At 39.0% G+C, this 60,948-nt stretch overlaps 1 protein-coding gene across 1 annotated transcript; it reads left to right on the top strand.

The window, feature by feature from the left end:
• The first annotated feature begins 23,553 nt into the window (after positions 1–23,553).
• si:ch1073-303d10.1 (protein LBH) lies at positions 23,554–49,561 on the top strand. Its single transcript, XM_034178800.1, has 4 exons — positions 23,554–23,657; positions 35,624–35,702; positions 45,733–45,983; positions 49,237–49,561. Exons 1-4 carry the CDS (start codon positions 23,632–23,634, stop codon positions 49,358–49,360), a joined length of 480 nt encoding a protein of 159 aa, XP_034034691.1. The 5' UTR covers positions 23,554–23,631; the 3' UTR covers positions 49,361–49,561.
• Positions 49,562–60,948: the final 11,387 nt, after the last annotated feature.

Here is a 60,948-nt window from a genome sequence, read left to right as displayed (position 1 = left end):
CAATCTTCCATTCCAGCTTATTAATTAATCAAAAACCCAGACAGAGGCTTTAATTCATTTGAAAGCTTGACTCTTAGTCTTGTCCATCCAAATTGGAAAGTCCGAAAACCAGTTTTTATTTGTTATTATCTATCGTCCTCCTGGTCGTTACTGTGAGTTTCTCTGTGAATTTTCAGACCTTTTGTCTGACTTAGTGCTTAGCTCAGATAAGATAATTATAGTGGGCGATTTTAACATCCACACAGATGCTGAGAATGACAGCCTCAACACTGCATTTAATCTATATTAGACTCAATTGGCTTTGCTCAAAATGTAAATGAGTCCACCCACCACTTTAATCATATCTTAGATCTTGTTCTGACTTATGGTATGGAAATTGAAGACTTAACAGTATTCCCTGAAAACTCCCTTCTGTCTGATCATTTCTTAATAAACATTACATTTACTCTGATGGACTACCCAGCAGTGGGGAATAAGTTTCATACACTAGAAGTCTTTCAGAAAGCGCTGTAACTAGGTTTAAGGATATGATTCCTTCTTTATGTTCTCTAATGCCATATACCAACACAGTGCAGAGTAGCTACCTAAACTCTGTAAGTGAGATAGAGTATCTCATCAATAGTTTTACATCCTCATTGAAGACAACTTTGGATGCTGTAGCTCCTCTGAAAAAAGAGAGCTTTAAATCCGAGTGCCTGACTCCGTGGTATAACTCACAAACTCGCAGTTTAAAGCAGATAACCCGTAAGTTGGAGAGGAAATGGCGTCTCACTAATTTAGAAAGATCTTCACTTAGCCTGGAAAAGAGTCTGTTGCTCTATAAAAAAAGCCCTCCGTAAAGCTAGGACATCTTACTACTCATCACTAATTGAAGGAAAATAAGAACAACCCGAGGTTTCTTTTCAGCACTGTAGCCAGGCTGACAAAGACTCAGAGCTCTATTGAGCTGAGTATTCCTTTAACTTTAACTAGTAATGACTTCATGACTTTCTTTGCTAATAAAATTTTAACTATTAGAGAAAAATTTACTCATACTTTCAGTGATGCCGGTATTTGGTTAGACTCTTTCTCTCCAATTGTTCTGTCTGAGTTATTTTCATAGTTACTTCATCCAAACCATAACATGTCTATTAGACCCCATTCCTACCAGTCTGCTCAAGGAAGCCCTACCATTATTTAATGCTTCGATCTTAAATATGATCAATCTATCTTTATTAGTTGGCTATGTACCACAGGCTTTTAAGGTGGCAGTAATTAAACCATTACTTAAAAAGCCATCACTTGACCCAGCTATCTTAGCTAATTATAGGCCAATCTCCAACCTTCCTTTTCTCTCAAAATTCTTGAAAGGGTTAGTTGTTAAAACAGCTAACGGAGCATCTGCAGAGGAATGGTCTATTTGAAGAGTTTCAGTCAGGTTTTAGAATTCATCATAGTACAGAAACAGCATTAGTGACGGTTACAAATGATCTTCTTATGGCCTCAGACAGTGGACTCATCTCTGTGCTTGTTCTGTTAGACCTCAGTGCTGCTTTTGATACTGTTGACCATAAAATTTTATTACAGAGATTAGAGCATGCCATAGGTATTAAAGGCACTGCGCTGCAGTGGTTTGAATCATATAATAGATTACAATTTGTTCATGTAAATGGGGAATCTTCTTCACAGACTAAAGTTAATTATGGAGTTCCACAAGGTTCTGTGCTAGGACCAATTTTATTCACTTTATACATGCTTCCCTTAGGCAGTATTATTAGATGGCATTGCTTAATTTTCATTGTTACGCAGATGATACCCAGCTTTATCTATCCATGAAGCCAGAGGGACACACACCAATTAGCTAAACTGCAGGATTGTCTTACAGACATAAAGACATGGATGACCTCTAATTTCCTGCTTTTAAACTCAGATAAAACTGAAGTTATTGTACTGGCCCCACAAATCTTACATAATTATAAAATGCTTTTGTTTTTGCTCCTATGTTTTCATGATCTAAAACATTTTCCATATACACCAAAAGACATACAGTGGGGAAAATAAGTATTTGACCCCCTGACAGTTTTGCAGGATTTCCCACCAACAAAGAATGGAGAGGTCTATAATTTTTATCATAGGTACACGTCAACTGTGAGAGGACGGAATCTAAAAAAAAAAAAAACAAAAATCCAGAAATCACATTGTATGATTTTTACAAATTAATTTGCATTTTTATTGCATAAAATAAGTATTTGACCCCCAAGAAAAACAGAGCTTAACAATTGGTACAGAAACATTTGTCTGCCATTACAGAGGTCAGATGTTTATTGTAGTTCTTGACCACGTTTTCACACACTGCAGCAGGGATTTTGGTCCCACTCCTCCATACACATCTTCGCCAAATCTTTCAGGTTTGAGTTTCAGCTCCTCTAAGATTTTCTATTGAGTTCAGGTCTGGAGACTGGCCAGGCCACTACAGGACCTTGAAATGCTTCTATGGAGCCTCTCCTTAGTTGCCATGGCTGTGTGTTTGGGGTCATTGTCATGCTGGAACACCCAGCCATGACCCATCTTCAATGCTCTTACTGAGGGAAGGAGGTCGTTTGCCAAAATCTCGCAATACATGACCCCATCCATCCTCCCTTCAATACGGTGCAGTCATCCTGTCCCCTTTGCAGAGAGCACCCACAGAGTATGATGTTTGCACCCCCATGCTTCACGGTTGGGATGGTGTTCTTGGGGTTGTTCTCATCTCTAAACATGGTAAGTGGAGTTGATTCCAAAAAGCTCTATTTTGGTCTCATCTGACCAATGACCTTCTCCCATGCCTCCTCTGGATCATCCAGATGGTCACTGGTGAACTTCAAATGGGCCTGGACATTGCTGGCTTGAGCAGGGGGACCTTGCTGCCCTGCAGGATTTAAACTATGACAGCCACCATGTGTAATAATGTAATCTTTGTGACTGTGGCCCAGCTCTCTTCAGGTCATTGACCAGGTCCTCCTGTGTATGTCTGAGCTTTCTCAGCATCATCCTTACCCACAAAGTGAGATATTGCATGGAATCCCAGACCGAGGAGACTGACAGTCATCTTGTGTTTCTTGCACTTTCTAATAAATAATCATAACAGTTGTTGTCTTCTGCCAAGCTGCTTGCCTGTTGTCCTGTAGTCCATCCCAGCCTTGTGCAGATCTGGTGTGACCACCATTTGTCTCACACAGTGCAATACATCTCCTTCGCATAGAGTTGATCAGGTTGTTGATTGTGGCCTGTGGAATGTTGGTCCACTCCTCTTCAATGGCTGTGCGAAGTTGGTGGATATTGGCAGGAACTAGAACACGCTGTCATGTACACCAATCCAGAGTGTCCCAAACATGCTCAGTGGATGACTTGCCCAGTGAGTATGCTGTCCATGCTAGAACTGGGATGTTTTCAGCTTCCAGGAATTGTGTGCAGATCTTTGCAACATGGGGCTGTGCATTATCATGCCACAACATGAGGTGATGGTCGTGGATGAATGGCAGAACTGTGGGCCTCAGGATCTCATCACAGTAACTCAGTGCATTCAAAATGTCATCAATAAAATGCACCTGTGTTCGTTGTCCATAAAATACGCCTGCCCAAAACCACAACCCCACCGCCACCATGGGCCACTTGATCCACAACGTTGACAACAGCAACCCGCACAGCCACACAATGCCACACATGCTGTCTGCCATCTGCCCTGGACAGTAAAAACCAGGATTCATCCATGAAGAGAACACCTCTCCAACGTGCCAGACACCATCAAATGTGAGCATTTGCCTGCTCAAGTTGGTTACAGTGACGAACTATAGACAGGTCGAGACCCCGATGAGGATGACGAGCATGCAGATGAGCTTCCCTGAGACGGTTTTTGACAGTTTGTGCAGAAATTCTTTGGTTATGCAAACCGATTGTTTCAGCAGCTGTCCTGGTGGCTGGTCTCAGACGATCTTGGAGGTGAACATGCTGGATGTGGAGGTCCTGGGCTGGTGTGGTTACACATAAGCTGTGGTTGTGAGGCTGGTTGGATGTACCGACAAACTCTCTGAAACACCTTTGGAGACAACTTATGGAACAGAAATAATCATTCATTTCATTAGCAATAGCTCTGGTGGGCATTCCTGCAGTTAGCATGCCAATTGCACGCTCCCTCAAAACTTGCAACATCTGTGGCATTGTGCTGTGTGATGAAACATTTCAGAGTGGCCTTTTATTGTGGCCAGCCTAAGACACACCTGTACAATAATCATTCTGTTTAATCAGCATCTTGAAATGCCACATCTGTGAGGTGGGATGGATTATCTCGGCAAAGGAGAAGTGCTCACTAACACAGATGTACACAGATTTGTGAACAATATTTGAGAGAAATAGGTCGTTTGTATATACAGAAAATGTTTGGGATCATTGAGTTCAGCTCATGAAAAATGGGAGCAAAAAGAAAAGTGTTGCGTTTATATTTTTACGTTTATATTTTTTGTTTAGTGTAGCTTACTTGTCCCAGCCAAGATCCATTCATGGGTGGGCGGACTGAGAAAATACAGATGATGTGGGACACAAGGACACAAACAGGTAACTTGACTGGGAAGTGAACCCACATAGTCTGAGAGTGCAACTCAAGTTACAGAGCTACCTACAGCACACCATAACTATGAGATTAAATGAAAACTAAAAAGCTCCGCAACTATGAAGACATCATTTTGACAAAATGTCGAAGGTGTCACCGACCATGTCAATTCTCCAAGAACATGGAGGCTCTGAGGACCATTGGCCCAGTGTCAATGCCCAGAAACTGGAGCATAAAGCAGGTGCGAGTCAAACACTCCCCTGGATGGGACACGTGTCCATTACAGATTACTTCCCCTTCCAAGCCTGCTTACAGGTGGGTGGACTGAGACAATGCAGATGACGTGTCTTGCTGAAGGACACAAACAGGAAGCATGATTGGGAAGTTTTCTCAGGTCTATCTATTGGTAGCCGAACTCCTATCCCACTGTTCTACTTGCTTCCCACCATAACTATGACAGCAAATGAAAAAAATCTAATAATCTACAACTACATGTGAAAACATGGAATTTGACAAAATGTCCAATGTGTGGCCCTGCGACAGACTGGCATCCTGTCCACAGTGTACCCTGCCTCGTGCCCTATGACTACTGGGAGAGGCTGCAGCCCCTGCGACCCGACCTTGGATAAGCGGTTGAAGATGAGTGTGTGTGTGTGTGTGTGTGTGTGTGTGTGTGTGTGTGTGTGTGTGTGTGTGTGTGTGTGTGTGTGTGTGTCCAAAGTGTCGCCAGCCTTGTCAATTTTCACAAATGTGGAAGTGCTAAATAAAGACTACAGGTCTCCAGTCCATTGCAGGTTCCTCACTCAGCCAAGGCTTGTACCCATTTACAGCTGGGGGGATAGGTGATGTAGAAATGTCTTGGGCTAGTTTCCAAACAGATAACCTGAAGGACACATCTGGAATTGAACCCTGGTTTATAGGGTGGTCATCCAGCTCCTGTGACACAGATCCATTTTCCCTCCAGGGGGCCATCCAAAACAAACAAAACGCTTTGCTTGAATTGTTGAAATAATACTGTAAGTGCTTTGGAGGCATTTATTACAGCACAAAGTGTTATATTTTTGAAGGGGAAAAGCTGGGTTATTCTAATTTAAGCATGTCAAGAATATAACTGATTAAAGAGGTTTCGCCTGAACCTAAATCTGTCTAAACCTTAACATGGAAATGAGATTACACTCAAAGTCCACAGGATAAACATTGCCGCTCCAGTTTCAGCAGCTAGTATACACTCACTTTATTAGGTACGCCTGGTCATCTGCTCAGTAAAGCAAATACAGTGTCTGATCCAATCATGTGACAGAAATTAATCGGAAAGAAATGTTATTTAAATGACTTTGGTCTTGGCATGGTTGTTGGTACCAGACTGGGTGGATTGAGTAATTTGGAATCTGGTGATCGACTGGGGTTTTATGGCACAACCATCTGTGGGGTCTACAGAGAATGATCGAAAAAAGAAGATAAGTCCAGTAACTGGGAGAAAATGCTTTGTAGATGGCAAAGGTTAGAGAAGAATAGCCAGACTGGTTTGAGCTGATAGAATTCGAATTTGAAGGAATGGATCCATCTTGCCCTGTATTAGGAATTTAGGCTGCTATGCGATGTTGTTGAGCCAATATGGACCAATATCCTTTGGGAATGTTTCCTACACCTTACTAAATCTAAAATCATGGGAAGGAAGGCAGTTAAAGGCATGTCAAAACCTGAACCCAATCCGTGACTGGCAAGCTGTACTTAATGATGTGTCCACTGAATGTGCATCCAGTCAGTATATCAAACAAAATTTGTGACGTTATTTAAATGCTCATTAATCTAACTTTTAAGTACAAAGTACTTCTCCTGTACAATCATTTGCATCACTGCACATTCATAATTTTACTGAAAGTACTGAAAGCAAAATCACAAAGTATTGCATTTTTTTTAAATGATTGAAAAATGAAAATATTTGTCAATTGCAGTATTTCAACAACTGATTAATATTTTAGATTCTACCAAACTAGTATGCCATGGTATGAAGATTCGCTCAGTTTTATACATTTTAATTTAATGTTTTGATTTGATTGGTCAGATTGTTCGCTCCCCTAAGGAGGTCTTCTAGGCATGTCCAACTGAGAGGAGACCCCAGGGAAGACCCAGGACACATTGGATGGATTATATTTCCCAGCTGTTTTGGGAATGCTTCAGGATCCCCCAGTAACAGTTAGAGGACTGGGCTGAGGATAGGGAAGTGTGTAATGAGCTGCTTGGTCTACTGCCACTGACACCTGGACATGGATACGTGGCAGAAAATGAATGAATGAATAAATGCATGAATGAATAAATGAATGGTCAGATAAATCGAGTCATTCAAAGATGTCGTCATAGGTTCTGAAAATTGTGATGTGAACTATTACTTTCATTATTTTCTGGCATTTTGTGGATTAAATTATATAATTCTATGAATCTTTTAAACTTTTTTTGAACATAAAATTGTCAACATAATCTCACTCAAGATTCTAAAGCAACCATTTGCTGCCAGTTGTTATAATATAACACAATGCTGTAATACCCTCAGCCGTATGAGCATTGTGTTCTTTCTGATTTGCTGTTGTTTAATTAATTATTAACATCCTGTTGTCTTAAGACCCGGTCCCATTGGGGAGAGGATTAATTGTGCATGAATTGAGTATACAAATGTTGGGCGTTCGTTGTCGTCCGCAACAAAAGTGGCCAAAAATGACAGATGTCTCAGTATGAATTACGGATATATTAATAATGTACAGTAAATATATGACAAACAGTCACGGATGTATAACGCATGTATTGAGCAAACAGATTGGACGCATTACGATTATTACAGATGTATTGACAATGCATTGCGCACGTGTTGCACATGCACAGCATCTGCATTGTGGTCATAAATGAAGTGCACTCGGGCCTTTTTGCATCAATATTCACACCAACACCACAGCCTCTGGAGCATTTGCTGGACTTGGACAAGTTGACTGGAGTAAACAAGCAGTGAACAGGGCGAGTGGTGACATTAGCGGATCGCATCAGAGCGCAGCTCGTCTGAATGATTATAACAAGAAGTTAAATCTCTTATAAACATAGGAATAAATACTGTAACAGCTGCAGACAAGAAGGAAGAAACACGCAACTGTTTTATCAAGCCTTGACAATGTAAACAAGTCAAATAATTACCTTTTTAGATGGCTCAAAATGCTTTCTGCAGCTTGTTAGGCGCATGCATGAACGGCTCAGGCTGCAGCCTCCTCTGTGATTCAATAAATGATTAGAGCCATTTTCAACGGTGAATTTGCAGAAAACATGATTAATCCGCCATGAAATAATTATTTACGCAGCATCCAGCGCAGAGCGCGTGGCAGCTGGTGGAACAAAGAACGGCATCCAGCTGTGAACACAACAGGTGGGATTATCAGGACACAGGTCGTGCTGCTGCGTGAAGCAAAACATGCGCGTGTCAGTGCGCATTTATGTTGTTGGATGGCATTTTTGGGGATCCATAACTACATCTGTCCGTTTCAACAGCTGGACTGGCACTGACAGGTATGTTGATGTCTGCCATGGTACTTTGGGTTTACATGGAATGTTTGTTGTGCATTCACAAATTGTCCGCAAATCAGATGCAAAGCTGACGTAATACAACGGCTTTATTTGTGGCCACTTTGTATGCAGTCGCTACATCTTATTTTACTTTGTGATGTGGACGTGATGGGCACGCAATATATCCATTTTACACACTGTCCCAGTCCACTGTCAAGCTGCAATACCCCGTCAGTTGCAGATATCAGTGGATAACGGCGGATATACAGTGCATAGATTGAGTATGTATTGAGTATGTAAGGCGGATGTCATCCGCAGCCAAAATTTTGTGCAGCTCAAAAATCCTGGCAAATGAAAAACATGCCTCTGCGGATAATTGCGGACATGTGCGGTTGTCAGCCGACTCATACAAGCATGTTTCACGGATATTGCGGACGTTTAGCGAATATGAACCAATCCTGTGCGCAATTCATATGCAAATCTTCCTAAACACCAGTGGGACCGGGCCTTTACGTACAATTTTTACATGTTCAAATCATCATTCGTTTATGTTGTTCAAATCAAGGAATATCTGTTGATCACCCTTTGTGCATTTGCACGTATTAATAACGAGACAAATTTAACTCCATAGCAACTTAACTTTGAGTTAGCGGAAGTTAGTGTGCAAGCTAACATCCACAAAATATCTTGTAAATGACTCCAGAGGTGTTATCAGGTTACAAAAACAGCGTTTTCAGTTTTAGAAGTGTTTATTTTGTCGCTAGTGTTTACATAATATACCAGGAATGAAGCTGTTAGCACGTAGCTACACCAGGAAGTGATGTCACCATGCTAACCTCGGCAAAATGTCTTGTAAATACGTTCAGAGGTGTTATTAGGTTCCAAAAATGTTTTCAGTTTTAGAAGTGTTTATTTCTTGCTGGCTTTTACATAATATACGTATTTATGACAAACGTATATAAACATACAAAACAAAGCGGCTTTGAAGAGACCAGCGACTGACGTCACGGTGCAGCTCTACTCTGATTGGCTGTCACCCATGTCACTCAAACACAAAAGGGATCAGATTGAAATGGAATGTGACTTTTTTGATGGCCATATTTGATGGACGTAGATGAAATGAGATTTCAATTTAAAAAAAATCGAAAATTTCACTGTTTTCTGACATTTCATGGATTAAATGATGCTGCTAAGCAAACCTTGTTGTCTTGTAATTTGTTTTTTGTTCATGTATTTTATTTTTCAATCCCCCCCCCCCCCCCCCCCCCCCCCCCCCCCCCCCACTATTCTTGGAGTTGACTCACTTTTAAAAAGCTTTTAATGTCATTAAGTTGTCACTCACAGCTTTTCTGCCCTGCTAGCAACATTTGTTGTCAATGCTTCAAAGTTAAACATTTAGTTAAAGATACAAGTGCACGAATGAATTTCAGTGTGTCGATTTGTAAAATGTACCAGCTTACATTGTGTTGGGGGGAAGGGTATTAACATGTCCCATCTCCACTCTTTTTTTGCAGATCTGTTCCAAATTACAGGAAAATAGTTTCCTGATTTTGTGAGTAATTGATTAATTCTGTTAACAATCCATTAAAATGACACTTTGGCTGTTTAAATGTATTTGTTATGTGTTTTTCTGTGTACACACAGTATGACCACCATTCTTAGTCCAGTAGAGTCACAGATGGAAGAGAATTCAGGTCAGAGAAGAGGGAGTCGAGTCTACCAGGTATTGTTCGAAACCACACCACCTGACTTGGTTTCAAATGTTTCTTGTCTGGTGTTAGAGCAGATATTTCAAAAACACATGAGCATGCATTCACATTGTTTTTCAAATAGCAAACAAGCAAGCAAATAACCTTGACTTGTTATTATTGTTCTGTGGATAAGGGGTTGGCCTCCCAATATGTAGACACGGCTTTGAATCTCGCTCATGCTACCTGTTTGTGTCTTTGGATAAGACATATAATCTACATTGTCTCAGTCCATCCATCTATAATTGGGTACTGGCCATGGCTTGGGAAGTAACCAACATCTGACTGGAATTCCATCTGGGGGGATTCATAGATTCTATTCTGCTTCGTGCTGTGGAATCCAGAGAAAGCATAGGCACCAACAGGCCTCAGGTCCTATATAAAACTTACTTCTAGGTTAATGTGGTGTGCTCAAGACTAGAGGATCCTTGGTTCAGTTTCCTGTCAGACTGGAAAATCAGCACAGTCCCACAATGAAGTCATGACAGTTTGAAGCAAATGGTTCACTTTGAGTGAATGTAAGCTGTATGACGAGTCGGGTAACCCCATTGTGTCGCTGTGCCACACAAGGGAAAATGCTAACTCTAACTCTAACTTTAACCATGACATAACCATAATCAAAACATAGATGAATGTTCCCTGATAATGCAGAAGTGAAGCAGATTGTTCTGTGCATTATCAGAGAGAAATTACTCAGCTGTCAAGAAATGCGTCTCTCCACCTGTCACGAATGACTCAATGGGGGTCCCTAATTTGTCACATCATGACGTAAAGGGGCACTGACCAAGTGCCTAAAAATGTGATGAGTTGGGAGTGTGAATGCGTTGTGAAAACCATTAAGTCTTAAGGTGCTGCTGATGTGCAGTTGAGCACTTTGCATGGCAGCATGCGGACATCAGTGTTTGTACCCAGGTGCATTCAAAAAATATCATACTTTGGCCACAAAGAATACAGTTATTCACCTGGAGGTCTGAAATCCTAATCCCCTTTAAAGAGGTCTCCTAAGAACTGCACACACTTCTCCCAGCGTTTCTGTAATTGTTGGAAGTATTTCTGAAAAGTCCAGCTGGGCCATTGTGGTCATATGATGTCTTCTTTGCAACTAAAATTGGAGACCGTTTTGGTGTTTTTCTGAATTCTTAGATGAATTTGGTGCATTCATCTCTAACTTGTCAACTAGTGCAGATAACCTTCTGATCATGGGTGACTTTTACCGTTCATATAAATAAACCTTCTGATCCCCTCTGCAAATCATTTATGAAATTGTGGATGCATTAGGATTTCGCAATGCATTCGGGATTCGATGCACATTAGTGGAATACCCTGGATCTGGTTCTCGCACGTGGTATTGCTGTCACGAATATTGACATTATGCTCTTACATCAGTGGTCCTCTGATCACTCACTTATTAAGTTTACAGTTTCGCTGCCGTGTTTTAGTGGAACAACACACTTATTTATCACTGCAGCGATGCATCAACTCCTCAACTAAGACTGAACTAGAAGCTAGACTGCCTGATGTCTTAGCCTCACTTTTGACAAATACCCAGTCAGTAGACAGACTTGTGGATAGTTTAAACTCAGTGCTCAAAACTACACTCGACATGATTGCACCACCTGTGTTGAAACCGCGCTCCCCCAAATCACAGTCACCTTGGTTCAGTTATTACCTGCGTGACCTCAAGCATAAAATCAGAGGTCAAGAATGGAAATGGCATTGTTCAAAATTAGAAGTATTCACCTTGCGTGGTGTGATGCTATCTTAGATTATAAGCATGCATTATTGGCTACAAAGCGGACCTACTACTCTGATTTGATCAACAAAAACAAGCATAACTCAAAGTTCTTCTTCGACACGGTGGCAACGCTTATTCATGGACAATCACCTGTAGCTCGCTTTCCTTTTACAGCACACGATTTCCTGGATTACTTTGAGAAGAATAGATGACATTAGGTTGTAACATATCCCAGCATGCCTTAACCCAGCCACTACACCCTGCTATTGAGGTGGGCACCACTACGAGGATTACCTAGATTTACAGAATTTGATGGCATCTCTCTAGGCATGCTGACGAAACTCGTAACGTCAACAAAAAGCACAACCTGTTTATTTGATCCTATACCAACAAAACTGTTTAAGGACCTGTGGCCCACTCTTGGGCCGATTGTGCTGGAAATGATTCATCTTTCTTTAACTTCTGGATCTGTTCCTAAATGTTTCAAATCTGCAGTGATTAAACCAACCTAATCTTGACCCTAGTGTATTGAAAAACTATCGGCCAATATCAAATCTATCATTTTGCTCTAAAATTCTGGAAAAAGGTGGTTTTCACGGCAGCTCATAGACTATCTTACTGAGAATAATCTCTTGAGCCACTGCAGTCTGCTTTTAGAAAATATTCCACAGAGACGGCTCTCACTAAAGTGATGAATGATCTTCTGCTTACAATGGATTCGGACACCACTACGGTTCTGTTGCTGTTAGATGTCAGTGCTGCATTTGATACAGTGGATCATCATATTCTACTTAATAGGCTGGAACACATTTTGGGATTACTGGGAGTGCCCTTGCATGGCTGACGTCATACTGACCAGTCGTTCTCACTATGTTTTGTACAGTAGCACTACCTCTAACCTTAGTGACTGAAATTTGCAAGTGAAGCTTAGGGCTAGCAGCCGGCGATCACCTTAGTATTTCTTCTGTTTTTCTTGTTGATTAATGCTGGCAAATTATACAGTATTTTTGTCTTTCTGATGCCTGATTCTGTTTTTTTCTCTAAGGTGCAGCTCCATCCAGAGATGGGAGTTGTGTGGTGACCTCCTGTCCTGTGCACCAACAGCAATTCTTGTATATTCGTCTGTGAATTGTTCTGAGAATTATTTCTGTAATTTATGTTTGTAGCATGGCCAAGCAGAGGGTCACCCCTTTGAGTCTGGTCTGCTTGAGGTTTCTTCTTCAGATGGAGTTTTTCCTTACCACTGTTGCTCTGGGGTTGGTAAAGTTAGACCTTACCTGTGTGAAGCGCCTTGAGGCAACTCTGTTGTGATTTGGTGCTATATAAAGGAAAATAAACTGAAATTGAAATTGTGTTGTTTTGATCTTTAGGAGCAGCCAAAAATTCAGAGGAGCCATGTCAGAGAGTAGAGAGCCTGAAACATCATAGGAGTGTTGTGCTTGGCCAGGAAGAACATGAATAAGTGGGTAAAACGGGCAGATGCATTGTAATAATGGAGTAATCATCTTTTTGATTCCCACATACCTGATTGTTTGCGGGGCACAACACCACTAAGGGGACGTTGGACCTCCTTCTAATAATATTTGGGTCTTCTGGGTACATACTTTTGATGTACCACCCCACAGGAGTCAAAGAAAATGGTTACATGATTTTGCTGTGTTTTCTTGTCATCAGTGATGGTGGATGTTTCCATTGCAATGAGTGAAATTTGGTTCTGAGTCATACCCGTAAACTCGCATCTCCTCACCAGTGATGATACAGACAGAGATGCTTCTGCTCTGCTGTTAGTAGGTTTGGCACAAATTTTGCTGACACTTTTGGCATGCTCAAACCCTCTGCCAGGTAGAATTATGGAACCTGTGCTTATTCCCAATTTGTTTACACGTTCTTGAATGGTGACATGACAGTCATTTCGGTTATGTATGGACTACCGGAACGTGCTTCACTGTCCACCCCTGTGCGCCCATTTTGAAGCAGTTATAATTTTATTGTGTTATGCTCATGGCAACATCCTCAAAAGACTGCTGAATCTTGCGAATGATTTCCGCTTGGGTATCACTAAGCTTTTGGCAAAATTTGATGCAATACCTTTGCTCAAATCATTCCGTCATGTTATAGCAAATGAGAGTCCGCTGGGTGCTCAGTACAGGTGTTGACTCTAAGGCTAACTGCTAGCCATTAATGTGCCCTGTGGTCCGGAAAAATTTAAACATGCTGTGCAAGAATGTTCCCTACACATCCTCACCAAGCGACAACTTGCATGCTTCATTTGTTATTATTGAATAAAATAAGGTAGGATACTTGTTGAATACACAACAGATTTGAATGGATGAATCTGCGGTATCACTGTAAAGTGTTATGTAAATGCAGAGTTTATAGTGGTGCTAGTAGTAGTTGTATTGCTATTACTAATAATAATAATTGCATTTTCAAAAATGTTGTTCAGGAAGGAATGGATGAGAGTCAATGGTCAGCAGTCCAGTGAGTTAAAAAAAAATCTATCATAAACTCAAAATAGCAACAAAATACCACAAGCAACCAGTTTTTAAATTGTTGCCACATTAACAGTACAACAAATCCTGAAGAAATATGGCTGGTAAACATTGATTTTTTCAAATATTTCAGGTTATGTCAACCCAGTATCACACTGAGAAGTTATCACTAGTCAGTTTAGTGACAGTAGCTGTACGAGAGGCGTGGTTCTCCACGACCTACTTTTTCTTGTGGGTGCAATGTTGAGAAACCAATACTTCTCAACATTGTACCCAGTGAGTCAAAACGTCATACATTCTAGAGAAATGTTGGTTTCCCGGAATGCAAAAGGTGGAGAACCATGCCCTACTTTTTATGGGTCAGGCTCAAAACTTCTCAATTGCCCCTTGTAGCACATTGGACTTCATGCTGTAATTAAACATTAAACCTTCAGTGGAAGTTGAGGTTCAACAGTTCGGGGTCTCCATTGTCATATTTTGCGCTTTATAATGCACCACACATTTTCAATGGGTGACAGGTCTGGACTGCAGGCAGGCCAGTCTAGTACCCGCACTCTTTTACTACGAAGCCACACTGTTGTAACACGTGCAGAATGTGGTTTGGCATTGTCTTGCTGAAATAAGCAGGGACGTCGCTGAAAAAGATGTTGCTTGGATGGCAGCATGTGTTGCTCCATGTACATTTCAGCATTGATGGTGTCATCACAGATGTGTAAGTTGCCCATGCCATGGGAACTAACACACCCCCATACCATCACAGATGCTGGCTTTTGAACTTTGCTCTGGTAACAATCTGGATGGTCTTCTTCCTCTTTTGTCCAGAGGACATGACATCCATGATTTCCAAAAACAATCTGAAATGTGGACTCATCAGACCACAGCACACTTTTCCACTTTGTGTCTGTCCATTTCAAATGAGCTTGGGCCCAGAGAAGATGGTGCTGTTTCTGGATGTTATTGATGTATGGCTTTCACTTTGTATGGTAGAGTTTTAACGTGCACTTGTAGATGTAGTGACGAACTGTGTTAACTTACAATGGTTTTCTGAAATGTTCCTGAGCCCATGCAGTAAGATCCTTTACACAATGATGTCGGTTTTTAATGCAGTGCTGCCTGAGGGATCGAAGGTCACGGGAATTCAGTGTTGGTTTTCGGCCTTGACGCTTACATGTTGAAAGTTCTCCAGATTCTCTGAATCTTCTGATTATATTATGGACTGTAGATGAACAAAAAAGAAAAAACAAAAAGTCTGTCAGTTTGAACATTAAATATCTTGTCATTGTGGTGTATTCAGTTGAATATAGTTCAAAGAGGATTTGCAGATCATTGTATTCTGTTTTTATTTACATTTTACACGTCCCACCTTCATTGGAATTGGGGTTGTAATAAAATGCAAGAATATGTCAGTAACTACATTATGCAATTGGGCAGTGCAATCTCATTTGAGGGCTGGTGCTAAAGGGGTAAAATATGACGCATGTGATGTAATTTATCTACTTCCGGGGACAGAAACATGGCACTTTCTCTGGGCAAATAAGCCTTTTCACACTCTGGGAATGCGCATGCGTGACCAGGTTGGTTCAAAGGTCGAGAGGTGTAAAAACATAAACAGACGCTCGGTCAGTTAGTGACAGCATCAGTCAAACAACTGTCTAAATCCAAAATAAACATAACTTTACATATGTTTATAAGGAGTAAAAATGCAACTGTTTTACCAAGGCATTACAATTTAAATATTAGAAATAATTACCTTTGAGATTATCCCAAATGCTTTCTCCACCCCATGAACCGCACTTAAGAAAGTTGCTGAAGAAATTCCTCTGTGCTTTCGGAGCGATTTGAAATGGTTTTATCAGCCAATCTCTGAGAGCAAATATCAAGCTGTTACGAAATAATTATTTTATATAACGCAGCATCCAGTAGCACTCAGCGTGGCATCCAGCGAGTCGCGTTGGTCCGGCGAAATGTGCAGCAGTGCCATCGAGACATTTGATACCCAGCTTTACCCGAGTTTGGATATTGGACTGGGGAAAGGGCAGCATAATCTGTTGCCTTGCTCCGTTGTGATACAAATCAATGCATTTTATCCCACCTGTGTTCATTATTCATTGATCCAAATCACAGGCACATGTGCCTATAAGCCTAATAAATGACACAGAACATACAGGGAAATGGGCCAGGCAGTTACTTCATGATTATTTACTAGAGACACCACTCAACTGCCATTCACCAGCCAGCTCCAAAATCTATTTTATTTTAATCTTCACAAATAATTTATTTCACACTCAGAAATACGAACATAGTGCACGATTTATAGCGGTCTGCAAAGTGAAACAGTGATCAGCTGATTCTATGTTTATGAATAGACACTGCCTGGGTCGGCAGTGGGTTGAGTTGGGCAAAACCTGAATTTTCAGTTCGCGTGCAGCATAAGCTTTAGTTTTTCTTCCTTGGACACCAATACTACATTTTCACAAAAATCTTTCAAGGAATCAACACTCCAACAGGAAAAATAATCAAAGTCTCTGTCATTCTCGCTGCCCACACAGTCAGTCATGATGCCTCGAGACTGCCCCTTAGCAAAAGTAGTATACTTAAAGTTCATTTTATTAAGTACGCTTCAGTATAAGTAATAGCAAGTATACTACAGACTGTGTACTGTTAGTATACTAGAAAGTACACAAATTTAATACTTTTTCGGACTAAATTGGAACATTTCAAGTTTATAAAAGTATATTTTAAAGTTTGTTTTAAGTTTACAAAAGTACACTTTAAAGTATACAACAAGTACACTCATCTATATACTATCAATGTACTTGGTACATTGTATGCTTAAAGTATACCACACGTACACTTATCAATGTACTTGATATATCCCTCTCCTATTCTTAAAGTATACCACAAGTGCACTTATCGATATACTGCCATTGTACTAGTTGTATACTTGAGTCCCTATTTTTAGTTTATTATCGTATATTTAAAGTATACTGTTATACACATTGGTTATTTCACTATTTTACTTTTATACTTTAATTTTGCTTGGCATATTACTTGCAGCTTACTATTTATATACTGAAAATATACTTACTCATACTGTATGTACACAAGCGTGTGATGCATTTAAAAAATCACACGACAGAATGTTCAAAACAAGTTAGATATATTTTCAAACATCCATCATCCATCCATCTTCTACCGCTTAGTCCAATTAAGGGTTGCGGGGGGCTGGAGCCTATCCCAGCAGTCAAAGAGCGCGAGGCGGGGTACACCCAGGACAGGACGCTAGTCTGTCACAGGGCTATTTTCAAACATTTCACAAACAAAGATCTATGAAATCAAGTCCTTCCTTTGTGGAGAAAATTAAAGGAAAAAGTGCATGTAAAATGTAAACATAATGGTCTCTCCAAGATCAAGTCCTTATTTGTAAAAATGTAAACATAGCGTCTTCAACTGAGACCTAAAGTCCTTCCTTGTCAAAAAAGGTAAAAGAAAAGTATGAACCTTTGGAACCAAAAATAAATAACTACATAGAAAAAAAAATCTGTACTTTTATGACTTCTTTTCAGTTACTTGAGTCAATGGCTTGACTTAGTATATCTTGCTCCAAGTGCATAATAAGTGTTAGTACTTTGTGGCAGAAAGACGTAAAAAGTATACTAAAGTACAAGTATAAGTTTTAGTATTAAAGTATAAGTGTAAGTCTTAGTATTAATGTACTTAGACTTAGACTTTTGTTTATACTTTTCAGTACAAGCCAAGTATACGTCACTATACTATTCTTAAGTATATAAAATATCCGAGTAGTTTATAAAAAGTCATCTTCAAGTATACTTCCTCAATTTTAGTAAAAATATGTATACTCATAGTACACTTGAATAAACTTCTTTTTGCTAAGGGGCAGTTTACACCTCTTGCCCTTTGACCTCGCGCGTCAGACCCGGAAGAGAGCTGTGAAAAGGCTCATTACATGCAAACAAAGTGAAAATGCAAAGAAAAGTGACAATGCGGTGGAAAGTGGACATGTGTTGCGGTTTGTTTATTGCAGGCGAGAGACTGCAGCTACTCTGGTTAGCTGTGTAGACTAACACTTACCGCTGACCACTCACATTTGCCTCGATCGTCTTCCCTTCTCCACTGAGAACCGGAAAAAACCTGCACTTTTCATGACTGCGTCAGTGATTGCAGCCAAAAAATCAAAACAGTACACCATTTTCTCGTGTAAAGTTATCCTGTGTATATATTGCGCAACAGGAGCAGCTGTCCCCACAGGTGGTCAAATCCTGCGATATCAAGCAGGGTTAAAACAAGACTGCACTGCCCTATTGGAACGTCTTTATAAAGTGTGGTTTGTTTTCAGTGAAAGTTCTGGGATAGTTGCCTCATTCACTCTCTTTCATTCTTTACAAAACAAAATTGTGAATGCATTTATCAAAGCAGAGTACAGTATTTAGAGTTTTAATTGTTAGCAATGTTTTAATAAATGACAGGGGTTGGAAGAAACCTTTCTTGTAGCTTTTGGATTAGCCTAGCTAGCATCAGAAAGAATCTCATTTTGGATACTTATATCCATAATTTCATGAGTCATTGTCAAAAGTTAAGAAGCACAGAAAATGATTGGAAAATACACTGGCTAGTAGTCCCTTTCCTTGTTACCATGACACTCCAAGCAATGCTAACAGTGCTGCTTGTGCCTCCCCAGTCCTGGTAATCTCTTGCTCCATTTAGTCCTCGCTGACCTCAAGATCCTTAAGCTTAGTCAGGACAGAAAATTGCTCCAAAGAAGGATGGAGCAATACAACAGGGTCACAAATATATAGATGTGAACAGTCTCACTGAACAGTGGAGGGCCTGTTTGAAAAAAGAAGCTAGCACAGTCATAATCGCAAAGCCAGGTGTGTCAATAAATAAGGAATTAGAGCACCACACTCGTAGAGGACAGACCTCCGCCAATACTCATTCCCAATTCTACAAATTTTTACCTTGGAACAATTTTTTAAGGTCAAAGTCCTGTTAGAAGTGACTTTTCATAGGCTAAATATAATGCAAAATATAGATTAAAAGGGCTCTTCAATGTTAAAGTCAAATATCCGTTCAATCCGCAATACAGATCAGATGCTGATCAAACTTTTGATATCTGAAGCTTTTGTACAACAATCTTTTCCACATAAATTCAGCATTATTTCATAATAAAAGATGGGGGATCGATCTGAGTGCCACAGCATCGTTTGATTGCTTTGGGTCTAGAGAGTCAGACTCAGAGTCAGTCTCAGATGCATGAGTAACGAAGGCAGGGCAGACCAATTTTTAGAGGGGACCGTTCAGTCGGCAACACCGGACCTTGTTGGCGGAGGTAACAAATGATGAAAAAGCACTTTCAACACAAGCAGGTAAAGACTGTTTGGATAGTGCCATTTCTTCCACTGCCCAGGGCTATCAAATTGGTCTTTGTAAGTCTTGTTTCATGTTCATTCCTGAAGTAATCCTTATAAGGCCCTAAGGGCCACTGGTGCGTCTTGTCCTCAGATTCTGTAGTGTGAAGCAGAGGAGAGTCTACAACTCCCCCTGGATGGGAGGCCAAACCGATGCAGTGTGACTTGGAACTGATTCATGGATGATGTATTGGTTGCCCAACTCCTTATCCCACTGAGCAACTTGTGAAGGCAATAGAGAATCTAAAAAAAAGAAAAGATAAAGCTGATTAAGCTCCATTTAGATAGGAACCCAAATGTTTTTTTGTATCTGGTCTAGATTTTTCCAGAAGTCAATACGGATGAAGACTCAGAACTTATCCTGATGACTTCATGTACAATAGGGAGCGTCTCCCATCTATTGTTGTGGAGCCCACAGAGCTCAGTGAGGAGATCAAGGGTGAGCACTTGCTTCCTCAAGGTTACATGGGCAACAGTGTGGAACAACAAGATGAGGAGGACAGCACAGCTGATCAGACAGAGGACTTAGTGGATGGAGAGCAGCAGGAGGACACTGGGACAGAAGGCAGGTAAGACCCTGCGGTGACTTGAATTGACTCAGATCTTTGCTTTAAAAGACAAAGTTGTTTTAGTTTCACAATTTACATTGTACAACATACAAGTTCAATGCATAGGCATCATGGAAAATAAGACATACGTCCTGAAGGACCAGTAGTTCCTGCCAAATTGGTACTGTGGGGACATGTATTCAGGGACTCAGTGATTTTTGAATTCTCTCTAATCAAATCAAATCAAATCAATTTTATTTATATAGCACCAAATCACAACAAACAGTTGCCCCAAGGCGCTTTATATTGTAAGGCAAAGCCATACAATAATTACGGAAAAACCCCAACGGTCAAAACGACCCCCTGTGAGCAAGCACTTGGCGACAGTGGGAAGGAAAAACTCCCTTTTAACAGGAAGAAACCTCCAGCAGAACCAGGCTCAGGGAGGGGCAGTCTTCTGCTGGGACTGGTTGGGGCTGAGGGAGAGAACCATGAAAAAGACATGCTGTGGAGGTTGCACTGGGTGAGAAGACTTAAGTAACAGAAAAACAGTTTGTGAAGTTGGGGAATATACATCATCATGCTTGGACAATGCTTGTGGCGTCACAGGGGTCAGTATTGGGTCCAAAACTGTTTCTAATTTATAAATGATATTGTCAATGTTTCCAAAATATTAAAATTAGTATATTTGCAGATGACACAAGCATTTTTTGTTCAGGGGGGATTTGCAGGAGTTACTGAGGAGGATCAGTATAGAATGGGAAATTGAAAATATGGTTTGACAGAAACAAATTATCATTAAACTTAAGTAAAACAAAATACATGTTATTTGGCTATTGTAATACAGACATACAGGTTCAGTTACAAGTCGAGGGGGTAGATATTGAAAGGGTACATGAAAATAAGTTTCTGGGGGTGATAATAGATGATAAGATAAACTGGAAGACTCATATAAAACATATACAAAGTAAACTGTCAAGAAGCATTTCAGTTCTAAACAAAGCGAAACATATTCTGGACCACAACTCACTCCGCATTCTTTACTGCTCACTGGTTTTTACCATATTTACAGTACTGTGCAGAGGTATGGGGTAATACTTATAAAGGTACAACAATCACTATCAGTAATGCAGAAAAGAGCTATAAGAATTATTCATAATACTGGCTATAGAGATCATACAAATCCACTATTTTTACAATCCAAATTCTTAAAATTCACAGACTTGGTTCATTTTCAAACAGTACAAATTGTGTATAAAGCAATAAACAATTTACTTCCAGCAAATATTAAAAATATGTTTTTTTAACAGATCAGGGGATTACAGTCTGAGGGGGAAATTTAATTTAAAGCATCAGTGGGCACGAACAACATTAAAAGGTTTCTGTATTTCTGTCTGTGGGGTGAGGATGTGGAACAGATTGGGAGTGGGGCTCAAGCAATGTCCAAGCATGAACCAGTTCAAACAGCGGTACAAAAATATGTTTTTTTCTGGGTATAGGGAGGAGGAAGGGTAATGAGGGTTAGGGTGTTTTTGTTTTTTGCTTCGGCTTGTAAATATATAGTATTTTGTATGTAAGTAGGTATGTGTAGGTGTATATTTATGTTTGTGTATATATATATATGTGTATATATGTATGTGTATGTATATGTGTATATATATATATATATTGATATCGGTTTAGGTGTGTAGGAATCTATGTGTATATGTGGCAAAGGGTATTACTGGTTGTGGGGAAGAAGGGGTAGGGATAAATAAGCTGATGCTTCACCCTACCCCTTTTCGGACATGTTGGGTACACAGTAGGAACTTTTTTGTTGTTGTCTTTACTGATCTATCTTGTAATTGTTGTTGTATCAAATGTTCGAAATAAACAGTTTTCATTCATTCATTCATTCAAAAAAAAATCCACATAGAAGTCAGCTTCATTATTATCCCCCATGCATCTGATATCTCCACAGGAGGATTTTAACGAAACTGTGTGGAAAGACTGGTTTTTGTTTGGGAAAAATGCTATTAAAATCAGGATTCCAAATGGTTCATTTTATCTCTTTCTTTAACATAGTGAGACAGAAATGAAATAAATGACAAGCAAATATTCTTGCTTAGCAAATCAGGGCATGTTTTGAAGCACCAGAGTAACTTCTTGATTTATCTTTGTCAATCTTGAACAAATTTGGTATATGCAGTACTTACAACTTTTTCACATTGTCATTATGGGGTGTTGTGTGTAGAATTTTGATGGAAAAAAATTAATTTCATCCATTTTGGAATACAGTAACATAACAAAATTTGGAAAAAGTGAAGTGCTGTGAATACTTTCAGGATGCACTCTAACTAGTTGAAAGATTCTCTGCTCAGAGCGCTTTGCATAGTGCTATGAAAGGGTTTTACTGTATTATGAAAAATTGCTGTTGCAATATATTTTAATATTTTTAAATGTTGTGTGACAAGAAAACTCATACAATCCTATTTCCTATGTCACTGCATTTTAAGTATTTTAAAACACTGATGTAAGACATTAAGACCTTATTTTTAGAATAACAAATTTAAGGCCTTTTAAGACTTTTTAAGGTTCCTCAGGAACCCTGTAAACTTAAGTCACAAAAAACAAGCATAAACCATAAAACAAACAATAAAATATTAAAAATTGAAAAAAAAAAATGCTGTAAAACTTACAGGCAAAACAAGTACACAGCAAACACCTGCCCTTCTTGGTGTAGAGCTCTCTACAAAGAAGGGACAAAGAATATCTAAATTCTTTGTCCCTTTTCTAAAAGTGGTGCCGTTGTCTTCCTGGTTCTCACTTTCACCAGGTTGGAGCTCCTGCATGGAAATGTTTGACAAGGAAATGATCTATTTTTATTTCAGCTAGCATACCAAAGCAAACAGAATAATTCAACAATAAATAGATCCTGCATTACGTGATTGGCCTGCAGTATCTCTTGGCTGGCACGGGAAAGTGGTAATGGCGCGAGACTCAGACTGAAAAAATAATGATACTGTATTTAAATGTCATTTTTTTTTGGGGGGGGGGATCAATAAAAATTCTTGTCTGTCCCACCACATAACCCAACACTGCCTTGTACCATCATAGACTTCTGCAATCACACAGACATGTTTACAACTGTTTGAACCATGCAAACCCGTAGTTTGGTGCTCTGGGAGTTTCACAAACTGCTGTAATTTCTGCACTGACTGATGGACAGTGAGAGCTGCTACTAAACACAAAGTAATCTTTAAAGTATGATGGACGTGTGCAAGGCAGGGTGGCTCACCTGTAATCTCTATCTGCGAGGCCTCGTGCCACCGCACGCTCACATGCTCTATGGAGGCTTTGTTTGTAATCGAAGGTGACACTAATCCTGTCAGCTCAGAAAGCAGGCTGGAACATGTGCGTCACTCACCAGGATACTGTGGCAAAAATGAAGGTAGGAGGAGAATGACTGGAGGTCAAAACCTGAATCTGTGAAACAAAGACGAAAAGCTGCACAACGCGCCAGAATTTGACAAGAAGTGTGGAACATTTGGAATACACCGCCTGCCATTGGGTTTTAGGTTCTTTAGGCCAGCATGAGCTGCATTCCTTCTTCATACAGGTAAGACACACAGAGAGATTCATCAGTGCTGGAGCCTCAGGCAGCGAACTACAGGGTGGGGTGGGGAGGTGGTTCTACATGTTCACTCAGACATTTCTAAACATTACAGCAGTGAAATCACTACGGTGTTGTTCACGCCTTGAAACATTATATTTGGAAACACAAATGCCAAATGGTCAAGTGTATCCAACCTGGTATCTGAAAGGGTGCGTTAATCTGGAGTGTTAGGATTAGGAAGGGCATCCAGTCGGTGTGGACCTTAGCCAAAAAATAAAAGAAAACATAATAAAAAGAGCAATCAGAGATATCTGACGTCCGCAATCCCGATCCAGATCACCTCCAAAATTCCATTCCTAATATCTATCTCTGGTGCAAATTTGGTGAGAATCCGTGAAGTAGTTTTGACGTAATCCTTCAAAGCCTGTATAAGGGGTAATCTTGATCCAGAGTCCTGATATGGATCCAGATCACCTCCACAATTTAATGGAATCTTCTATGGCCTAATATGTATCTCTGGTGAAAATTTCATAAAAATCCGAGCAGTAGTTTTGATGGAATCCTGCTAACAGTCAGACAGACAAATAAATAAATAAATTCTAATGATTTTTATTACATCCTTGGCCGATATAATAAGTATAACTAATTCACCCCATCCATCCATTTTCTATACCTGCTGACTCCAATTAAGGGTCTCGTGGGGGGGTCTGGAGCCTGTCCCAGCAGTCATAGGGCATGAGGCATTATAAATAAATAAACTACTTAATTATTTTTACCCTAAATAAAAAGTGATAAAATAAAGAGAAAGAAGTCTTGGACAATGGATATTTTTGGTAATGACAAAGAACTTACTTAAAATGCTTTTGCGTGCATTTTGATTTTTTGATTTTTTTTTTTTTAAGTTATGAATTTCCACATGTGAATTTTCATCATTGATGACATTACGTGTTTGTGGAATAGTCATATGGACAATATTACTGGCTAACAGAGGTATTTTTTTTTTTTTTTGTAATTTTAGGCCATAAAATGTTTAGCTATTTAGCAATAAATAAACAAATAACAAACAGATCTCTGACCCTAGTAAACCTAACTTTTATGATAAAAAATAAAAAAATAAAAAAATAAATACGGTTTGGTGTCAGGTTCCACTTGATCTGAGGGACTGTGTTTATGTTTTTCTCTTGCACTTGTCATGAATTTTAAATGTGAAATGAGTAAAAAAAAATTCCCTGTTTCATGCCTTCAGAAAATGCTTCAATTTCACATTGTGCTTCCACACGTGTCCTTGTTTCCATATTTACCGACATGACTTGTCAGAGTGGGTTTCCTCCGGGTGCTCCGGTTTCCTCCCACATCCAAAGACATGCGGGTTAGGTGGATTGGACTCTTTAAAATTGTCCGTGGGTGTGTCTGTGTTTGTTTGTCTATTTGTGGCCCTGCGACAGACTAGCGTCCTGTCCTGGGTGTACCCCGCCTCGCGCTCTATGACTGCTGGGATAGGCTCCAGCCCCCTGCGACCCTTAATTGGACTAAGCGGTAGAAGATGGATGGATGGAAGAGAAGAGGTTAAAGGCTTATCCACCAAGGGGTAGATTAGCACTGAATCATACTGATGGCAGAATTTGTTTGTTCAGCTCTCCTGACATATCTGACTGTAACGGGTGAAACTTTACATCATTGTGTTTTGTTGCACACAAATGTTGCCTTCTTCTCATAGATAATTGGCAAAGCTTCTGGGGAAAACCTGGTCTTGTTAGGAGAGACGGCATCCATCCCACTTTGGATGGAGCAGCTCTCATTTCTAGAAATCTGGCCAATTTTCTTAAATCCTCCAAACCGTGACTATCCAGGGTTGGGACCAGGAAGCAGAGTTGTAGTCTTACACACCTCTCTACAGCTTCTCTCCCTCTGCCATCCCCTCATTACCCCATCCCGTAGAGACGGTGTCTGCTCCCAGACCACCAACAACCAGTAAAATCTATTTAAGCATACAAATTCAAAAAGAAAAAAATAATATAGCACCTTCAACTGCACCACAGACTAAAACAGTTAAATGTGGTCTATTAAACATTAGGTCTCTCTCTTCTAAGTCCCTGTTAGTAAATGATATAATAATTGATCAACATATTGATTTATTCTGCCTTACAGAAACCTGGTTACAGCAGGATGAATATGTTAGTTTAAATGAGTCAACACCCCTGAGTCACACTAACTGCCAGAAAGCTCGTAGCACGGGCCGAGGCGGAGGATTAGCAGCAATCTTCCATTCCAGCTTATTAATTAATCAAAAACCCAGACAGAGCTTTAATTCATTTGAAAGCTTGACTCTTAGTCTTGTCCATCCAAATTGGAAGTCCGAAAAACCAGTTTTATTTGTTATTATCTATCGTCCTCCTGGTCGTTACTGTGAGTTTCTCTGTGAATTTTCAGACCTTTTGTCTGACTTAGTGCTTAGCTCAGATAAGATAATTATAGTGGGCGATTTTAACATCCACACAGATGCTGAGAATGACAGCCTCAACACTGCATTTAATCTATTATAGACTCAATTGGCTTTGCTCAAAATGTAAATGAGTCCACCCCCACTTTAATCATATCTTAGATCTTGTTCTGACTTATGGTATGGAAATTGAAGACTTAACAGTATTCCCTGAAAACTCCCTTCTGTCTGATCATTTCTTAATAACATTTACATTTACTCTGATGGACTACCCGCAGTGGGGAATAAGTTTCATTACACTAGAAGTCTTTCAGAAAGCGCTGTAACTAGGTTTAAGGATATGATTCCTTCTTTATGTTCTCTAATGCCATATACCAACACAGTGCAGAGTAGCTACCTAAACTCTGTAAGTGAGATAGAGTATCTCATCAATAGTTTTACATCCTCATTGAAGACAACTTTGGATGCTGTAGCTCCTCTGAAAAAGAGAGCTTTAAATCCGAAGTGCCTGACTCCGTGGTATAACTCACAAACTCGCAGTTTAAAGCAGATAACCCGTAAGTTGGAGAGGAAATGGCGTCTCACTAATTTAGAAAGATCTTCACTTAGCCTGGAAAAAGAGTCTGTTGCTCTATAAAAAAAGCCCTCCGTAAAGCTAGGACATCTTACTACTCATCACTAATTGAAGAAAATAAGAACAACCCGAGGTTTCTTTTCAGCACTGTAGCCAGGCTGACAAAGACTCAGAGCTCTATTGAGCTGAGTATTCCTTTAACTTTAACTAGTAATGACTTCATGACTTTCTTTGCTAATAAAATTTTAACTATTAGAGAAAAAATTACTCATACTTTCAGTGATGCCGGTATTTGGTTAGACTCTTTCTCTCCAATTGTTCTGTCTGAGTTATTTTCATTAGTTACTTCATCCAAACCATCAACATGTCTATTAGACCCCATTCCTACCAGTCTGCTCAAGGAAGCCCTACCATTATTTAATGCTTCGATCTTAAATATGATCAATCTATCTTTATTAGTTGGCTATGTACCACAGGCTTTTAAGGTGGCAGTAATTAAACCATTACTTAAAAAGCCATCACTTGACCCAGCTATCTTAGCTAATTATAGGCCAATCTCCAACCTTCCTTTTCTCTCAAAAATTCTTGAAAGGGTAGTTGTAAAACAGCTAACGGATCATCTGCAGAGGAATGGTCTATTTGAAGAGTTTCAGTCAGGTTTTAGAATTCATCATAGTACAGAAACAGCATTAGTGAAGGTTACAAATGATCTTCTTATGGCCTCAGACAGTGGACTCATCTCTGTGCTTGTTCTGTTAGACCTCAGTGCTGCTTTTGATACTGTTGACCATAAAATTTTATTACAGAGATTAGAGCATGCCATAGGTATTAAAGGCACTGCGCTGCAGTGGTTTGAATCTATAATAGATTACAATTTGTTCATGTAAATGGGGAATCTTCTTCACAGACTAAAGTTAATTATGGAGTTCCACAAGGTTCTGTGCTAGGACCAATTTTATTCACTTTATACATGCTTCCCTTAGGCAGTATTATTAGATGGCATTGCTTAAATTTTCATTGTTACGCAGATGATACCCAGCTTTATCTATCCATGAAGCCAGAGGACACACACCAATTAGCTAAACTGCAGGATTGTCTTACAGACATAAAGACATGGATGACCTCTAATTTCCTGCTTTTAAACTCAGATAAAACTGAAGTTATTGTACTTGGCCCCACAAATCTTACATAATTATAAAATGCTTTTGTTTTTGCTCCTATGTTTTCATGATCTAAAACATTTTCCATATACACACAAAAGACATACAGTGGGGAAAATAAGTATTTGACCCCCTGCCAGTTTTGCAGGATTTCCCACCAACAAAGAATGGAGAGGTCTATAATTTTTATCATAGGTACACGTCAACTGTGAGAGACGGAATCTAAAAAAAAAAAAAAAAAATCCAGAAAATCACATTGTATGATTTTTACAAATTAATTTGCATTTTATTGCATAAAATAAGTATTTGACCCCCAAGAAAAACAGAGCTTAACAATTGGTACAGAAACATTTGTCTGCCATTACAGAGGTCAGATGTTTCTTGTAGTTCTTGACCACGTTTTCACACACTGCAGCAGGGATTTTGGTCCACTCCTCCATACACATCTTCGCCAAATCTTTCAGGTTTGGAGTTTCAGCTCCCTCTAAAGATTTTCTATTGAGTTCAGGTCTGGAGACTGGCCAGGCCACTCCAGGACCTTGAAATGCTTCTTATGGAGCCTCTCCTTAGTTGCCATGGCTGTGTGTTTGGGGTCATTGTCATGCTGGAACACCCAGCCATGACCCATCTTCAATGCTCTTACTGAGGGAAGGAGGTCGTTTGCCAAAATCTCGCAATACATGACCCCATCCATCCTCCCTTCAATACGGTGCAGTCATCCTGTCCCCTTTGCAGAAGAGCACCCCCAGAGTATGATGTTTGCACCCCCATGCTTCACGGTTGGGATGGTGTTCTTGGGGTTGTTCTCATCCTCTAAACATGGTAAGTGGAGTTGATTCCAAAAAGCTCTATTTTGGTCTCATCTGACCACATGACCTTCTCCCATGCCTCCTCTGGATCATCCAGATGGTCACTGGTGAACTTCAAATGGGCCTGGACATGTGCTGGCTTGAGCAGGGGGACCTTGCTGCCCTGCAGGATTTTAAACTATGACAGCACCATGTGTTAATAATGTAATCTTTGTGACTGTGGTCCCAGCTCTCTTCAGGTCATTGACCAGGTCCTCCTGTGTAGTTCTGAGCTTTCTCAGAATCATCCTTACCCCACAAAGTGAGATATTGCATGGAATCCCAGACCGAGGGAGACTGACAGTCATCTTGTGTTTCTTGCACTTTCTAATAAATAATCATAACAGTTGTTGTCTTCTGCCAAGCTGCTTGCCTGTTGTCCTGTAGTCCATCCCAGCCTTGTGCAGATCTGGTGTGACCACCATTTGTCTCACACAGTGCAATACATCTCCTTCGCATAGAGTTGATCAGGTTGTTGATTGTGGCCTGTGGAATGTTGGTCCACTCCTCTTCAATGGCTGTGCGAAGTTGGTGGATATTGGCAGGAACTAGAACACGCTGTCATGTACACCAATCCAGAGTGTCCCAAACATGCTCAGTGGATGACTTGCCCAGTGAGTATGCTGTCCATGCTAGAACTGGGATGTTTTCAGCTTCCAGGAATTGTGTGCAGATCTTTGCAACATGGGGCTGTGCATTATCATGCCACAACATGAGGTGATGGTCGTGGATGAATGGCAGAACTGTGGGCCTCAGGATCTCATCACAGTAACTCAGTGCATTCAAAATGTCATCAATAAAATGCACCTGTGTTCGTTGTCCATAAAATACGCCTGCCCAAAACCACAACCCCACCGCCACCATGGGCCACTTGATCCACAACGTTGACAACAGCAACCCGCACAGCCACACAATGCCACACATGCTGTCTGCCATCTGCCCTGGACAGTAAAAACCAGGATTCATCCATGAAGAGAACACCTCTCCAACGTGCCAGACACCATCAAATGTGAGCATTTGCCTGCTCAAGTTGGTTACAGTGACGAACTATAGACAGGTCGAGACCCCGATGAGTGACGAGCATGCAGATGAGCTTCCCTGAGACGGTTTTTGACAGTTTGTGCAGAAATTCTTTGGTTATGCAAACCGATTGTTTCAGCAGCTGTCCTGGTGGCTGGTCTCAGACGATCTTGGAGGTGAACATGCTGGATGTGGAGGTCCTGGGCTGGTGTGGTTACACATAAGCTGTGGTTGTGAGGCTGGTTGGATGTACCGACAAACTCTCTGAAACACCTTTGGAGACAACTTATGGAACAGAAATAATCATTCATTTCATTAGCAATAGCTCTGGTGGGCATTCCTGCAGTTAGCATGCCAATTGCACGCTCCCTCAAAACTTGCAACATCTGTGGCATTGTGCTGTGTGATGAAACATTTCAGAGTGGCCTTTTATTGTGGCCAGCCTAAGACACACCTGTACAATAATCATTCTGTTTAATCAGCATCTTGAAATGCCACATCTGTGAGGTGGGATGGATTATCTCGGCAAAGGAGAAGTGCTCACTAACACAGATGTACACAGATTTGTGAACAATATTTGAGAGAAATAGGTCGTTTGTATATACAGAAAATGTTTGGGATCATTGAGTTCAGCTCATGAAAAATGGGAGCAAAAAGAAAAGTGTTGCGTTTTATTTTTACGTTTATATTTTTTGTTTAGTGTAGCTTACTTGTCCCAGCCAAGATCCATTCATGGGTGGGCGGACTGAGAAAATACAGATGATGTGGGACACAAGGACACAAACAGGTAACTTGACTGGGAAGTGAACCCACATAGTCTGAGAGTGCAACTCAAGTTACAGAGCTACCTACAGCACACCATAACTATGAGATTAAATGAAAACTAAAAAGCTCCGCAACTATGAAGACATCATTTTGACAAAATGTCGAAGGTGTCACCGACCATGTCAATTCTCCAAGAACATGGAGGCTCTGAGGACCATTGGCCCAGTGTCAATGCCCAGAAACTGGAGCATAAAGCAGGTGCGAGTCAAACACTCCCCTGGATGGGACACGTGTCCATTACAGATTACTTCCCCTTCCAAGCCTGCTTACAGGTGGGTGGACTGAGACAATGCAGATGACGTGTCTTGCTGAAGGACACAAACAGGAAGCATGATTGGGAAGTTTTCTCAGGTCTATCTATTGGTAGCCGAACTCCTATCCCACTGTTCTACTTGCTTCCCACCATAACTATGACAGCAAATGAAAAAAATCTAATAATCTACAACTACATGTGAAGACATGGAATTTTGACAAAATGTCCAATGTGTGGCCCTGCGACAGACTGGCATCCTGTCCACAGTGTACCCTGCCTCGTGCCCTATGACTACTGGGAGAGGCTGCAGCCCCTGCGACCCGACCTTGGATAAGCGGTTGAAGATGAGTGTGTGTGTGTGTGTGTGTGTGTGTGTGTGTGTGTGTGTGTGTGTGTGTGTGTGTGTGTGTGTGAGTGTGTCCAAAGTGTCGCCAGCCTTGTCAATTTTCCACAAATGTGGAAGTGCTAAATAAAGACTACAGGTCTCCAGTCCATTGCAGGTTCCTCACTCAGCCAAGGCTTGTACCCATTTACAGCTGGGGGGATAGGTGATGTAGAAATGTCTTGGGCTAGTTTCCAAACAGATAACCTGAAGGACACATCTGGAATTGAACCCTGGTTTATAGGGTGGTCATCCAGCTCCTGTGACACAGATCCATTTTCCCTCCAGGGGGCCATCCAAAACAAACAAAACGCTTTGCTTGAATTGTTGAAATAATACTGTAAGTGCTTTGGAGGCATTTACAGCACAAAGTGTTATATTTTTGAAGGGGAAAAGCTGGGTTATTCTAATTTAAGCATGTCAAGAATATAACTGATTAAAGAGGTTTCGCCTGAACCTAAATCTGTCTAAACCTTAACATGGAAATGAGATTACACTCAAAGTCCACAGGATAAACATTGCCGCTCCAGTTTCAGCAGCTAGTATACACTCACTTTATTAGGTACGCCTGGTCATCTGCTCAGTAAAGCAAATACAGTGTCTGATCCAATCATGTGACAGAAATTAATCGGAAAGAAATGTTATTTAAATGACTTTGGTCTTGGCATGGTTGTTGGTACCAGACTGGGTGGATTGAGTAATTTGGAATCTGGTGATCGACTGGGGTTTTATGGCACAACCATCTGTGGGGTCTACAGAGAATGATCGAAAAAGAAGATAAGTCCAGTAACTGGGAGAAAATGCTTTGTAGATGGCAAAGGTTAGAGAAGAATAGCCAGACTGTTGAGCTGATAGAATTCGAATTTGAAGGAATGGATCCATCTTGCCCTGTATTAGGAATTTAGGCTGCTATGCGATGTTGTTGAGCCAATAGGACCAATATCCTTTGGGAATGTTTCCTACACCTTACTAAATCTAAAATCATGGGAAGGAAGGCAGTTAAAGGCATGTCAAACCTGAACCCAATCCGTGACTGCAAGCTGTACTTAATGATGTGTCCACTGACTGTGCATCAGTCAGTATATCAAACAAAATTTGTGACGTTATTTAAATGCTCATTAATCTAACTTTTAAGTACAAAGTACTTCTCCTGTACAATCATTTGCATCACTGCACTTCATAATTTACTGAAAGTACTGAAAGCAAAATCACAAAGTATTGCATTTTTTTAAATGATTGAAAAATGAAAATATTTGTCATTGCAGTATTTCAACAACTGATTAATATTTTAGATTCTACCAAACTAGTATGCCATGGTATGAAGATTCGCTCAGTTTTATACATTTTAATTAATGTTTGATTTGATTGGTCAGATTGTTCGCTCCCCTAAGGAGGTCTTCTAGGCATGTCCAACTGAGAGGAGACCCCAGGGAGACCCAGGACACATTGGATGGATTATATTTCCCAGCTGTTTGGGAATGCTTCAGGATCCCCAGTAACAGTTAGAGGACTGGGCTGAGGATAGGGAAGTGTGTAATGAGCTGCTGGTCTACTGCCACTGACACCTGGACATGGATACGGGCAGAAAATGATGAATGAATAAATGCATGAATGAATAATGAATTGGTCAGATAGAATCGAGTCATTCAAAGATGTCGTCATAGGTGTCTGAAAATTGTGAATTGGAACTATTACTTTCATTATTTCTGGCATTTTGTGGATTAAATTATATAATTCTATGATCTTTTAAACTTTTTTTGAACATAAAATTGTCAACATAATCTCACTCAAGATTCTAAAGCAACCATTTGCTGCCAGTTGTTATAATATAACACAATGCTGTAATACCCTCAGCCGTATGAGCATTGTGTTCTTTCTGATTTGCTGTTGTTTAATTAATTATTAACATCCTGTTGTCTTAAGACCCGTCCCATTGGGGAGAGGATTAATTGTGCATGAATTGAGTATACAAATGTTGGGCGTGTCGTTGTCGTCCGCAACAAAAGTGGCCAAAAATGACAGATGTCTCAGTATGAATTACGGATATATTATAATGTACAGTAAATATATGACAAACAGTCACGGATGTATAACGCATGTATTGAGCAAACAGATTGGACGCATTACGATTATTACAGATGTATTGACAATGCATTGTGCGCACGTGTTGCACATGCACAGCATCTGCATTGTGGTCATAAATGAAGTGCACTCGGGCCTTTTTGCAATCAATATTCACACCAACACCACAGCCTCTGGAGCATTTGCTGGACTTGGACAAGTTGACTGGAGTAAACAAGCAGTGAACAGGGCGAGTGGTGACCATTAGCGGATCGCATCAGAGCGCAGCTCGTCTGAATGATTATAACAAGAAGTTAAATCTCTTATAAACATAGGGAAATAAATACTGTAACAGCTGCAGACAAGAGGAAGAAAACACGCAACTGTTTTATCAAGCCTTGACAATGTAAACAAGTCAAATAATTACCTTTTAGATGGCTCAAAATGCTTTCTGCAGCTTGTTAGGCGCATGCATGAACGGCTCAGGCTGCAGCCTCCTCTGTGATTCAATAATGATTAGAGCCATTTTCAACGGTGAATTTGCAGAAAACATGATTAATCCGCCATGAAATAATTATTTACGCAGCATCCAGCGCAGAGCGCGTGGCAGCTGGTGGGAACAAAGAACGGCATCCAGCTGTGAACACAACAGGTGGGATTATCAGGACACAGGTCGTGCTGCTGCGTGAAGCAAACATGCGCGTGTCAGTGCGCATTATGTTGTTGGATGGCATTTTGGGGATCCATAACTACATCTGTCCGTTTCAACAGCTGGACTGGCACTGACAGGTATTTGATGTCTGCCATGGTACTTTGGGTTTACATGGAATGTTTGTTGTGCATTCACAAATTGTCCGCAAATCAGATGCAAAGCTGACGTAATACAACGGCTTTATTTGTGGCCACTTTGTATGCAGTCGCTACATCTTATTTTACTTTGTGATGTGGACGTGATGGGCACGCAATATATCCATTTTACACACTGTCCCAGTCCACTGTCAAGCTGCAATACCCCGTCAGTTGCAGATATCAGTGGATAACGGCGGATATACAGTGCATAGATTGAGTATGTATTGAGTATGTAAGGCGGATGTCATCCGCAGCCAAAATTTTGTGCAGCTCAAAAATCCTGGCAAATGAAAAACATGCCTCTGCGGATAATTGCGGACATGTGCGGTTGTCAGCCGACTCATACAAGCATGTTTCACGGATATTGCGGACGTTTAGCGAATATGAACCAATCCTGTGCGCAATTCATATGCAAATCTTCCTAAACACCAGTGGGACCGGGCCTTTACGTACAATTTTTACATGTTCAAATCATCATTCGTTTATGTTGTTCAAATCAAGGAATATCTGTTGATCACCCTTTGTGCATTTGGCACGTATTAATAACGAGACAAATTTAACTCCATAGCAACTTAACTTTGAGTTAGCGGAAGTAGTGTGCAAGCTAACATCCACAAAATATCTTGTAAATGACTCCAGAGGTGTTATCAGGTTACAAAAACAGCGTTTTCAGTTTAGAAGTGTTTATTTTGTCGCTAGTGTTTACATAATATACCAGGAATGAAGCTGTTAGCACGTAGCTACACCAGGAAGTGATGTCACCATGCTAACCTCGGCAAAATGTCTTGTAAATACGTTCAGAGGTGTTATTAGGTTCCAAAAATGTTTTCAGTTTTAGAAGTGTTTATTTCTTGCTGGCTTTACATAATATACGTATTTATGACAACGTATATAAACATACAAAACAAAGCGGCTTTGAAGAGACCAGCGACTGACGTCACGGTGCAGCTCTACTCTGATTGGCTGTCACCCATGTCACTCAAACACAAAAGGGATCAGATTGAAATGGAATGTGACTTTTTTGATGGCCATATTTGATGGACGTAGATGAAATGAGATTTCAATTTAAAAAAAATCGAAAATTTCACTGTTTTCTGACATTTCATGGATTAAATGATGCTGCTAAGCAAACCTTGTTGTCTTGTAATTGTTTTTTTGTTCATGTATTTTTTTTTTCAATCCCCCCCCCCCCCCCCCACTATTCTTGGAGTTGACTCACTTTTAAAAAGCTTTTAATGTCATTAAGTTGTCACTCACAGCTTTTCTGCCCTGCTAGCAACATTTGTTGTCAATGCTTCAAAGTTAAACATTTAGTTAAAGATACAAGTGCACGAATGAATTTCAGTGTGTCGATTTGTAAAATGTACCAGCTTACATTGTGTTGGGGGGAAGGGTATAACATGTCCCATCTCCACTCTTTTTTTGCAGATCTGTTCCAAATTACAGGAAAATAGTTTCCTGATTTGTGAGTAATTGATTAATTCTGTTAACAATCCATTAAAATGACACTTTGGCTGTTTAAATGTATTTGTTATGTGTTTTTCTGTGTACACACAGTATGACCACCATTCTTAGTCCAGTAGAGTCACAGATGGAAGAGAATTCAGGTCAGAGAAGAGGGAGTCGAGTCTACCAGGTATTGTTCGAAACCACACCACCTGACTTGGTTTCAAATGTTTCTTGTCTGGTGTTAGAGCAGATATTTCAAAAACACATGAGCATGCATTCACATTGTTTTTCAAATAGCAAACAAGCAAGCAAATAACCTTGACTTGTTATTATTGTTCTGTGGATAAGGGGTTGGCCTCCCAATATGTAGACACGGCTTTGAATCTCGCTCATGCTACCTGTTTGTGTCTTTGGATAAGACATATAATCTACATTGTCTCAGTCCATCCATCTATAATTGGGTACTGGCCATGGCTTGGGAAGTAACCAACATCTGACTGGAATTCCATCTGGGGGGATTCATAGATTCTATTCTGCTTCGTGCTGTGGAATCCAGAGAAAAGCATAGGCACCAACAGGCCTCAGGTCCTATATAAAACTTACTTCTAGGTTAATGTGGTGTGCTCAAGACTAGAGGATCCTTGGTTCAGTTTCCTGTCAGACTGGAAAATCAGCACAGTCCCACAATGAAGTCATGACAGTTTGAAGCAAATGGTTCACTTTGAGTGAATGTAAGCTGTATGACGAGTCGGGTAACCCCATTGTGTCGCTGTGCCACACAAGGGAAAATGCTAACTCTAACTCTAACTTTAACCATGACATAACCATAATCAAAACATAGATGAATGTTCCCTGATAATGCAGAAGTGAAGCAGATTGTTCTGTGCATTATCAGAGAGAAATTACTCAGCTGTCAAGAAATGCGTCTCTCCACCTGTCACGAAATGACTCAATGGGGGTCCCTAATTTGTCACATCATGACGTAAAGGGGCACTGACCAAGTGCTAAAAATGTGATGAGTTGGGAGTGTGAATGCGTTGTGAAAACCATTAAGTCTTAAGGTGCTGCTGATGTGCAGTTGAGCACTTTGCATGGCAGCATGCGGACATCAGTGTTTGTACCAGGTGCATTCAAAAAATATCATACCTTTGGCCACAAAGAATACAGTTATTCACCTGGAGGTCTGAAATCCTAATCCCCTTTAAAGGAGTCTCCTAAGAACTGCACACACTTCTCCCAGCGTTTCTGTAATTGTTGGAAGTATTTCTGAAAGTCCAGCTGGGCCATTGTGGTCCATATGATGTCTTCTTGCAACTAAAATTGAGACCGTTTTGGTGTTTTCTGAATTCTTAGATGAATTTGGTGCATTCATCTCTAACTTGTCAACTAGTGCAGATAACATTCTGATCATTGGTGACTTTAACGTTCATATAAATAAACCTTCTGATCCCCTCTGCAAATCATTTATGGAAATTGTGGATGCATTAGGATTTCGGCAATGCATTCGGGATTCGATGCACATTAGTGGAAATACCCTGGATCTGGTTCTCGCACGTGGTATTGCTGTCACGAATATTGACATTATGCCTCTTACATCAGTGGTCTCTGATCACTCACTTATTAAGTTTACAGTTTCGCTGCCGTGTTTAGTGGAACAACAACCTTATTTATCACTGCAGCGATGCATCAACTCCTCAACTAAGACTGAACTAGAAGCTAGACTGCCTGATGTCTTAGCCTCACTTTTGACAAATACCCAGTCAGTAGACAGACTTGTGGATAGTTTAAACTCAGTGCTCAAAACTACACTCGACATGATTGCACCACCTGTGTTGAAACCGCGCTCCCCCAAATCACAGTCACCTTGGTTCAGTTATTACCTGCGTGACCTCAAGCATAAATCAAGAGGTCAAGAATGGAAATGGCATTGTTCAAAATTAGAAGTATTCCACCTTGCGTGGTGTGATGCTATCTTAGATTATAAGCATGCATTATTGGCTACAAAGCGGACCTACTACTCTGATTTGATCAACAAAAACAAGCATAACTCAAAGTTCTTCTTCGACACGGTGGCAACGCTTATTCATGGACAATCACCTGTAGCTCGCTTTCCTTTTACAGCACACGATTTCCTGGATTACTTTGAGAAGAAATAGATGACATTAGGTTGAACATATCCCAGCATGCCTTAACCCAGCCACTACACCCTGCTATTGAGGTGGGCACCACTACTGAGGTATTACCTAGATTTACAGAATTTGATGGCATCTCTCTAGGCATGCTGACGAAACTCGTAACGTCAACAAAAAGCACAACCTGTTTATTTGATCCTATACCAACAAAACTGTTTAAGGACCTGTGGCCCACTCTTGGGCCGATTGTGCTGGAAATGATTCATCTTTCTTTAACTTCTGGATCTGTTCCTAAATGTTTCAAATCTGCAGTGATTAAACCAACCTAATCTTGACCCTAGTGTATTGAAAAACTATCGGCCAATATCAAATCTATCATTTTGCTCTAAAATTCTGGAAAAAGTGGTTTCACGGCAGCTCATAGACTATCTTACTGAGAATAATCTCTTTGAGCCACTGCAGTCTGCTTTTAGAAAATATTCCACAGAGACGGCTCTCACTAAAGTGATGAATGATCTTCTGCTTACAATGGATTCGGACACCACTACGGTTCTGTTGCTGTTAGATGTCAGTGCTGCATTTGATACAGTGGATCATCATATTCTACTTAATAGGCTGGAAAACCATTTTGGGATTACTGGGAGTGCCCTTGCATGGCTGACGTCATACTTGACCAGTCGTTCTCACTATGTTTTGTACAGTAGCACTACCTCTAACCTTAGTGACATGAAATTTGCAAGTGAAGCTTAGGGCTAGCAGCCGGCGATCACCTTAGTATTTCTTCTGTTTTTCTTGTTGATTAATGCTGGCAAATTATACAGTATTTTTGTCTTTCTGATGCCTGATTCTGTTTTTTTCTCTAAGGTGCAGCTCCATCCAGAGATGGGAGTTGTGTTGGTGACCCTCCTGTCCTGTGCACCAACAGCAATTCTTGTATATTCGTCTGTGAATTGTTCTGAGAATTATTTCTGTAATTTATGTTTGTAGCATGGCCCAAGCAGAGGGTCACCCCTTTGAGTCTGGTCTGCTTGAGGTTTCTTCTTCAGAGGGAGTTTTTCCTTACCACTGTTGCTCTGGGGGTTGGTAAAGTTAGACCTTACCTGTGTGAAGCGCCTTGAGGCAACTCTGTTGTGATTTGGTGCTATATAAAGGAAAATAAACTGAAATTGAAATTGTGTTGTTTTGATCTTTAGGAGCAGCCAAAAATTCAGAGGAGCCATGTCAGGAGAGTAGAGAGCCTGAAACATCATAGGAGTGTTGTGCTTGGCCAGGAAAACATGAATAAAGTGGGTAAAACGGGCAGATGCATTGTAATAATGGAGTAATCATCTTTTTGATTCCCACATACCTGATTGTTTGCGGGGCACAACACCACTAAGGGGACGTTGGACCTCCTTCTAATAATATTTGGGTCTTCTGGTACATACTTTTGATGTACCACCCCACAGGAGTCAAAGAAAATGGTTAACATGATTTTGCTGTGTTTTCTTTGTCATCAGTGATGGTGGATGTTTCCATTGCAATGAGTGAAATTTGGTTTCTGAGTCATACCCGTAAACTCGCATCTCCTCACCAGTGATGATACAGACAGAGATGCTTCTGCTCTGCTGTTAGTAGGTTTGGCACAAATTTTGCTGACACTTTTGGCATGCTCAAACCCTCTGCCAAGGTAGAATTATGGAACCTGTGCTTATTCCCAATTTGTTTACACGTTCTTGAATGGTGACATGACAGTCATTTCGGTTTATGTATGGACTACCGGAACGTGCTTCACTGTCCACCCCTGTGCGCCCATTTTTGAAGCAGTTATAATTTTATTTGTGTTATGCTCATGGCAACATCCTCAAAAGACTGCTGAATCTTGCGAATGATTTCCGCTTGGGTATCACTAAGCTTTTGGCAAAATTTGATGCAATACCTTTGCTCAAATCATTCCGTCATGTTATAGCAAATGAGAGTCCGCTGGGTGCTCAGTACAGGTGTTGACTCTAAGGCTAACTGCTAGCCATTAATGTGCCCTGTGGTCCGGAAAAAATTTAAACATGCTGTGCAAGAATGTTCCCTACACCTCCTCACCAAGCGACAACTTGCATGCTTCATTTGTTATTATTGAATAAAATAAGGTAGGATACTTGTTGAATACACAACAGATTTGAATGGATGAATCTGCGGTATCACTGTAAAGTGTTATGTAAATGCAGAGTTTATAGTGGTGCTAGTAGTAGTTGTATTGCTATTACTAATAATAATAATAATTGCATTTTCAAAAATGTTGTTCAGGAAGGAATGGATGAGAGTCAATGGTCAGCAGTCCAGTGAGTTAAAAAAAAATCTATCATAAACTCAAAATAGCAACAAAATACCACAAGCAACCAGTTTTTAAATTGTTGCCACATTAACAGTACAACAAATCCTGAAGAAATATGGCTGGTAAACATTGATTTTTTTCAAATATTTCAGGTTATGTCAACCCAGTATCACACTGAGAAGTTATCACTAGTCAGTTTAGTGACAGTAGCTGTACGAGAGGCGTGGTTCTCCACGACCTACTTTTTCTTGTGGGTGCAATGTTGAGAAACCAATACTTCTCAACATTGTACCCAGTGAGTCAAAACGTCATACATTCTAGAGAAATGTTGGTTTCCCGGAATGCAAAAGGTGGAGAACCATGCCCTACTTTTTATGGGTCAGGCTCAAAACTTCTCAATTGCCCCTTGTAGCACATTGGACTTCATGCTGTAATTAAACATTAAACCTTCAGTGGAAGTTGAGGTTCAACAGTTCGGGTCTCCATTGTCATATTTGTGCTTTATAATGCACCACACATTTTCAATGGGTGACAGGTCTGGACTGCAGGCAGGCCAGTCTAGTACCCGCACTCTTTTACTACGAAGCCACACTGTTGTAACACGTGCAGAATGTGGTTTGGCATTGTCTTGCTGAAATAAGCAGGGACGTCGCTGAAAAAGATGTTGCTTGGATGGCAGCATGTGTTGCTCCATGTACATTTCAGCATTGATGGTGTCATCACAGATGTGTAAGTTGCCCATGCCATGGGAACTAACACACCCCCATACCATCACAGATGCTGGCTTTTGAACTTTGCTCTGGTAACAATCTGGATGGTCTTCTTCCTCTTTTGTCCAGAGGACATGACATCCATGATTTCCAAAAACAATCTGAAATGTGGACTCATCAGACCACAGCACACTTTTCCACTTTGTGTCTGTCCATTTCAAATGAGCTTGGGCCCAGAGAAGATGGTGCTGTTTCTGGATGTTATTGATGTATGGCTTTCACTTTGTATGGTAGAGTTTTAACGTGCACTTGTAGATGTAGTGACGAACTGTGTTAACTTACAATGGTTTTCTGAAATGTTCCTGAGCCCATGCAGTAAGATCCTTTACACAATGATGTCGGTTTTTAATGCAGTGCTGCCTGAGGGATCGAAGGTCACGGGAATTCAGTGTTGGTTTTCGGCCTTGACGCTTACATGTTGAAAGTTCTCCAGATTCTCTGAATCTTCTGATTATATTATGGACTGTAGATGAACAAAAAAGAAAAAACAAAAAGTCTGTCAGTTTGAACATTAAATATCTTGTCATTGTGGTGTATTCAGTTGAATATAGTTCAAAGAGGATTTGCAGATCATTGTATTCTGTTTTTATTTACATTTTACACGTCCCACCTTCATTGGAATTGGGGTTGTAATAAAATGCAAGAATATGTCAGTAACTACATTATGCAATTGGGCAGTGCAATCTCATTTGAGGGCTGGTGCTAAAGGGGTAAAATATGACGCATGTGATGTAATTTATCTACTTCCGGGGACAGAAACATGGCACTTTCTCTGGGCAAATAAGCCTTTTCACACTCTGGGAATGCGCATGCGTGACCAGGTTGGTTCAAAGGTCGAGAGGTGTAAAAACATAAACAGACGCTCGGTCAGTTAGTGACAGCATCAGTCAAACAACTGTCTAAATCCAAAATAAACATAACTTTACATATGTTTATAAGGAGTAAAAATGCAACTGTTTTACCAAGCCATTACAATTTAAATATTAGAAATAATTACCTTTGAGATTATCCCAAATGCTTTCTCCACCCCATGAACCGCACTTAAGAAAAGTTGCTGAAGAAATTCCTCTGTGCTTTCGGAGCGATTTGAAATGGTTTTATCAGCCAATCTCTGAGAGCAAATGATCAAGCTGTTACGAAATAATTATTTTATATAACGCAGCATCCAGTAGCACTCAGCGTGGCATCCAGCGAGTCGCGTTGGTCCGGCGAAATGTGCAGCAGTGCCATCGAGACATTTGATACCCAGCTTTACCCGAGTTTGGATATTGGACTGGGGAAAGGGCAGCATAATCTGTTGCCTTGCTCCGTTGTGATACAAATCAATGCATTTTATCCCACCTGTGTTCATTATTCATTGATCCAAATCACAGGCACATGTGCCTATAAGCCTAATAAATGACACAGAACATACAGGGAAATGGGCCAGGCAGTTACTTCATGATTATTTACTAGAGACACCACTCAACTGCCATTCACCAGCCAGCTCCAAAATCTATTTTATTTTAATCTTCACAAATAATTTATTTCACACTCAGAAATACGAACATAGTGCACGATTTATAGCGGTCTGCAAAGTGAAACAGTGATCAGCTGATTCTATGTTTATGAATAGACACTGCCTGGGTCGGCAGTGGGTTGAGTTGGGCAAAACCTGAATTTTCAGTTCGCGTGCAGCATAAGCTTTAGTTTTTCTTCCTTGGACACCAATACTACATTTTCACAAAAATCTTTCAAGGAATCAACACTCCAACAGGAAAAATAATCAAAGTCTCTGTCATTCTCGCTGCCCACACAGTCAGTCATGATGCCTCGAGACTGCCCCTTAGCAAAAAGTAGTATACTTAAAGTTCATTTTATTAAGTACGCTTCAGTATAAGTAATAGCAAGTATACTACAGACTGTGTACTGTTAGTATACTAGAAAGTACACAAATTTAATACTTTTTCGGACTAAATTGGAACATTTCAAGTTTATAAAAGTATATTTTAAAGTTTGTTTTAAGTTTACAAAAGTACACTTTAAAGTATACAACAAGTACACTCATCTATATACTATCAATGTACTTGGTACATTGTATGCTTAAAGTATACCACACGTACACTTATCAATGTACTTGATATATCCCTCTCCTATTCTTAAAGTATACCACAAGTGCACTTATCGATATACTGCCATTGTACTAGTTGTATACTTGAGTCCCTATTTTTAGTTTATTACCGTATATTTAAAGTATACTGTTATACACATTGGTTATTTCACTATTTTACTTTTATACTTTAATTTTGCTTGGCATATTACTTGCAGCTTACTATTTATATACTGAAAATATACTTACTCATACTGTATGTACACAAGCGTGTGATGCATTTAAAAAATCACACGACAGAATGTTCAAAACAAGTTAGATATATTTTCAAACATCCATCATCCATCCATCTTCTACCGCTTAGTCCAATTAAGGGTTGCGGGGGGCTGGAGCCTATCCCAGCAGTCAAAGAGCGCGAGGCGGGGTACACCCAGGACAGGACGCTAGTCTGTCACAGGGCTATTTTCAAACATTTCACAAACAAAGATCTATGAAATCAAGTCCTTCCTTTGTGGAGAAAATTAAAGGAAAAAGTGCATGTAAAATGTAAACATAATGGTCTCTCCAAGATCAAGTCCTTATTTGTAAAAATGTAAACATAGCGTCTTCAACTGAGACCTAAAGTCCTTCCTTGTCAAAAAAGGTAAAAGAAAAGTATGAACCTTTGGAACCAAAAATAAATAACTACATAGAAAAAAAATCTGTACTTTTATGACTTCTTTTCAGTTACTTGAGTCAATGGCTTGACTTAGTATATCTTGCTCCAAGTGCATAATAAGTGTTAGTACTTTGTGGCAGAAAGACGTAAAAAGTATACTAAAGTACAAGTATAAGTTTTAGTATTAAAGTATAAGTGTAAGTCTTAGTATTAATGTACTTAGACTTAGACTTTTGTTTATACTTTTCAGTACAAGCCAAGTATACGTCACTATACTATTCTTAAGTATATAAAATATCCGAGTAGTTTATAAAAAGTCATCTTCAAGTATACTTCCTCAATTTTAGTAAAAATATGTATACTCATAGTACACTTGAATAAACTTCTTTTTGCTAAGGGGCAGTTTACACCTCTTGCCCTTTGACCTCGCGCGTCAGACCCGGAAGAGAGCTAGAGTGTGAAAAGGCTCATTACATGCAAACAAAGTGAAAATGCAAAGAAAAAGTGACAATGCGGTGGAAAGTGGACATGTGTTGCGGTTTGTTTATGTGCAGGCGAGAGACTGCAGCTACTCTGGTTAGCTGTGTAGACTAACACTTACCGCTGACCACTCACATTTGCCTCGATCGTCTTCCCTTCTCCACTGAGAACCGGAAAAAACCTGCACTTTTCATGACTGCGTCAGTGATTGCAGCCAAAAAATCAAAACAGTACACCATTTTCTCGTGTAAAGTTATCCTGTGTATATATTGCGCAACAGGAGCAGCTGTCCCCACAGGTGGTCAAATCCTGCGATATCAAGCAGGGTTAAAACAAGACTGCACTGCCCTATTGGAACGTCTTTATAAAGTGTGGTTTGTTTTCAGTGAAAGTTCTGGGATAGTTGCCTCATTCACTCTCTTTCATTCTTTACAAAACAAAATTGTGAATGCATTTATCAAAGCAGAGTACAGTATTTAGAGTTTTAATTGTTAGCAATGTTTTAATAAATGACAGGGGTTGGAAGAAACCTTTCTTGTAGCTTTTGGATTAGCCTAGCTAGCATCAGAAAGAATCTCATTTTGGATACTTATATCCATAATTTCATGAGTCATTGTCAAAAGTTAAGAAGCACAGAAAATGATTGGAAAATACACTGGCTAGTAGTCCCTTTCCTTGTTACCATGACACTCCAAGCAATGCTAACAGTGCTGCTTGTGCCTCCCCAGTCCTGGTAATCTCTTGCTCCATTTAGTCCTCGCTGACCTCAAGATCCTTAAGCTTAGTCAGGACAGAAAATTGCTCCAAAGAAGGATGGAGCAATACAACAGGGTCACAAATATATAGATGTGAACAGTCTCACTGAACAGTGGAGGGCCTGTTTGAAAAAAGAAGCTAGCACAGTCATAATCGCAAAGCCAGGTGTGTCAATAAATAAGGAATTAGAGCACCACACTCGTAGAGGACAGACCTCCGCCAATACTCATTCCCAATTCTACAAATTTTTACCTTGGAACAATTTTTTAAGGTCAAAGTCCTGTTAGAAGTGACTTTTCATAGGCTAAAATATAATGCAAAATATAGATTAAAAGGGCTCTTCAATGTTAAAGTCAAATATCCGTTCAATACGCAATACAGATCAGATGCTGATCAAACTTTTGATATCTGAAGCTTTTGTACAACAATCTTTTCCACATAAATTCAGCATTATTTCATAATAAAAGATGGGGGATCGATCTGAGTGCCACAGCATCGTTTGATTGCTTTGGGTCTAGAGAGTCAGACTCAGAGTCAGTCTCAGATGCATGAGTAACGAAGGCAGGGCAGACCAATTTTTAGAGGGGACCGTTCAGTCGGCAACACCGGACCTTGTTGGCGGAGGTAACAAATGATGAAAAAGCACTTTCAACACAAGCAGGTAAAGACTGTTTGGATAGTGCCATTTCTTCCACTGCCCAGGGCTATCAAATTGGTCTTTGTAAGTCTTGTTTCATGTTAATTCCTGAAGTAATCCTTATAAGGCCCTAAGGGCCACTGGTGCGTCTTGTCCTCAGATTCTGTAGTGTGAAGCAGAGGAGAGTCTACAACTCCCCCTGGATGGGAGGCCAAACCGATGCAGTGTGACTTGGAACTGATTCATGGATGATGTATTGGTTGCCCAACTCCTTATCCCACTGAGCAACTTGTGAAGGCAATAGAGAATCTAAAAAAAAAAGAAAAGATAAAGCTGATTAAGCTCCATTTAGATAGGAACCCAAATGTTTTTTTGTATCTGGTCTAGATTTTTCCAGAAGTCAATACGGATGAAGACTCAGAAACTTATCCTGATGACTTCATGTACAATAGGGAGCGTCTCCCATCTATTGTTGTGGAGCCCACAGAGCTCAGTGAGGAGATCAAGGGTGAGCACTTGCTTCCTCAAGGTTACATGGGCAACAGTGTGGAACAACAAGATGAGGAGGACAGCACAGCTGATCAGACAGAGGACTTAGTGGATGGAGAGCAGCAGGAGGACACTGGGACAGAAGGCAGGTAAGACCCTGCGGTGACTTGAATTGACTCAGATCTTTGCTTTAAAAGACAAAGTTGTTTTAGTTTCACAATTTACATTGTACAACATACAAGTTCAATGCGTAGGCATCATGGAAAATAAGACATACGTCCTGAAGGACCAGTAGTTCCTGCCAAATTGGTACTGTGGGGACATGTATTCAGGGACTCAGTGATTTTTGAATTCTCTCTAATCAAATCAAATCAAATCAATTTTATTTATATAGCGCCAAATCACAACAAACAGTTGCCCCAAGGCGCTTTATATTGTAAGGCAAAGCCATACAATAATTACGGAAAAACCCCAACGGTCAAAACGACCCCCTGTGAGCAAGCACTTGGCGACAGTGGGAAGGAAAAACTCCCTTTTAACAGGAAGAAACCTCCAGCAGAACCAGGCTCAGGGAGGGGCAGTCTTCTGCTGGGACTGGTTGGGGCTGAGGGAGAGAACCATGAAAAAGACATGCTGTGGAGGGGAGCAGAGATCAATCACTAATGATTAAATGCAGAGTGGTGCATACAGAGCAAAAAGAGAAAGAAACACTCAGTGCATCATGGGAACCCCCCAGCAGTCTAAGTCTAGGGTGTCTGTCTCCCTGATCCGAATTGGGAGCTGGTTCCAGAGGAGAGGAGCCTGAAAGCTGAAGGCTCTGCCTCCCATTCTACTCTTACAAACCCTAGGAACTACAAGTAAGCCTGCAGTCTGAGAGCGAAGTGCTCTATTGGGGTGATATGGTACTATGAGGTCCCTAAGATAAGATGGGACCTGATTATTCAAAACCTTATAAGTAAGAAGAATAATTTTAAATTCTATTCTAGAATTAACAGGAAGCCAATGAAGAGAGGCCAATATGGGTGAGATATGCTCTCTCCTTCTAGTCCCTGTCAGTACTCTAGCTGCAGCATTTTGAATTAACTGAAGGCTTTTCAGGGAACTTTTAGGACAACCTGATAATAATGAATTACAATAGTCCAGCCTAGAGGAAATAAATGCATGAATTAGTTTTTCAGCATCACTCTGAGACAATACCTTTCTAATTTTAGAGATATTACGCAAATGCAAAAAAGCAGTCCTTCATATTTGTTTAATATGCGCATTGAATGACATATCCTGATCAAAAATGACTCCAAGATTTCTCACAGTGTTACTAGAGGTCAGGGTAATGCCATCCAGATTAAGGATCTGGTTAGACACCATGTTTCTAAGATTTATGGGGCCAAGTACAATAACTTCAGCTTTATTTGAGTTTAAAAGCAAGAAATTAGAGGTCATCCATGTCTTTATGTCTGTAAGACAATCCTGCAATTTAGCTAATTGGTGTGTGTCCTCTGGCTTCATGGATAGATAAAGCTGGGTATCATCTGCGTAACAATGAAAATTTAAGCAATGCTGTCTAATAATACTGCCTAAGGGAAGCATGTATAAAGTGAATAAAATTGGTCCTAGCACAGAACCTTGTGGAACTCCATAATTAACCTTAGTCTGTGAAGAAGATTCCGCATTTACATGAACAAATTGTAATCTATTAGATAAATATGATTCAAACCACCGCAGGGCAGTGCCTTTAATACCTATGGCATGCTCTAATCTCTGTAATAAAATTTTATGGTCAACAGTATCAAAAGCAGCACTGAGGTCTAACAGAACAAGCACAGAGATGAGTCCACTGTCTGAGGCCATAAGAAGATCATTTGTAACCTTCACTAATGCTGTTTCTGTACTATGATGAATTCTAAAACCTGACTGAAACTCTTCAAATAGACCATTCCTCTGCAGATGATCAGTTAGCTGTTTTACAACTACATTTTCAAGAAATTTTGAGAGAAAAGGAAGGTTGGAGATTGGCCTATAATTAGCTAAGATAGCTGGGTCAAGTGATGTGATGTGAGCCATAAAAAGTTACTTAAGGCTGGCTTTTCCTTTTTTTGTCTAAATTACAAATAGCAAGTTTCTGGTCATAGCTCGGCCTGTGTCGTGGTGGGAGTTCTTCATAATGCTCTTGTGCAATGCATTGTTAGTACCTAATAATGTCTGCCAGCCCCTTGGCGGCCGAAGCAGGAACTACCAAAATTCATTTTCTGGTCCCTGTCAGTAGTTCTGGGTTCCTTTCAACCAGTCTTGTATTCACTAACATATTTTGTGTTCCCTCACATACTTTTGTGTCTCCTGCCACAATAGTTTTGGGTTCCTTTGTAAACAGTGTTGCATGCTCACATAGTTTGTGTTCCCTTGCATATCTTTCTTTTCATCACATTCTTTTGTGTTCCCTTGCATATACACATATGTTCCCTTTCTTTTGCATACTTTTGTTTCCTTGGAATATTTTCAGTTCCTTTGCAGTTCATTCCTTAATATATGTTTGTGTTCTTTCCTATTTGTTTGTATTTCCTGACATATGTTTGTATTTCCTTGAATACTAGTGTTTTCCTAAATATATGTTTGTGTTCCCTCACAAAGCATTTGACATACTAAGAGATGCTCAGACAGAACAAGTTACGTACTGTGCAGGATGCACCAACTTCATTTGTTATTGTTGTTGATTGTGTCTCTGCTGTTTCTGGATGCCCTTGGGTTGCCACAGCAGATCACGTCTGCATTGACACTGGACACATGTTTTATGCCAAATGTTCTTTCTGGCACAACTCCAGTTCTACATGGAGAAACACACACAGCTCCTGGTCTTCCCAAGTGATGTCTCAGCCAAATACTAATCAGGACTTCCTCTGCTTTACTATGATCTAACAGTATCAGGTGTATACAGAGCAGATTGGCTGCAGTATTGACTTTATTTGTGTCTGCAAGAAAACAGGCAGATGATACTTTAACACCAGATAAATATTACAGTAATCTAATAATTATACATTACACTGAGAAAAGAGAATAGTTGAATGAACTTAATTGTTTCAATTGGTTGCATCTAAATGAATTAAATTGTTTGAACTTAAGTTTGTAACTTACAAACTTAAGTTCAAACAACTTAATAAATTCAGGTGTTACCAATTCACACAACTTTTTAAGTTGGTTCTTTTTTCAGTGTGTGCTCTGCTGGACCATGGAAAATATTTAAACTGCTTTTTTTGACCATCTACACTGAAAAGGAGAGTTGTTGGACTAACTTCAGAAAGTCACTTCAGTTAAGACAATGTCAGAGCAAAAAGTTGATATTTTAAATGAATTTGAAGTTGACTTGAGCTCAGAATGTCTAACTTCACTCTACTGGTGTCACTGGTGCAGTCCTGTTTACAGGAAGGCTTCTATTGGACCCTCCCAAAGTCAACTATCTCTCTCCCGACTGACCCCACCTGCTTCTCCAACACCCCCTGACCGTGAGGCTGCCCCGCCCAGCCTGAGGAGTTGAACCAGTGCAACCAGTATGCATTGCCACCACAACAGATGAAGTGTAATTTGTGCATCTCTGATTATGCCAATAAGAGGGAAAATCTTTTGTGAATGTTGCTTTCACATGTACATAGATTTGGACCAAATACGGTCCATTTACAGTTGGTCTTCATCTTTACCTTCTTAGCATAGCAGATATTGTTTATTAACCCTCAAGTGACAAAGTGGGGTCATTTATTTATATTTTTTGTGCACAATTTTTCAAATTTTAATGATACAAAAGTTTCCTACCATAAATTTGTCAATCTATTTCTCCTGCATTTGTTCATAGAATTTTGTAAGGATCAGCCGATCCGTGTGGCAAGTATAATCCAACCTTTTGTGGGGTCATTTATGACACCGGGAAGATCTACGAGATTTTCCAACTTATAGCTTCAGATGGCATTGTAATTTGCCAACTCTAATCATTATATTTTTCTGTTTTGCAGGGAAGCATGGCCAACAGATCTAGAATAGCAAGATTTATAACTGCACAAGTATTGAGACTGATTCTTGATGCCCAGACTGAGGATGAAAAGGATGACGGACAATTATATTAGAGAGTGAAATAAATATGACGAACCCTAAAACAATTATTTACATAGAAGTATTTCAATATAAAGTCAATGGGGTCATAAATAACCCCACTCAGTCATAGCTTGGTCGCTTGAGGGTTAAAGATGTGAGTTTTTTTAATATTGAGGTGACACTGTTGTGAATTATATAAAATGGATCATTTGAAATTTATTTTTTATATTGGTTTCAGATATTGTTTGCACCCATTTTCAAAACAGTTAACAGTTAACACATAGTGCATATAGACTGAAAGCTTTATTAGGTTACCTGTGTTTAATAAAAGGAAAACATCTGTTTCCAGTTGAAGGAAAATAATCGGTGAACTTGTGTGAAACTTATTTGCACAATACTTCCAACAGAAATCAGTTCTTGTCCATCAATAAATGTTAAGTTTATGAGTGTTTCAGCTCCTTATTTTGGATTTAGGATATTTGCATCCATAAGCTTCCACTGCTTACTTTTATATTTATTTATTTTATGTTTATTTACTGTATTCAGTATTTTTGACTTTGAAAAGAATGGAAATCAGAATGGCATGGAAAAATCTGATGCAATACAATAAATTTGTTGTTTCTCAGTATGTCTTAAATATTGTATTGCTTTATTGGTGATGAAAGGAAGCAGCATAAAAGCCACATATTTGCCTGCTTTGAGAGTGTCAAAATTAGAAGTGCGCATATGAACTAAAGACATAATGGCACACTTTCTGGACAACAAAATATTTTGCTCAGAGACCATATTTTCTTCCATCCTTGATGACTGCTACATTTTGTGGCCAACTGAGGATATTTTTTGTTTTGTCAAGGAGAGAAAATCTAAGAAATGTTCTTCAGATCAAATTGTTGATCTTATTGAAAGAGTCACCTACATTGGATTCATTTACATTTATGTCTCTGGGACCTCAGTCTTTGAGACTGAGAAAGGCCTTGGATAACACTTTATTTTAAAATCCTTATAATAAGTGTTAGTTAACTGCTAATAAGGCTTTTATACATCTATATATTGCTTATGGACATCATTATGTGTCAAAGTCTACAGTACATTGCATTCACTTTACATCCTATAGCTACAAAAGGTATAGTGTAATGTTACTGACTGCATAGCTAACTGATAAAAAAAAATGCTCAAATAATTATAGTGTAATGTTACTGACTGCATAGCTAACTGATAAAAAAAAAATGCTCAAATAATTATAGTGTAATGTTACTGACTGCATAGCTAACTGATAAAAAAAATGCTCAAATAATTATAGTGTAATGTTACTGACTGCATAGCTAACTGATAAAAAAAATGCTCAAATAATTATAGTGTAATGTTACTGACTGCATAGCTAACTGATAAAAAAAATGCTCAAATAATTATAGTGTAATGTTACTGACTGCATAGCTAACTGATAAAAAAAAATGCTCAAATAATTATAGTGTAATGTTACTGACTGCATAGCTAACTGATAAAAAAAATGCTCAAATAATTATAGTGTAATGTTACTGACTGCATAGCTAACTGATAAAAAAAATGCTCAAATAATTATAGTGTAATGTTACTGACTGCATAGCTAACTGATAAAAAAAATGCTCAAATAATTATAGTGTAATGTTACTGACTGCATAGCTAACTGATAAAAAAAATGCTCAAATAATTATAGTGTAATGTTACTGACTGCATAGCTAACTGATAAAAAAAAATGCTCAAATAATTATAGTGTAATGTTACTGACTGCATAGCTAACTGATAAAAAAAATGCTCAAATAATTATAGTGTAATGTTACTGACTGCATAGCTAACAGATAAAAAAAATGCTCAAATAATTATAGTGTAATGTTACTGACTGCATAGCTAACTGATAAAAAAAATGCTCAAATAATTATAGTGTAATGTTACTGACTGCATAGCTAACTGATAAAAAAAATGCTCAAATAATTATAGTGTAATGTTACTGACTGCATAGCTAACTGATAAAAAAAATGCTCAAATAATTATAGTGTAATGTTACTGACTGCATAGCTAACTGATAAAAAAAATGCTCAAATAATTATAGTGTAATGTTACTGACTGCATAGCTAACTGATAAAAAAAAATGCTCAAATAATTATAGTGTAATGTTACTGACTGCATAGCTAACTGATAAAAAAAAATGCTCAAATAATTATAGTGTAATGTTACTGACTGCATAGCTAACTGATAAAAAAAATGCTCAAATAATTATAGTGTAATGTTACTGACTGCATAGCTAACTGATAAAAAAAATGCTCAAATAATTATAGTGTAATGTTACTGACTGCATAGCTAACTGATAAAAAAAATGCTCAAATAATTATAGTGTAATGTTACTGACTGCATAGCTAACTGATAAAAAAAAAATGCTCAAATAATTATAGTGTAATGTTACTGACTGCATAGCTAACTGATAAAAAAAATGCTCAAATAATTATAGTGTAATGTTACTGACTGCATAGCTAACTGATAAAAAAAATGCTCAAATAATTATAGTGTAATGTTACTGACTGCATAGCTAACTGATAAAAAAAATGCTCAAATAATTATAGTGTAATGTTACTGACTGCATAGCTAACTGATAAAAAAAATGCTCAAATAATTATAGTGTAATGTTACTGACTGCATAGCTAACTGATAAAAAAATGCTCAAATAATTATAGTGTAATGTTACTGACTGCATAGCTAACTGATAAAAAAAATGCTCAAATAATTATAGTGTAATGTTACTGACTGCATAGCTAACTGATAAAAAAAATGCTCAAATAATTATAGTGTAATGTTACTGACTGCATAGCTAACTGATAAAAAAAAATGCTCAAATAATTATAGTGTAATGTTACTGACTGCATAGCTAACTGATAAAAAAAAATGCTCAAATAATTATAGTGTAATGTTACTGACTGCATAGCTAACTGATAAAAAAAAATGCTCAAATAATTATAGTGTAATGTTACTGACTGCATAGCTAACTGATAAAAAAAATGCTCAAATAATTATAGTGTAATGTTACTGACTGCATAGCTAACTGATAAAAAAAATGCTCAAATAATTATAGTGTAATGTTACTGACTGCATAGCTAACTGATAAAAAAAATGCTCAAATAATTATAGTGTAATGTTACTGACTGCATAGCTAACAGATAAAAAAAATGCTCAAATAATTATAGTGTAATGTTACTGACTGCATAGCTAACTGATAAAAAAAATGCTCAAATAATTATAGTGTAATGTTACTGACTGCATAGCTAACTGATAAAAAAAAATGCTCAAATAATTATAGTGTAATGTTACTGACTGCATAGCTAACTGATAAAAAAAAATGCTCAAATAATTATAGTGTAATGTTACTGACTGCATAGCTAACTGATAAAAAAAATGCTCAAATAATTATAGTGTAATGTTACTGACTGCATAGCTAACTGATAAAAAAAAATGCTCAAATAATTATAGTGTAATGTTACTGACTGCATAGCTAACTGATAAAAAAAATGCTCAAATAATTATAGTGTAATGTTACTGACTGCATAGCTAACTGATAAAAAAAATGCTCAAATAATTATAGTGTAATGTTACTGACTGCATAGCTAACTGATAAAAAAAAATGCTCAAATAATTATAGTGTAATGTTACTGACTGCATAGCTAACTGATAAAAAAAATGCTCAAATAATTATAGTGTAATGTTACTGACTGCATAGCTAACTGATAAAAAAAATGCTCAAATAATTATAGTGTAATGTTACTGACTGCATAGCTAACTGATAAAAAAAATGCTCAAATAATTATAGTGTAATGTTACTGACTGCATAGCTAACTGATAAAAAAAATGCTCAAATAATTATAGTGTAATGTTACTGACTGCATAGCTAACTGATAAAAAAAATGCTCAAATAATTATAGTGTAATGTTACTGACTGCATAGCTAACTGATAAAAAAAAATGCTCAAATAATTATAGTGTAATGTTACTGACTGCATAGCTAACTGATAAAAAAAAAGCTCAAATAATTATAGTGTAATGTTACTGACTGCATAGCTAACTGATAAAAAAAATGCTCAAATAATTATAGTGTAATGTTACTGACTGCATAGCTAACTGATAAAAAAAAATGCTCAAATAATTATAGTGTAATGTTACTGACTGCATAGCTAACTGATAAAAAAATGCTCAAATAATTATAGTGTAATGTTACTGACTGCATAGCTAACTGATAAAAAAAAATGCTCAAATAATTATAGTGTAATGTTACTGACTGCATAGCTAACTGATAAAAAAAAATGCTCAAATAATTATAGTGTAATGTTACTGACTGCATAGCTAACTGATAAAAAAAATGCTCAAATAATTATAGTGTAATGTTACTGACTGCATAGCTAACTGATAAAAAAAAAATGCTCAAATAATTATAGTGTAATGTTACTGACTGCATAGCTAACTGATAAAAAAAATGCTCAAATAATTATAGTGTAATGTTACTGACTGCATAGCTAACTGATAAAAAAAATGCTCAAATAATTATAGTGTAATGTTACTGACTGCATAGCTAACTGATAAAAAAAATGCTCAAATAATTATAGTGTAATGTTACTGACTGCATAGCTAACTGATAAAAAAAAATGCTCAAATAATTATAGTGTAATGTTACTGACTGCATAGCTAACTGATAAAAAAAATGCTCAAATAATTATAGTGTAATGTTACTGACTGCATAGCTAACTGATAAAAAAAATGCTCAAATAATTATAGTGTAATGTTACTGACTGCATAGCTAACTGATAAAAAAAATGCTCAAATAATTATAGTGTAATGTTACTGACTGCATAGCTAACTGATAAAAAAAATGCTCAAATAATTATAGTGTAATGTTACTGACTGCATAGCTAACTGATAAAAAAAATGCTCAAATAATTATAGTGTAATGTTACTGACTGCATAGCTAACTGATAAAAAAAATGCTCAAATAATTATAGTGTAATGTTACTGACTGCATAGCTAACTGATAAAAAAAATGCTCAAATAATTATAGTGTAATGTTACTGACTGCATAGCTAACTGATAAAAAAAAATGCTCAAATAATTATAGTGTAATGTTACTGACTGCATAGCTAACTGATAAAAAAAAAGCTCAAATAATTATAGTGTAATGTTACTGACTGCATAGCTAACTGATAAAAAAAATGCTCAAATAATTATGTGTCAATCTCAACAAAGCAACAAAATAGCTTAGATAAGGTGAATCAATTAATTAATATACATGTTAATTAAGTGTTAATGAATAGCATTAATATCAAAAACTATAAGCCACCCAAAGGGCTTTATTATTACCATTATCCACTCCATAAACATGCATATCATGTATCTTAAACATGCTCATGAATGTCTATTTATATAACAATAAAAACGTACCAAATCAATGCAGATCCACCTCAGATCTGCTGTGACGACTCCGAGAGAATAAAAAGGGGCAAGCCAAAAAGACGTTTTATTATACTGTTATTAACGCATATGGATTTGTTAACAAATAATTTTCTAACAAGTCATAAAGGTCTCATTGTGGTGTCTGAGTGTCACCACTAGAGGCGGTCACACTGTATAAGAGGGCTGCCGTGCAGCGATCAGGCAGACGGTGCAGATGAAAGCGAGCGAGTCCAGTTGTGGGTAACAAAGCTGCTAGTTGCAGTGCAAACCTACGTCATTTCCCCACTAGGAAGACCCACACAAATATTTTCTGTTACAACATGACAGAACTGGCGATGAGGATGGGATGTTTTCCTGGCACAGAAGAGTCCAGCTGAAACACTGAACTCCTTTGAGACGAAAAGGAGCACATGCTAATGGCAGCTACACCTGCATTCACACTCAAAAAACTGACTCACTGGACTGGATTTCCATCTAATAAATATATGTAGTGCCAACTAAATTAAATTAAATTATGTTGCATGGATGTGCTTTTTTTAGTTGGTGCTACATATATTTATTAGATGGAAATCATGCACATAACTGAATTGAGTTCATCCAATGAGTCATTTATTTGAGTGTGCTTGACAGCATTCAACTTCAGGAATGTCTCAAATTGACTCCGACATACCATCCAGCTTCAAATGGACTGGCTGAGAGGCTGGTGCAAACTTTTAAGAGCTCTTTAGCCAAAATTTGAGCACTTGATGGGATCATGCTGCAAGAAATGTATTGCAAAATTCTTGTTGTCTGTTAAAGGTATATGTATTAAGAGACATGTAAATCAGTTGGTGGAGAACAAGAAAAGGCATGTAAACTCAGAGAACAGTGGCAGGACTGAAGGACTCAGAGAAGGAAACTGTCAAAACTGTGGAGACAATTACAGTTCCACAGCGAGTGGTAGAAAGAAGTCTACCTACACAGACTGGAACATCTGGATAGGAACATTCATCCTCCTCAAAGACTGAATTTCTAAGGAATACTGCACATGTGATAGAAAAAAAAAAAAAGGTGCAGTATTGATTTACAGGGGAGGACTGTGGTGTCTGAGTGTGACAATTAGAGGTGGTCAAAATATATAAGAGGGCTGCCATGAAGAGAGCAGGCAGATGGGGCAGAAGAAAGCGAGTGAGTGGGTAACACAATCCAGTTGTGTGGAATAAATATAATTTTAATTTAACCAGGTTAGTCCCATTGAGATCGAGACCTCTTTCGCAAATGAGACCTGGACAATTATAAAGTTTCCAATTCAACTAACATGCATGTCTTTAAATATGGGAGGAATCCGGAGCACCTGGAGGAAATCCACGCAAACACAGGGAGAACATGCAAACTCCACACAGAAAGGCCACAGGTGGGAATAGAACCCATGACATTCTTGCTGTGAGGCAACAGTGCTAACCACTAAGCCACCGTGCTGCCATAAAGTTGCTACGTCCATTGCAAACTGCCGTTGTTTCTCAACCACGATGATCCACACAAATATTTTCTGTTATAAGACGACATTCATTACTTCTTAACTGATGCTTATTACAAAAACGTAATATAAAGCCTTACAGAAGAAAGGTCCAAATTTGATTATATTCATTCAGTCTCTTTTTTTAATTTGAGTACTCTCAAAATTACTGAAACAGTGAATGTTATTATTATTATTATTATTACTATTATTATTATTATTGTTGTTATATTTATTTATTTATTCGTTCAATTATTTAATTTTTTCCCCCAAAAGACACAACCCATTGAGACTGTGATTACACAAACGTACCGGCAGGGGGAGGCAGAAATACACTTTGCTGGTATGAATTTACAGAACAAATGGTGAAGGTAGAAGAAAATGAAGAAGAGCCTTTATTGTCATTGTATATACAGTTGTGCTCAAAAATGTACATACTCTGGCAGAATTTTTGTTTTTGGGCTGTTTTCAGAGAATATGAATGATAACACAAAAAACGTTTTTCTCACTCACGGTTAGTGGTTGGGTGAAGCCATTTATTGGCAAACAACTGCATTTACTCTTTTTAAATTATAATGACAACAGAAACTACCAAATGACCCTGATCAAAAGTTTACATACTCCTGTTCTTAATACTGTGTATTGACCCCTTTAACATCAGTGACAGCTTGGAGTCTTTTGTGGTCGTTGTGGACGAGGCTCTCTGATGGTAAAGCTGCCACTGAATATGTTTCGGACTTTATTTGCATCAATTACAAAAAAATACAAACAATATGGCACTCTGTGGTAAATCTGCATGGAGTAGAAAATTCTCAAAAACTGAGTGACTGTGCAAGAAGTAGAAGAATGAGGAAAGCCACCAAGACGCCAAGACAACCCAGAAGAAGTTACAGGCTTATGTGGCTGTGATTGGATAAATTGTGCACAGTGCAAATTTTGCATTTTGCAAAGCTTGCACTGTCCACTAAATGTCTTGTGAATCAGTTCACAAGACAGTGGACATGCACCTAAGATGAAAATTTCAGACCCCTCCATGATTTCTAAGTGGGAGAACTTATGTGCAGACGCGAGTTGAAGAGCGGACCAGCGTCTGACTGAACCCAGCGCTAAAATAACCAGAAAGCGGTTCCAAAAACAAAACAAATTTATTTCCCTTCTGTGCAATAATTGTGTACAACATAAATGTGCGGTTTGTCTGGCGAGGTGAAGGACGGCACGCTCTCCAGCGCCCAAATGGATCGAAGCCCGACGCTTCTGGACCCAGACTCACCGCCGAACACCCCCCAGGTGGATACGACAAACTGACTCTGTGAAGGATGGAAAAGGTGAGGTAAGTCAACAGCTACAACAAATATCCTTCAAAGGCACACACTATCAACAACACATTCAGGTCTGAATTTAAGCTTTATGTAAATGACCAGCTTCTCACAACAAGTGGAGGATCATCATTCCGTACGCCACGGCAGTGAGAAGCGAGCTGCACAATTCTCATCAATGTTCAAATATACTGCGTAACAAAATACCAAATTACTGTTAACACTTATTCAGACAATCATCACCTCTGATGTGTGCTGACAGCATGTGTCCCTCACCCGTCCTCCTTCACAGGCACGATGTGTCAAACCCAGGCGCGGTCATCAGCGTCTCACAAACGAACGTCACAAGGTCGAGTTCCCGGCAATTCTGCTTGAACCACTCATGGCTTAAATGCAGAACGCCATCTAATTATCTGCTTCAGCTGAAAGTCTTTAAGTTTACACGTGAGCATCATCCACAGGTGCAGCTAATAATGCTGATGAGGGTGAAGGACTCTTCTGCCAGCACCTTCTCCACAGACAAAAACCAGTTTGCATACCACCTGGAGAGCAAAGAAAAGAAAACACCAAAATGTCCAGCCAAACCCCCCAACACACAACAGAACTTGCAAAATCGCAGGGTGTTCATATACTTAATTTCCTCACTAATATATATATATATATATATATATATATATATATATATATATATATATATATATATATATATATATATATATATATATATATATATATATATATATATATATATATATATATATATATATACAGGTTGTCCCAGAAAATATACAACATTTAAAACACTCGGTTTGACACTTAAATGCTCCAAACTTAATTGCTTATGTTTCTTTTTTATTTGCAGAGACCCTGAAGTTTATGTTGATGCCAAGCATTGATGCATTGAAGGAAAACATCTGCTGGGAAATCCGAAACATTCCTCAGGACACTTTCCCCGAAGCGTTTGCAGGCCGTAATTGGCCAACGCGGGGCCTATCAATCAATCAATCCATTTTTTTATATAGCGCCAAATCACAACAAACAGTTGCCCCAAGGCGCTTTATATTGTAAGGCAAGGCCATACAATAATTATGTAAAACCCCAACGGTCAAAACGACCCCCTGTGAGCAAGCACTTGGCTACAGTGGGAAGGAAAAACTCCCTTTTAACAGGAAGAAACCTCCAGCAGAACCAGGCTCAGGGAGGGGCAGTCTTCTGCTGGGACTGGTTGGGGCTGAGGGAGAGAACCAGGAAAAAGACATGCTGTGGAGGGGAGCAGAGATCGATCACTAATGATTAAATGCAGAGTGGTGCATACAGAGCAAAAAGAGAAAGAAACAGTTCATCATGGGAACCCCCAGTCAGTCTACATCTATAGCAGCATAACTAAGGGATGGTTCAGGGTCATCTGATCCAGCCCTAACTATAAGCTTTAGCAAAAAGGAAAGTTTTAAGCCTAATCTTAAAGGTAGAGAGGGTGTCTGTCTCCCTGATCTGAATTGGGAGCTGGTTCCAGAGGAGAGGAGCCTGAAAGCTGAAGGCTCTGCCTCCCATTCTACTCTTACAAACCCTAGGAACTACAAGTAAGCCTGCAGTCTGAGAGCGAAGCGCTCTATTGGGATGATATGGTAGTACGAGGTCCCTAAGATAAGATGGGACCTGATTATTCAAAACCTTATAAGTAAGAAGAAGAATTTTAAATTCTATTCTAGAATTAACAGGAAGCCAATGAAGAGAGGCCAATATGGGTGAGATATGCTCTCTCCTTCTAGTCCCCGTCAGTACTCTAGCTGCAGCATTTTGAATGAACTGAAGGCTTTTTAGGGAACTTTTAGGACAACCTGATAATAATGAATTACAATAGTCCAGCCTAGAGGAAATAAATGCATGAATTAGTTTTTCAGCATCACTCTCTAGACAAGACCTTTCTGATTTTAGAGATATTGCATAAATGCAAAAAAGCAGACCTACAAATTTGTTTAATATGCGCTTTGAATGACATATCCTGATCAAAAATGACTCCAAGATTTCTCACAGTATTACTAGAGGTCAGGGTAATGCCATCCAGAGTAAGGATCTGGTTAGACACCATGTTTCTAAGATTTGTGGGACCAAGTACAATAACTTCAGTTTTATCTGAGTTTAAAAGCAGGAAATTAGAGGTCATCCATGTCTTTATGTCTGTAAGACAATCCTGCAGTTTAGCTAATTGTTGTGTGTCCTCTGGCTTCATGGATAGATAAAGCTGGGTATCATCTGCGTAACAATGAAAATTTAAGCAATACCATCTAATAATACTGCCTAAGGGAAGCATGTATAAAGTGAATAAAATTGGTCCTAGCACAGAACCTTGTGGAACTCCATAATTAACTTTAGTCTGTGAAGAAGATTCCCCATTTACATGAACAAATTGTAATCTATTAGACAAATATGATTCAAACCACCGCAGCGCAGTGCCTTTAATACCTATGGCATGCTCTAATCTCTGTAATAAAATTTTATGGTCAACAGTATCAAAAGCAGCACTGAGGTCTAACAGAACAAGCACAGAGATGAGTCCACTGTCCGAGGCCATAAGAAGATCATTTGTAACCTTCACTAATGCTGTTTCTGTACTATGATGAATTCTAAAACCTGACTGAAACTCTTCAAATAGACCATTCCTCTGCAGATGATCAGTTAGCTGTTTTACAACTACCCTTTCAAGAATTTTTGAGAGAAAAGGAAGGTTGGAGATTGGCCTATAATTAGCTAAGATAGCTGGGTCAAG

The sequence above is a fragment of the Thalassophryne amazonica genome, chromosome 9 (genome assembly GCF_902500255.1).
Source record: "Thalassophryne amazonica chromosome 9, fThaAma1.1, whole genome shotgun sequence".
NCBI classification, from domain to species: domain Eukaryota; kingdom Metazoa; phylum Chordata; class Actinopteri; order Batrachoidiformes; family Batrachoididae; genus Thalassophryne; species Thalassophryne amazonica.
The sequence above is the reverse complement of the archived record's forward strand: the minus strand, read 5'-3'. Positions and strand labels throughout refer to the sequence as shown.

What these genes read in the sequence shown, in the direction of transcription:
- si:ch1073-303d10.1 (XM_034178800.1), top strand. Translation starts at nt 23,632, where the DNA reads ATGAGCTGCATTCCTTCTTCATACAG. An exon ending in TGCATTCCTTCTTCATACAG is followed by an intron (nt 23,658 to 35,623) that starts GTAAGACACACA and finishes GTGTACACACAG; the next exon opens with TATGACCACCATTCTTAGTC. An exon ending in GACACTGGGACAGAAGGCAG is followed by an intron (nt 45,984 to 49,236) that starts GTAAGACCCTGC and finishes TCACTGGTGCAG; the next exon opens with TCCTGTTTACAGGAAGGCTT.